General features: G+C 41.6%; 2 protein-coding genes across 4 annotated transcripts; both read left to right on the forward strand.

Moving 5' to 3' along the window:
* The first annotated feature begins 14,540 nt into the window (after positions 1–14,540).
* IFNGR1 (interferon gamma receptor 1) lies at positions 14,541–33,933 on the forward strand. The gene is made up of 7 exons (XM_085217210.1): positions 14,541–14,752; positions 20,757–20,871; positions 21,103–21,275; positions 21,953–22,113; positions 22,855–23,032; positions 24,108–24,223; positions 28,850–33,933. The coding sequence occupies exons 1-7, from the start codon at positions 14,665–14,667 to the stop codon at positions 29,348–29,350; spliced, it is 1,332 nt and encodes a 443-aa protein (XP_085073336.1). The 5' UTR covers positions 14,541–14,664; the 3' UTR covers positions 29,351–33,933.
* A 140-nt stretch (positions 33,934–34,073) lies between these two features.
* Positions 34,074–49,895, forward strand: IL22RA2 (interleukin 22 receptor subunit alpha 2). 3 transcript variants are annotated; one of them, XM_085217213.1, is made up of 5 exons: positions 34,074–40,829; positions 41,732–41,882; positions 42,424–42,602; positions 43,631–43,800; positions 44,998–49,895. In XM_085217213.1, exons 1-5 carry the CDS (start codon positions 40,715–40,717, stop codon positions 45,130–45,132), a joined length of 750 nt encoding a protein of 249 aa, XP_085073339.1. In that variant the 5' UTR covers positions 34,074–40,714; the 3' UTR covers positions 45,133–49,895. The 3 variants fall into 3 exon arrangements, with proteins under 3 accessions (XP_085073339.1, XP_085073338.1, XP_085073340.1); XM_085217212.1 differs by lacking the exon at positions 44,998–49,895 and adding an exon at positions 44,240–44,982; XM_085217214.1 differs by lacking the exons at positions 34,074–40,829; positions 44,998–49,895 and adding exons at positions 40,846–41,146; positions 44,240–44,982.
* Positions 49,896–72,089: the final 22,194 nt, after the last annotated feature.

A 72,089-nucleotide genomic window follows, 5' to 3' on the forward strand; every position in this document is an offset into this window, starting at 1 on the left:
CTGCATTTTATCATAGTGAATTCAGACACATAATAATAAACTGTGGTACAGAAATTAGTTTCCAAAATTAGAGACATCCTGCCCCAGAGATGTTCTGACCAACAATGAATTTTCAATTTATAGTGACAAATAACTCCAGTGGAGTGGGCACTTAGGAGGAATTCTCATCGGAAATGCTTTTGCCACCTCGTGTTGGGGAATGGCTGCGAGAGCAGGGCAGACATGAGGCTGTGTACGAGCATAACTAGTGCGGCAGCACAGGGTGCATTCTCATGAGAAAGTATTAGGAGTTAAGATAGGAGGCACAACATCCTTGGGCAGCTGTAAACAGCAGGCCTTAAACAGCAGGCCCACATCCGCAGCTGTGCTCTGTGGATGTGTGGGGGGCTGATAAGCGGATGAGCTCAGTGGCAGATGTGAATGCTGGCTGAGCATTGGTTGAAGCTAGGCAGCCCACCTAGATGCCCACCTTGTGCTCCAATAGTAGGTGAACACGTGTAGTAGAATCATATATAAACTCTGTGTGTGCAACAATAAAGTGAAGCTTGATCACTCATATTGAGTACTGTCGTGCTTCCCCGCTTGAGAACAATCTGATTAGGACGCTATCCGCGGCAACCTGGAAGTAGAAAAGAGCTTCAAGGCAGCATGGTTAACCTACAGCTCCTTAGGAGGGGAATGAAGGGGCAGTGCTGAGCTCTGCTCTCTGTGACATCAACAGGGCCCGAGGGAACAGCATGGAGTTGTGTCAGGGGAGGTGCAGGGTGAGGGTTAGGGACAGGGTCTGCATCAGAAGATGGTGAGCATGGAATGGGCTGCCCAGGGCAGAAGGCACAGCCCCAAGCTGCTGGAATTAAAGGAACTTCTGGACAAGGCTCTCAGACATAGGGTCTGGATTTTAGGTGGTCCTGTGTGGAGCCAGTAGAGATATTATATGATTTTATGATTCCAGCTTCCTGCAGTTCTGGACAACGAGGCACAGCTTTCACAGCAGAAAAAGAGTGTAAAATGTACACTTGAACAGCACAAAATCATGGTAACAGTCCAAATTAACTGGGATTATTTGCCTACTCTCATCAAGCATCTCCCCCTTAGCTACATCATCCCTCTTTGTCTGAGAATAAAATACTCCCTCCTTTTCACTCCCTTTACCTGAAGAGGCTGTTTCCACTCTCCACATCTCCTCTCTACACTTCTCTGCTGTGGTTTAACTTGGCAAGTTTCTAAGCACCCTACAGCAGTTTGCTCACATCCCCCCATAGGGAAATGCGGAAGAGAATCAGGAAAAAAACAAAGTAGAATACAAAAAAAATGAAGTTGAGATAAAAACTATTTACTAAGACAGAAAAAGGAAGGCAAAACAAACAAACAAACAAACAAACAAGCACAGGATAATAGTTATAATAATGTGCATATATACATAAAACAAGCAATGCACAAGCAATTGCTCACCACTTGCCAATCAATGCCCAGCCAGTCACTGAGCAGCAGCAGTGCACCCTCCCACCTCCTCACCATTTTCAAGTTTTATCCATGTTATGTCATTTGCTATGATAATCCATTTGGTCAGTTTAGGTCAACTGTATTGGTTCTCAGCCACCCTCACTGATAAGACATAGAAGGAACTGAAAAACTGAAATGTCCTTGGCTCAGGACAGCATGCTCAGCAACAGCTGGAAATACTGGTGCATTATCAGAATTGTCTTTCTCCTTAAGACAGAAAATAGCACCACACTAGACACTGTGAAGGAAAAATCAACTCCCAGCTGAAATGAGGACACTTTCACAATCTAAAACTGGCGCCGATTTCTTAATTCCTTTTGTATGAAAAACAGACACACACAAAAACATACACAAGATGATCGTCTCCAGCTGTTTGAACCTCAAATGAAAGAGAAAAAAAAAAAAAAAAAAAAGACAAGTTGTTATACATTATTGTAAGGACATTATTTTGTCTGAAAAATAACTCTCTCTGTTGTTAGCTTTCTTTCCCACCAGAAGCCACTGGCATTTGAAGTTCAGCAGCTTGGGTCAAGAAGAGGCAGCACAACACTGTCAGCACTGCAAGAGGCAAGAAATTGACTTTATGAAGTCTCCGAGGGTTCTTTTATCTTTTGCATGTCCTTCAGGACAGAAGTGCATAATGTCAACTTACTGAGGTGTGTTATATTGAAAGGATTTTAAAATTCCTTCAGGGAAATGATAGTTGAAACATTTTGTAACATACGTAGCACTCTTGCACAACTTCTGAGGTCTGTATTTTCTTAGCAGACATGGTAATTTTTGCAAATTCTTATGTAGCTGAGTAACAAAAGAGATTGGTATGATCACTTGGCATTACACTTCTTAGTTTTTGCTTTAATTCTACATCTTCTGATAAGCTATGAAATATTTTCCCTGAATAATTTGTTCTGATGAATAACTGTTAAGGCTACCAAAAAAAAAAAATAATAATAATAATTATGTACTGCATCTATTTACATATTTCCCAAAGACTCAAGGTCTATCATCTTCTATCAGAAATCTCTTCCACTTCTAGGTAGTCCAATTTGCCTACTGTCAGATAAATTTTACTAGGTGATCTCATTTAATTTCTCTTTACCAGGAAGAACTTCTAGATTTCAAATCATTCTTTTCTGGATACTTTTCAAATTTGAAGCAATCCAGGTACAGTCAGTAGTCGCTCCACTCAAGCATCAGTCCCTATTATTCTATCTATGAGTACAGTACGGTATCCCTTCTACGCTGATCTGACATTCTCCTGCTTATACACTGTAGAGTTATCCTTTACTTGATGCAGTGGGGAATGTGACCACTGAGGATAAGGAGAAGGCTGAAGTCCTCAACACCTTCTTTACATCCTCCTTTAATAGGCAGATCAGTTATCCTCAGGGCATTTTACACTCTGATCTGGAATGCTATGCAGAGTACAGCCCCAGTGATTCAGTTGGAGAGAGTTAGAGAGCTCCTCCTCCATCTGGACTGTTACAACTCCATTGGACCAGACAGGCTTCATCCTAGGGTGCTGAGGGAGCTGGTGGGGGTGATTGCCGAACTACAGGCCTGTCAGCCTGACCTCGGTATCAGGGGAAGTTATGGAGCAAATCATCTTGGGTGAGATCACACAGCATGTGCGTGGCATCTAGGGGATCAGGCCCAGCCAGCATGGGTTCATGAAAGGCAGGTCGTGCTTGACCAACCTCATCTCCTTCTACGACTGGGTGACCAGCCTGGTAGATGAGGGAAAGGCTGTTGATGTAGTCTACCTAGACTTCAGCAAAGCCTTTGACACAGTCTCTCACAGTATTCTCCTGGGGAAACTGGCTGCCCATGGCCTGGACAGGTATGCCCTTCTTTGGCTAAGAAATTGACTAGAAGGCTGTGCCCAACAGGTAGTGGTTAATGGAGCTAAGTCCAGCTGGTGACCCGTTACAAATGGTGTCCCTCAGGAGTCGGTACTGGGGCCCATCTTGTTTAACATCTTTATTGATGACTTAGATGAAGGGATTGAGTGTACCCTCAGTAAGTTTGCAGATGACACCAAGCTGGAAGGTGATGTCAATCTGCCTGAGGGAAGGGAAGCCCTTCAGAGGGATCTAGATAAGCTGGATCTCTGGGCTGAGGTGAATGGGATGAGGTTCAACAAGGCCAAGAGCCAGGTCTTGCACTTTGGCCACAATAACCCCATGCAGCGCTATAGGCTTGGGGATGAAGAGGAAAGGGACCTGAGATGTTGGTTGATGCTCGGCTGAACATGAGCCAACAGTGTGCCCAGGTGGCCAAGAGAGCCAATGGCATCCTGGCCTGCATTAGAAATAGTGTGGCCAGCAGGAGCAGGGAGGTAATCATCCCTCTGTACTCAGCACTGGTGTGGCCGCACCTTGAGTTCTGTGTTCAGTTTTGAGCCCCTCACTACAGAAAAGACATTGAGGCCCTGGAACGTACCCAGAGAAGGGCAACGAAACTGGTGAGGGGTCTGGAGCACAAGTCTTATGAGGAGCAGCTGAGAGAGATGGAATTGTTTAGTCTGGAGAAGAGGAGGCTCAGAAGAGACCTTATTGCACTCTACAATTTCCTGAAGGGAGGTTGTGATGAGGAGGGTTTGGCCTCTTCTCCCAGGCAATGGACAGGACCCAAGAAAATGGTCACAAGTTGTACCGGAGGAGGTTTAGGTTAGATATAAGGAAGAACTTTTTGTCTAAGAGTGCAGTCAGGCACTGGAATAGCCTGCCGAAGGAGGTGGGGGAGTCAACGTCCCTGGCAATGTTCAAGAGACATCTGGATGAGGAGCTACGAGATATGGTTTAGAGACTTGTGGTAGCAATGGTAATGGGAGAGCAGTTGGACTAGATGATCTTGCAGGTCGTTTCCAACCTTGTGATTCTATGATTCTATGATTCTATGAGTAGCTCTGACATAAAAGTTTGTACTGGGAGCTTATAAGAAGTAGCATTCTAAGTAAAACCAGGCACAAAATGTTCACCCAGTCCTTACCCTTATCTAGGGTATGTATTTAAATGCTCAGAATAGGGCACCTACATTCATTTGGGTGAAGGGTGCATACAGAGAGAATCCTCTCCTTGCAAACACATTCTAGTATCGAACAAGGTACCTCACCAGCAAACTCAGAAACATTTTCTACATTGCTCTCTTGCTGAAACCACATGATGCTATTGTGATGCATCAACACTTCTTTCTCACAAATAGCTTGATACACTTGCTTCCAAATGTACTTCTTTAGAAGAAAATCAAGAAAATGTTTGATGTTATTTTAAGCAGCATGCTAGATGTCTTCCTTATAAACACACTGTCCTTCCTAAGTCATGGCTTGACATGGAGGAAGTGCCTTTTTGAGAATTTGTTCCCTAAATTGAAAACTCCTTCTTCTTCTTCTTCTTTTTTTTTTTTTTAATGTAAAATAAAGATATAAACACATCAGTGTAACTTTGCAAGAAGTGGCATAAGGACCTCAGCCAAATAAAAATCCTTACCATGAGTACTATATGCTCCTGTCAGTAAGTTCAATGATAACATTTCTATATTTTCCTAGATAAAAACTGCATCCAATTGATAGCTTCAGTCTGTTCCCGTGCAAAGTTTCATTTTGACTTTGTATGCAAAAGATGTAGCTAAATATAAAGAGAAGCTAACTAGGCGAAAATTCAGACCTGCAAAGCTGATTTTGGCAGCCCAAGTGAGTAAACATTCACTTGCAGGATAGAAGAACTGTGACTTTACCTACTGATTGTTTACTGCTCTCCCATAAAATGATCCTCACGTATGTTAATTACATTCTGACTTACATAAAACAGCAAGTGATATGAAGTAAAAATAATGTAGCCAGCATCTCAGATAAATGTACATTTACTTTCAGAAGATTATCTTATCTGAAGATTGGATCTTATTAGTTTTCTAGTCCTTGTTTTGAGAATCAAAATTGATTCTTGAAAATGTTTGCATGCCATTAAAGCAGTTGCACTATAATAAGTCAACTTACAAGGGTTTAAATCGCCTTGTGTTAGTTTTAACAGCCCTCCAGTGCTTAACCTCCAGCTTCTAACAGTGTTACAAATGAGCATTGGTTAAGTGACTGCATCCATTTCTTACTACATATGCAACTTCAATGCAAATTTCAAGGGCAGCTAGCAGTTCACATAAATGTAGTTCTGTGGGGTTTTTTCCTTTTTGTGAAAAGTGAAAAGACCCATAATGGTGCACTCAGTGCACAGTCACTCCCAGTGGCGGCAGCTATCTCAGCAGGGCTCACTCTCCCTTCCTAAGAGTAAAGGAGCAGAGGGCTGCAATGCTCACAATCTATTGTGGCAACACAAGAGGACAGTGGCTTCATTCATGGGGTCTATCTACACCTCAGCACACTTTTTTCCAGTTCTCACACCTTGCCCTGGCCAGTTAGCAGGATTGATCCTGAACAAATATCTGTGGCATAACAGCAGGCCCAGAGAATGACGTGTAGCTGGGAGAAGATGCTTCAGCTGTCATCTCCATCAGCTGATCCCCTGTCCATGACATACACAGGTTACATTTAAACAACTGTGGCAGGAGATTAAAAAAAGTGCACCAGATCTGGGAATCAAAATATCACGGAATGGTTGACGTGGGAAGGGACCTTGAGAGGTCATATGGTTCAAATAAAATAGAGAGTGCTGTGTTTGCCACTACTGCTGGGCTAGCTGCTTCAGTCTCCTCTCTGAAGGCTTTCCCAAGGTACCTGCACAGGAGTGCAGCCTCTAGGGCATCTCCTACAGGCTTGCATGTAGCCACTAATAAATGATGAAAGATAGTCTTAAACTCTCCTTTTGCTCTGTAAGACAAACCAGGACAAAGCTTTAGGAGCAGGAAAGGAAAAACACAGAGAATGGCTGTGGCAGAAAGCTTCTGTGCAGACTGTAGCTTTGGAGGAGATGGAGGGAAGCTAGAGGATCTGCATAGGGTTCATACCACAGGAGAGAGGAGAAGATGAAGTCTGATGAAATGATGGCTAATGAACGAAGATTACCATCCTTGCAATCCTTTATAATTATGTGCCTTATCCTGGGGCTTGATCCCAAAGTCTCTGACTCTGGTCTCACCAGCCAACTCTTCTTTTTGCAGTTAGAATCACTGAAAGATTTCTCATAAACCTTTGGCATAGCCATTCACAAGGATTTGCTATCCATCCCTCAAGTTTAAAGCTTGTTTAAATTAAATAAAGATTTATTACATTATTATTAAAATTACAAAGCATGCAAGTCTATAGCATGAAAAGAGCAAACACATCTGCAGGTCTGTTCCCTTATATTTTCTTACCCCATTGCAGATGACATTACTCATCTGTGGGGTAAAAAAGAAAAGCAAAAGAAAAAAAAAGAAAAAAAAAAAGAGAAAAAGCTTCACCATATTTTTACTACTTATTTTACAGGTCACATCAGCAAGTTAGTTTTTTCACTGACACACTTGGGCAGCATTTGAAATCCCATAAAAGTTTCCATTTTGTACAGTTACCTCAAGAAGGACGAAGTGCTTTACTCAGTACACTGCCAGCTGTTTTTATCTTTATTCTTCTGAAACTGTGCACCTGAGACTGACACATGCAATATTGTTTTAGTACTCCTTGTTAGTTCTCTAGGAGTCTCTTTACAGCTTCCTTTAGTTCTGTTCATGCTGAAGATTGTGCATAAACCTGGGAATCAGTGGTTTAAAAATGAATAGGAAAACAGTCTCGTTCATAAAGCTATTAATAAGAAAAAGGCTGAAGATGTTTAACACAGTCATTACAACAGCCACAGAGAGAGACAAACGTTGAAATAGAGAGGCCTGCTCTCCCCAGCTGCTCAATTCTGTTTATCCTACAAAATTCATTTCTGTATCAAAAGTTTTGGTTTGTCCAGGCTGCGAGTAGCATTTTGGCCACAGAGCAGATCTGTCAGTTACGAGTTCTCACAGAACAAGAAGAGCAGTTACTAAGTCCATGTTTGTCTGCTCTTCAAATACATGCTAGCTTGCATGTTGTTTTTAATCATCAAATTCTACCTGCCAGTGTCCCTTTTAGATCAACTCTTCTCATTCCAAAAGCTGTCAGGACCACAGATCCTGGGGCATCAATCAGATCCACTCATTTAAATACAAAAGCGATGTAATAATCTAATTAATGATAGATTATTAAATCTAATAATCTACTTCTCACGCTTTAAAACATAACAATAAATGATTTAGCATTTGTTCTCCAGCAACTTTAACGTCCTAAAGAATCAGCAGACAGAATAATACAGTACTCCATTTTGCCAGCCAAGTCACAGCTCTTCCAGAACTGCAGAAACAGGGTAAGCAAATGCTTCTCTATCATTTCTAAATTGAGGAGAAATTACTCACTTCCTTTTTCATCAAAGTCATTCAAAGACTTGGCAATGAACACTGCATTCTGAACTACAGCCCTGCTTTGCTTAAATGCTTAGCATTAGGAGAAAAGGAGGAAAATGAAAGAGAACATTTTTCTTCTTTGTTATTAACAATATGAAAATAAAGACTTCCTTTTGTTCTGTAAAGTAAAAGCAGTGTTCACAATTACTTAGTAATAACAAGGTACAGTTTATCTACATTATTGCTTATCTGATTCCTGTTCTTATTTTTTGAACACGCCATTATTCCTTTATAATCTAACTTACAGAAACGTATAATATTTGTTTCATCCACATTGATTTTAGGTTTCTCTGATTTCTTATCTAGCAGATCCTGAACATTGAAAGAAACAAACCAGAAAAAAATGTCTTTTATGAGATCTCCGAGGTTTTTTCATAAATGTTCTGCCTAAAATGTTCCTGTTTTTGTTTTTCCTCATTGATTCTTTCTTTAATTAATAGTACTTATTTTTTCCTACTTTTCCTTCCTGTTCTCCACACGCTTTTTTGTACTGTTTCTGTAGAGATACCTTCTCACAGCCACTTGCCTTTTACAACCACATTCACCAAGCTCAGACTGACTTCTGTTTGTGTGAGCAATGCCTTTTGCTTGTTTGAATGGTAAGGAGAATACAAGCCCTGAATGCAGGAATGCAGTAATGTCCTCTGGCTGCAGAGAAGTTTTAGGTTACAGTCTCAGTAATTAAAACCTCTCCTCCTCCAGCTCTGCCTGTCATCCCATTGAAGTACATAATAATGAAGTTCCAAATGATCCAGAAACAAAATTTGAAGTTGTATTTCTCATCTAATGTACCTGCAGCATTTTCTTTCCTGTTTCAATTCCATAAAAGCAAATGTCCTGTACAGGAACAAAGAGAGATTCATGATTTTCTGATGTAACAATGGCTTGTCTTGTCTCACACTTACACGGTTCAGGCCCAGATGACAGCATCGTGTTCTGTGCTAAGGATGGTTAGGGAATCAATTGTAAAACAGTGAGAGCTGTGCTTTCATCTATCTTCGCACATATTTCCACCAGATCTCTGGAATGTGTGCTGGCACTGGGGCAATTTTGAAATTCTTGGCTTTATACAACCCTCTGCCCAATAATGGAGAAATACCGAAAGTTATGAGTTGCTTTACATGGGAAAAAAAAACAGCATATGAAAAAAGGTTCTCAGCAAAACTTCGGGAAAATAAAATCACACAAATTACCGATGGGTTTTTTAGCTGCCTCTTTATTGCATATCAACATGTTCTGCTTGTTATGTAACTTAATTTCGTCTGACAAAATGCAAAATGTTCTCAGCATTTTTGTTTGCTGATACAGTGTGTGTATTCATTCCTCCACTAATGGTCAGAACTGTCTCAGATCTCAGAACTCTCTGATCTGTGTACAGCTGTGCTGAGCAACCAGTTTCCGCACAATTACAAATCAGACCAGATCAGATTCCTAATGAAGTCAAGATGTCAAGTGCTTTCTTTTCTACTTCCACCAGGCTTTATTTCTATGTTGACAGTGCTATTTCAAAGTCCTGTTTACAGGTTTGTTTGTTTGTTTTTTCTTATGGAGGTATTGCCTGACTTTTTTCTACAGAAGTTTTAAAAAAATGTTGGAGAGGATATCAGTAATATACTTTACAAAGGAGAATATGCTCTGAAGTAAAATTTTCTTATCAGAAAATATTTTTGTACATTTACCACTAATAAAAATAGATTACTGAAGTACTCTTCATGGCTACAGCAGGCCAACTTGCTGAGTAATTTCATTTTTACATGATCGCTCTCTTGATAAAAATAACATTTGTTTCCCATTATTCCTATGAGGATACCATTCCAGGCTCTAGCCTTCGTGAAACTGAGAAGTTTTTCAGCCTTAATTCAGGCACAAATAATTTCTAATTCCTGATTTTATATAAACTTTGCCTTTTAGTTTAAAAAAATAGAGACTATCTCCATGCTTAAAGCCTGAACATATCTACAGAGGGGAGAAATTCCCCTTCCAGCCTTTTCTTTTTCCTGACAAAACAAGTCAAGCTTTTTCAGCCCCCTCTCAGAAGAGAGGATTCCCACTTTCATTTCCTCATCCAAGGTTCCTTTCAGCATCTGTTCCTGGCTGTATTCGTACTCTTGGGACAGAGGTAACTGTTCTGGTGCAGTGCTACAAAAGGCCTCTCTCTGCTCCCTCCAACAACTGAATCAATATTTTTCTCTCTCCTCTAAATTCAACATGCAATTAATTAGCATGACTTTGATTAAAAAATACTTGTTGCCACTTTCAACATATTGTTAAGTTGTATGAAAGTCAATAATAGCCCAGCTTCCTAACACAACAAATTATTGTATAGAATAAAGAACGAGTGTTTTCTTCTGTCTTCAACCAATGTGCCACTTTCTTTTCTAGTATTCCTGAGGTCCTGCACACTTCAGAATACTTCTTAGAATATAAAATCATTTGCCTTTCTTTCAGTTCTGTAATGAACAATGATGATGTAGGATACTTTGAATAAAAATACATCAGGTCAGAGTTTTATCATTATTATAAGGAATGTGATCCATTGACTACCCTTCTACAGAGGAGCTGAAAATATCCTGAAGTCTCTCTTCTTTTTCCTTGTACAGAGGGTGGGACTGTTTATTCCTCAGAGCTTGGAATGAAATCTATTTCATGTCTGGGATCCCCAGCTCTATCCTGGGTTACAGGACTTACTTGCAATACCATTTTACCTGTACTATCCCTGGAGTATGATACTCACAGGAAAGCAAGAATCACCACTAATTTGTTAGATGTGCTGTAGCTCTTTAAAGCAAAAGAATAATCACAACACAGGAACAACAAATTCTATTCATCAAAGGGTCACGGTAACAAATGATGATTGCAAAAAATCAACAGGATATAATATATATATAATATAAATCGTGAAAGAAAAATCAAGGGAAAAAATAGTCTTTGCTATCTGAGATTTCTCAGTGACGTCTCTTGGCAACACACATCCAAAGTCAAACCCAACTAAATCCTGTCTCAAGAATATTCATCTTCCTTATGGACCCTGAACTGAGCCCAGTCCCATCTCAATGGCCCCGAAGGATAACAGCATACAGCTGAGTACAACTGGAAAATCCCAGCTTCCTTTTCCTGTCAACAATCAACCTATTGTAATGGATGTTTAGTTCTCTTTGAATGTTTGTTTAAAATAAATTAAAGCCCATTTGTATTAGTATACCCATAGACTTTGTAATTGGTTTTTATATTTAACTTTAACTTTTTTTTCCCCTTTTTTTTAATTCTTTTTTTTTTTCTGGAATTCATTTCAATTCATTACAATTTCTTTGTCCTTTCCAGAAAATAGACCTTGCTTCACAATATGCATATTCACATAATATTCTCTGTGAGCAGTAGAAGGAAGCCTGCTTCCCGTCACCACTGATGAAGTAAAAGAAATGTGTTGGTTTTTTACCTGCATCTGAGGATATGATCAGAAGACACACCGTCATACAGTAAGGATTGCATTATACATTCATTTATAAAGCACAAAAGAATACAGAGTATTAGAAGGAAAAGTATATTCCAAATGCAAGAACTGACTTCAGCTTCCTATTTTTTTTATGGGTCTCAGTATGTTCTAATATATTCAAGAAAGTAAGAATCTCCTGGTTTGTCTTCTTTTAGTCCAGCTAGAGTTAGGCCTTCTCCTCTTACTACTGTCTGTAAATGACTCCTTTCAACCCCAGGCTACCTCCTACCTGAGAGTACACAAGCCATCATGCAGAATACTGCCCATTAGGCTGGTTTTATCTCAGGATGTGTTTCATGTTCAGAGATGCATCAGCCAAATGTAGTTAACAGAGGATGAGAAGTCACGTACCAACACAGTGGCTACAGCAGAGCAGCTGCAAAATGAAAACATGCAACCTTTACAAGATTTGTTTGTTGGCTCACAACACAGTCTTCTGAGTCAATCCTTGCTACCTTTTTTCCCTTTGATTTCTTTTACCTTCCTATTTAGGCAGGTATCTTCCTCAGCCTCAAGTATTGCTTTGCCTTTATTTGCTTGGTGGTTGACTTCCCAGCAGAGCTCGTCACTGCCACTCTGTTGGAGAGGTGACCAAGCAATACAGCTGCTGCTTCACCAACCAGATCATTTGGTGGAACTATGATATTCATGGCATGTTCTCTACCTACCTCCTTTAGGATTTAGTGCCGCGGCAATTACAGCATAGGCACCATGGGCATTTAAAATAACTTAAATTCTAGGATATAATTTCCTAGGTGGTGGGGCATTTTCTCTCTTTTCTGGAGTAAGTAATTGTAAAATGTAGTGCTCTGTGATGCAGAAAATCCAGTCTTTGATAATATCATTCCACAATTTAGACTGTTTCAGGTTTATTTTCTTTAGTTCTCTTCTTCCTGGAACTGTGATTTTCAAATAATGACTTGTTGAGGAGAAATCAAAATGGGCAGAAATTTGGAAGAACTGCTAGAAAATTAGCAAAGATACTAGAAGATTAAGGTGTGTATTTTAATTAATTCTGCTTGAGAAGATCGCTGAACTTCCTGACAGATTCACAGGATGTAGAGAAGGTAAGGTTTGTTCATTTGTTTGTTCTGCAGAGGGAGGTCTGATTGTCTGTATGCTTTGAAATTGAACATAGTTAGTGCTTCAATGACTGGGAAAAAGTGCTGGTGAGAGGTAAATCACTTGTGATGTTGATTTCTCCATCTTTAAATAAGAGGCAGCCCTAGCTTTGAAACACACCTTTGCTAAGAATATTCCCACACAAGCTGCAAACATTGGAACATTGGAAGCATCTCTAGCTTAGTTTTCCAAAGGACCTCAAGCAGTATTTCAAAGCAAAAACCCTGAAGGTCTAGCATGTATGTGAGAAAGTGTGTATCTGCAAAGGCTGTCATTGAGAATCAGTGGAATAAGCATTTCTGACTAAGTGAGGTGAACATCCTGTAACTATTTCTGCAAGACAGCAAAACCCCAAGGAGTGCTGCTGCACATAGATGTGAGGGCACAAGAATTTTGTAACAGAATTATGTGACAGCTAAAAAACAAACAAACAAACAACATGGGGAAGCTTGTCCCATGATGTGAAAAGTATATGTTGCTGCAAGACCTTCCTCACACATAGGCATGTGACTGCCATTTGGGCTACTGACAAGAAGGCAATATAAAGGGGAAGTTACAATACATGATAATTGCTTTGATTTTTGTATTTATTTATTTATTTATTTCTGTTCTAGGATATAACCATTCAAGATAGGGAAAAATTTTAGCCAGGTGGTAAAGTTCTGGCAGGAATGGATTCCACTGCCCTGAAGTAGAACAGCCCCTGTCTGGAACTTGCTGTCACTTATTTTTGTGCAAAATAGTGTTTTAATCTGTTGGCAAATACTGTGCAGGCATATCACCATCTAAGCAGTCAGCATCTGCATGACAGTGAGCAGACACTCCTTCCAGCAGGTAGGTTTGTGGCTGTTGGCAACAGGACTCATGGCTGTGTCCATCCTGCAACGGAGCTCAGGGAGCACAGGAGTGAGCACAGCTTGACAATCCATCCTCCTTGGCTGAAGATGAGGGTTCTCCAACCCATGATGGTCCTACATCCCCAGCACCACTTCACCAGTGTTTTTCAGCCCCTACAGTGAGGTGTTCTCTTAGAAGCAGTGCCAGCTTGGGAAGCCTGCCCTTGTCCTATCCACTGCCCCTTCACAAGTCATGCTGCCTCCTCAGTTTTGCAAACATCGATAATAGTGCAGCAGGCAGCAAGAAAAACAATTCCTCTGCCCCTTTCTGTGGGGTTACAGACTGGGACAAGGAATCAAGGCAAGGGAGCAGCTGAAGAAATTCTTTTCCAAAGAGAGCCTTAGAAAGAGGAAGCACAATGAATCCAGCAATTAGCTGTTTACTCCTTTCTGTCTCTTTGAAAGCCTAGGAAGAAGCAGGGGTGTTAGGGATCCCTTGCTCTGCCTTCATTTCGTATCTGGAAGAAGACTTATCTGCTGGCCAGGCTCCATGTGGGGACAAAGTACCCTGTGGGAGACAGACAGGGTGTTTGAGGCACAGAACTGCTGTAACTGGGGATGGGTGGGGGCATGGGAACAGGATGGGAAGGGCTGCTATCACCATCTGCCTTGGCAGCATTTTATGTGATCTTTGGCAGTGAACGTGAACGCGTTATTAGCAAAAAAGGGCTAGAATCTCAGTATAAACGAGGGTCCCTCTACACAGATGGCCTCAGAGGACTGTTTCTCAATGTCTCTGGGCAATAGGTTTTGTCCTCTGAGCTCAGGCTGTTACTTTCAACCCCGTTGGCCCCCGACCAGGAATAAAAAGCTCCCATAGACTGGAAGGAGCAGCAGCACTGTTAGCGGTCACATAAAACAAACAGAAGCGGAAGGGAGGCTAGAAAAGGGCACTTTGTGTTTTTTTTGTTTTTTTTTTTTAAATCTTATTTTTATTTTTTAACAAAATTGCGTTACAAAGGGTCACAACACGACCAAAGCAGAAGGATGTTTTATCAGCGGTCAGGGCTGGTGGATATAAAGCAGTATCAGCACTTAACAAAAACAAACGGAAAAAAAAAAAAACACGACAACCAACCAAAGCCACAAAACACCCAGACTCACTCCCGGACACCTCCCCGCCCCCTCCGCCTCAGCGCCCGCCTCTTCCCGTCCGGGAGCAAGGCGCAAGTGCCGTGCTCGGCTCGGCTCGCTGTGGTCTTCGCTGCAGCCGCGGTCGCGCCGCCGCCGGGCGCTATGAGGGCCCCGCTGGCCCTAATGGTGCTGACGGCCCTGGTGGCGCCCGGCCAGAACGCGGCCTCCCGCCCGGAGCGGCCGCCCGCAGGTAACGGGTTGGGTTGGAGGTGCCGCTGAGGGGCGGGGGGGGGGGGAAGGGACGGGAGGGGAGGGGAGGGGAGGGCGGCAGAGCGGAGCGGACTGCGTTGCCGGTGCCCTACGCCCACCTCGTGTCGCGCGCGGCGGCAGCGAGAAAATGGAGGCTGTGCCCGGCCGTCCTGGCGCTGTCCTGGCACGGAGGGCTTGGGACGCGAGGGGGCCGCGCGTTGGCGGTGGGCGGGCCGCGTGCGGAGCAGTGCCGGGCCGGCAGCAGCCGCTGCACGCTGTCCGCTCAGGGTTACATGCGTTCCTCGTGTTGAGGCAAGCTGGAAATTTAAATGAAAGGTGGGGAGCGCACGGCTGTGAGTTCGAGCAGGGCCTAGGGACCTGTGGCCGCGGGGCGCTTCCAGCCAAACGCGGGGCTGGAGGTGTGCTCAGGCCCACCAGCAGCGTCCGGCCTGGACTCTGAGCAGGTGGGACAGTGACAAATAAATAAAGACCGGAGAAATAGTAGGACCTGTGAGTTTCGCTTCCATCCGGGACAGTTCAGTACCACCGGAGAGAGCTGTCTGTTGTCATGGCTCACGTCTGAAGAAGGCGCACTTTATTTCTAAGTATTGAGAACGGCACGGAGCTCCATTGCACTCCTTGCATGAGTTTAAAAGTAGGAGCATGCCTGCACATGAGGTGAAAGCAGCAGTGCTCTGCTAAGCCCCACCCCCAAAAAGAGATCCATGTACCTAAAGTAACTGCCGGCAGGTCATCGTACAGCTGTTGTTTATGTGCTTGTGGTCTTGGGATTCTATGGCTGTGCAGCTCTGCTGGGGCTTCGTGGCACTTGGGTGTGGGCAGCCATGGCACTGGGCAGGACTGGGGAAGATGGCTGGGGCTCACCCACTGGGTGTTGGGACTGTAAGACTTGCAGGCCGGCTGCTGACGTGCTACAGGGCACCCTCTTGCCGAAATCCAGGCTTACTCAGCACAATACTTGCCTCATTGGGGCTGCTGTGGGATAGCTGAAATATGTATCAAGCTTCCTAGAGAAAACTGAGCACTTTCTTTCTACATGAGCACAGCAAACCCTGAAAGGAACTGCACATACTTCTGAGCTATGTTTTGGCAACACAAGCAGGGGCTTTCCTGATGACTAGCCCTGAGGTTAGCCATAGCTTCAGTAACTGAACCGTCCAGAGACCAAAAATTATTTTTTTTAGCTAACAAAAAAATGAAGGGAATTTTGATATCACTGTGTATTAGATCAGTGAAGAAACAGGCTGTATCTGTACTGACAAACTGTTATTACACAGATGCAAACAGATGTGCTGTATTAGATTGGAAAAACATGAGCAGAAGAATGGGAATTCTGAAACATAGATTGGAAAAACATGAGCAGAAGAATGGGAATTCTGAAACATGTTTATGTTTTCCTTTAAGATAGAGTAACTACTTTCTGCAGACTCAGTAGGACTTTTGGTGTCTTGGTGATATATGATATATATACTTCAGGCAATGAGGAAGTGCCCTTCTGTGAGTTATCTATTGCTCCAGGACGTAACTTTTCCTTGAAAAGGCAGGCAGCTGTTATCTGAGTAGCTGATACGTGCCTGCAGCTGGGTTGTCATGTCAGCTTCTGTCTGCCTGTGACTCATCGGTAGTGTAAGGCTCTTGGACATAGGCTCTGTAGGCTCTGTTTGTATTTCTGTATCCAGAAATTTCTGTATCCAGAATGAGGCTTCTGATCAATGTTACAGTAGCAACAGTAGACATAGACTACATGCAGTGTCAGGTGTGTTTTGCGCTTTGGAAGCAAGTTTTCCAGACAGCGTGTATACCTCCTATTTGTGGCTGACCACTGCGTGTGGTTATCTTTTTGGTTTGTTATTTTGGCTCTTATTACTGGCAGTCATAGCAGTTCTTCTCAGCTGCAGATTTTCTAATAGTGCTCTATTTTAATGATTTCTCAGGTATAAAAATAAAAAGTAGATGGGCATGTGTAATGCTGTAATGGGATGATAATAGCAGGGTGGCAAAGTCTTTGGCTACAGCAAATGAGAACAAGCCCAAATGCAGCATACACAGAAATGAAGGAAGAGCTGTTTACCTGTGGAAGGCCTCAGCTAGGCATGGATCTCCAGCAAGAGATGCTCTTGCCTCCAATGCCAGCCCTTAAATGATGTCTGGGAAGGGATAGATCCTGGCTTCACTCCTTCAAGTCACTCAGGTGCACTGCATACACCTGAGCTCCTCTGGGTTGGCCCTACCTTCCCACCAGGTGCTCAATCACTGGTTCAAGCCGTGACTTCGTATTTCCACTGCAATGCTGAATATATAAAACAGTATTTCAATTTTACTGTCAAAGCAGTTTTTAAGATGTTCATCTTGTGCAGCTTCCTGGATTGTTTTTTTTATGTTTTTTTTCTTTAGGACATTGATCTAGGTCTAACACCAGTTCATACAGCATATTACCTCTATTAGCTTTCAGTCATAAACAACAATTTTAAAAGCACTGCGGGACAACTTAAAATGTTACCCCCAGTCTTTGTACTCTTTTCATCTGTAAATGAATGTCTTTGCCTTCTTGAATTTAAGAACTTCTGATAGAACCTTATGCACTGAAATGCTGTTGCAAGCTCTAATTCAAGCTGACTTTAAGTAACTTCATTAAGAATATACCACCAAGGAAGAGGAGTGGTGTTACAGTTGAGGTGTATGCCCCGAGTTTCTTTAGAGGAGTAAATGAAAGCAGGTGAAGGTGAGCATCCACCTCACAGTGTGTGCTACATGGCTGCTGTCACCCCAGGGGTGGCCCAGACAGGTTGCAGGACCAACATCCTCTGCACCTTGGCAGCCTGCTGCCAACCTGCCCTGCTCCCTGCCACAGTTACTCTAGTGCCAGGGTGCAGAATCTCATCTCCAGGCTGCTTCCAGTCCATTTCCCAGGGTATATGTTGCCTTTGTGCAACCTTCTGCTTTTTCTTGCACGGGGGGGAGATTTGGATTAGATGCTGGGGAAGTTTTTCACAGAAAGAAGCAGTGAGGTGCTGGCACGGACAGCTCACCGAAGTTGTGGATGCCCCATGCCTGGAGGCACTCAGGGCCAGGTTGGATGCAGCCCTGGGCAACCTTATTTAGCACCTAATTTAGTGGTTGGCAGCCCTGCCTACGGCAGGGGGATTGGAACTGGGTGGTCTTTGAGGTCCTTATCAGCCTAAGCCGTGGCGATTCTGTGATCACTGTGGTCTTGCAGAACTGTTGTCGGGGTCGTGCGGATTTACCTGGATTTTTTAGCCTTTTCTTCTCCTTCATTAGTGTTGATGGGCTAAGGAGAAACAGATTTTTTTTTTTGTATTTGTGGAGGCACCAAAGCTGCCACCCTTTCTGAGTGCTGTTAAGGTGGATGTACAGGCTCAGATGGAGCACAGGGCTGACATAAGGGGGCACACTGTTGTCCTAGCCAGCGACCCAGAAGGATGGATCTTTAACTTTGTAAAGGCTGACAGAAAAGCAACAGAGACTTTAGCAACCGTGATTTTGCACAGAAATAGAATTAGGTACGTGCATTATGAAAATGCATTCAAGGAACCTTAGGTCTATGGAATAAAGGGAGAGGGTAAGCCAATGAGATCTATTTTTTTCTTTTAACCTGACTAAAAGAAACTAGATCTCTTTGGATTTTGAGAGTAAAGAAAAATGTCAGAAAGTAAAGATAGGAGTAGCAAGAGGCTGAGAGCATGCACAAGTGTTACCTCAGGGTGACTTTGAAGATGAGCACCTAACAGAGAAGAACAGAAGTGGGAATGCAACCACAAAGCTGATCTCAGCAAACTCTCACCAGCATCAGTTTAAGCAGCGTAACAAACATGCATAACTCAGAGAGCAACGTAGATACTTACTTGTTCATATATAAACACTGCAAACTAACTAATATTCCCATGTTGGTGGCAGAGACCTCTGCAGATGTGATGGGTACTGTGGTGTCTGTGTATAAAATCAAATATCATCTCAAGTGTGCAGTTATCTTCATTAAAATATTAGAACTTTGGAGACTTCTATGTCTTTGGCAAACCTGCGTAGCGGACAGGAAGGAAATGCATATAGGAGGAGATTAAAAGCCACTGAAAGACTTTTGTCCTACTGCATGTATATACTGCTAGGTTTCAGGCTGCTAGAAATAATACATGTATTTTAAAATGTTTTCCAAAGTAAAATGAACCTAGCTTACCAAAGAAGTGTACTTATCTATGTGCTCTACCAAATAGCTCACAGAACTAATCCGGTAGTGGCACACAATATATGGTACGGTGCTCAAAAACATCAGTCAAACATTACTACTAACTACAAGGCAAACCTTGTTCTATTTATTGAAATATTGTATTTTATTAGAGGTCAAGGTGGATAGGGCTCATTGCAGGTAGAAATCACCACGTTTTGAACTGGGAGTGAACTAGAACTATTTGAATGTCTTATATGGTGCAGCATAAGGGAGGACAAAGCAAAATGTTGTGTAATTGAACAGCTAAATCCATGTAGCTTCTGCTGATGATTCAAATATCTCCTGGAATTTCATTTCCTACTCTTCTGCTAAAAGCAGTTCTATTCTTACAGTAGTACACAACAGTAAGATTTCACAAGAGTTACTACCTCAAGTATTTACATTTTGGGACGCAATATGGCATTCGTGTGTCTTGACACCTCTTCTGTCAATTTGTCACCTTTTTTTTCTTGTGGTTGAGAAATTGATGATTGTGTTCCTTTTTTCCAATAACTGAATACCACTTTCGTACACGCTGTAAAAGAACTAAACCGCAGCACCGTTCGCAGAGTGACGTCTATTACGTGTATCACCTCTTCGTGGTTAATAGCATATCTCAACCTCTCTGTATTACTTTCTGTAAAGTGCTGTCTTTGTGGTCTTGTTTTCAAGACATGAAAATTGTTTACTTTCCCTCAATAAATCGCAAAGTGAAATGAGCTTCGTTTTGTGAGAAGTTCCGAACGGGCAGGTCAAATATGAGCTATCTTTCATCATCTCACAAAAGCTAAATCAACAGAATCGGACATTGAGAATCAGAAATTGAGAAGCTAAGATGTGACAGTTAAAATAGCTGAGTAACCTTCATTTTTCCTCATCTGAATGCCGCGTAGCAGCCTTTAATAGTCACAGGGTCATGTAATTTTCCTTCCCCTGCAGCTGCTCCCCAGTGCCCCTGCTGCTGTTGGTGCTCAGAACAGAAGTTCGCTGTATGAGGAAAATATCAGTGCTACTTCTTATTTTTGTCACTTATTACCTTACCTCTGATGTTATTGAATGTACTTCAAATGATCTCTTGAGCATGGAGCTCCATGCTAACTTCAGTGTTCAAATTCCTTACAAATGCTAGTAGCTTTTTATTATCACACACTTAAAAAAAAAGTAAAATAAAAAAAATACTGCTGGGGATGTAGAAATGTCCATGTCAGAAGTTCACTTTGAATCCAAGCTTTACCCAGCAGACCAGTTGTCTTTTGGCAAGGCTGTATTAGGAGACATTAGGACCCTCTGGAACACAGAGCCTGGATTTTGCAGCTTTGGTAACATCCCTGCGCAGCCCCACCTGTCTGATTCAGTTCTGAAGAGCAACGAAATCTACAGGAGTTGAGCTAATCTCCTCTAACTTCAGAACACACGCACTGTCTGTCCTGCTTTATCTGTGTAATTGACTTAGCTGTGTCATTGCACAGATGATGAACCTGATATGTGCTCTCTGGTGGACATGTTTTCAGTGGGCGTGGGTTATCTGATGTTTTGGGTTGCAAACAAGAAGAAAACTGTCTCTGCACGAAAAAGTAAATCAGCATGCAGGGCTCAAATGTGTTTGTACTGGTGGCAAACAGGGTCCATTTAGAGGAATAATCTCCAATTTTCAAGTCTAATTTTTCCAGCCATTTCTAGCATGTTGCCTTTTCCAAATAATAAAGTAATATATTTGACAGTTCTCATGTTTTACTAAGTGCAATTGTTTTGTTTCTTCCAGTGCCTTCACCAACAGGGACTTTAGTCACATCCAGAAATTTCAGAACTGTCTTGCACTGGCAGTACCCAACCGTGTCTGAAACTCCTCATTTTGTTGTGGAAGTCAAACCTTACCAGTAAGTTCATATTCTTTCGCCATTTCCTGCACCTCTTTTTTTCTTGAAGGGCAAAAACAACCAGTCCAGGGGAAACAGTTTTGTTTTTTTGTCCTGAAGTCCTGTAGAATGAAGGTTTCCTAAGTGTAAATTGAGCCAAAATTTGTCTATTGTTATTTTATCACAGGCAGTGTACTGTTCAGTATTATCCTGTGGTGTATAATTAATAGCTTTTTCTTGATCTTTTTACAGCCTTGGCAACTATACGACTGTCTCAACTTGTGTGAACATCTCAGCTACTTCTTGCGATCTATCAGAGGAAATAGAGGAAATTTTTCTGTCTTACTGGTTTCGTATTAAAGCCGTTGTTGGATCACAACAATCTGAGTACGTTGAGACAGATGAGTTTGTTTTGCAAAGACATGGTAAGTTCCATCATAAACTAAATCTTGTAAATTTTCTCCCAGCTTTTTCTTTTTCTTTTTTTTTTTTTCCCCTTTTTTTAAATAAATAGAAGTATTCTTTTGTGCTGTATTATTATGTCTCATAAGGTCAGGAGCCCAGGGCAGAGCGAAGCATGATGATTGTTCAGTAGAAACTTCTGTAGTACTGCCTCTGCAGAGACTTGTTTGCCCTGTCACTGGTGTATTTGAAGATCTTTTTAGAAGCTTTAAAAGCAGAGAGAAGTGATGATGACAGTGCATTCCTTGCATGCTTCTTATGTATTCGCCTGGTGGAACAGATACTGGGATAGGGTAAGAAATTGCCCTCAGATGCTGTGGACTTTTGGGCATCTAGAAGTTGTATTCAATTGGTACGTGATACTTGGACAATAAAGCCCCAGATAACAAGTTGGATTTCATAATGGTAATTTGTTAGTTCCATTTTAGAAGCAGATTCACTAACATAATGAAATGCCTCTTATTTCCCAGTGTTGCAACTATATGATATTAATAGCATTCAAAATAAATGTATTGATCTTCTCGAGTCTATACTGAATTTTAGGAATTTAGCTATACTTAGCTTGTTTTGTTGAATTTCTTTTTTTTTCAATACTCTGTTAAAAATTTTGGCCTAATAGCAAAGGTAAAATGTGTTGCAGGAAAAATTGGACCACCAAAGCTGAATCTCTCAAGGCACGGTGCTGAAATCATAGTTGATATTTACAATCCTGAATTTCCATCTGTGGAGGTTCAGCCTTGGCTTGAAGATGTTTATTCACAGCTCTCATACTTGGTGATGTTTAGAAATAGAGAAACTGAGGTAAGTTTCAAAGTGAAAAATTAAATTCAAAATAAAAATACATTTGTGTGTTTTAAATGCTTAGCAAGGAGTTTGCTCTCCGTGACACACCCAGCCCACAGATACCAAGAAAATAGTTGAATGTAACAGAATAATGCTGAAGCTCTGAAATGTGGGTCGTGATGGAAGAGATGATTTAAAGGTCTGAATGTTAGTTGTCCACTTGCATGTTTTCTAACAATAGTCAGATAATTGCAGTAGCTGTACACAAACTACAAGGATGCCGCATCGCACACAATTATTTCTACATACCTGCCAAAACATGGATAATTTCACTTGTGCTCCTTTCACTTGTTTAAATAGACCTTTCATTTCACGAGGTTAATCTTCAAAGCATCAATACCACATTACTTAGAGTCGTAGAGGGTGAACTTTGGGAAAATGATAGTACGTAGGTTAGAGTTGCTTTTTGTAACTATGAATTATGGATGAAGGTACGGAATATGGATAGAGCACGTTTTGGATGCGTCTGAAAATTGTTGATGAAAGCACCACAATCTCATCAAGCGGAAGGTTTTAGGATGGCTCACAGATTGGTATCTCAAGTTTCCAGCTGTTAGGAAATGGCAAGGCATGTATCTGTAGGAGCTACATCTAATAGTGTTATTGTACCATTTTAGAAGTGTTAGAAGATACTGTAACATTTGTATTGAGTCAAATGATATGATAGGACCTTATTTTGATTTTTTTTTTTTCTTTTAGAACAGAAAAAATTTCACTGTAGCAGACTGTGAGATGAGTGAATGTAGCCTGAGCATCCCAATTCCTTCTGAAGGTTCCATGTACTGTGTTTCAGCAAACGGACATTTTTATGATGATCTGATAGTTGGTGCCCAGTCGGAAGAAAGTTGCATTTGGGTTCCTCCCGAGCAGGCTTGGAGTAAGCAGACTCTTCAATTGTACAAAGAATCTATTGAGTCTGATCAGAGATCTGATACAGCAAGTTGCTGAAGCTGTGGTGCAGCCATGGGATCACTTGGATATCTATGGGAGAGTATGAAAAAAGGAAAAGCGTGATCATTCTTTTCGAAATGCACTCTCCCAGTTCTAAAGGCGTTTAAAGATTATGTATTATTTTCAAGTAACCTTGATTTTCCTGGGTACTTTTCCAACCTCGCTGATATCCTAAAACGTATTTTCTTTGCACCTGATCATTTGTGTAATTAACAAATGACAAATGAGTTGTTCATTGAGTTATATGGCTTTTGGAAACACTGACCCTGTCTTCTAATAAATGGCATCTTGCTGAATCATATCACTGAAGAAAATGCGTGTGGACATTCTGGAGCTTGAAGTGACTCTGAATTTGTAATAAAATTGAGGTATCATCTATTTTTTTCTTAATTAAAGGGAATGAAGGGAGTTAGTGTCTCAATTTTGTATCTCTATTACAGTTTGGCAGTTTTTTTTTTTTTTTTTAATTACTCCATCGTGGTTCTAAACTTCATCAGGGAAAAGAGGAAATTTCTAAAATCAGTCATGTATTCTTTTCTTGTTTGTTTGTTTGTTATGCACAGGAAGAACAGTGTAGTTGAGGGGGAAGACTAAGGAAAATTGGACTAGTGGACCCCTATTAGTTTTAGATAACAATTCTGCATTGTGGAAAATTTCACATTTCAATTTGATTGCACAAAGATTATGTGCAGCAATTCTTATGTCAGTTAATAGGATATCTCATGTAGAATGTGTTGGCTTTTTTTAAAAAAAGTTTGTTCCCATATGGACTTGCTAAGGAGGAAAAAGAAACAGTTATTTAATTCCTTTACTTCTATAAAAGCATGACTGTTGGATATATCGAAAATCTTTTGTTGCAATTTTTATTGATTTTTGTGTATTGTTTTACAAGTTCTCTTGAGTGGGGGAAAAAAAGCAATAAATCGATAAATTCACGTTTTCCTAAATGGTATAATATTTATTTTCCCAACTTCTTAATGGAATTTGTTCTACCTTCCTAGGTACATTAATTACTATAATTGTATCTACAATTGTAGTGATTATGGGGCTAATTTTGACAGTACGTTATGGCTGCAAGAAGCTAAGGAAGAAAAACATAAAGCTGCCTAAATCTTTGGTAAGTTTAGCCTTGTTATCTGTGTCAGATTTGTCATCTCAAACTGGGTATTTTTTTATTTTTTTATTTTTTTATAACAACAACACCTTTATGGTCATCTTGGTTGTTTGTGCCATGATCACACAGAAGTTCAGAATTTATACCAGACTTAAGATTCTGATTGCCTCTACAATCAGTTGTCCTGCATTGGCTTTAGGATTAGACTTTGGTCACTGTTTAACTGATGTAACATTACTTGATCTATTTTGAGAACTTAGTTCCCAAAAACCATCTGTGAGGGCATAGGCAGGTTTGTATTCACTGTAGTAGCAGAGACACAAGAATTATTGAGGTTAGAAGATACTTTTTGAGGTTGTCTTGTTTTTTGCTCAAGTGGGTTGCCCCAGACTTCACCCACTGGGGTTTTGAACATCTCTAAGGAAGAAGACTCCACAACCTGTGTGGGCAACCTAGTCTAGGGTTCTAATAACTTTGCAGCAGGAGGCTGTTTTCTTATGATAGTTAGGATTTCATATGTTTGAGTTTTGTGCCCGTTGCTTTTTGTCCTGTCACTGGATGTGCATGAGATTCCTTCATTACATAATAATACTGTAATACTGCTGAATATTACAATGTTCTTAGTGATGTGCAGAGTAAGAAGGAAAAAAAGAAGTAATAACACTGTGGAAAAAGAGAGGAAAAAGTACTAGGGGAAATAGGTTCTCACAATGAGCAGTTACAGGGAAGAGGATCGGCTCTACCTTAAAAGCTCTCTGTAGCAGAATGCTTGAAGAGCAGTAGAAGCCTCAGTGCTTTCATAGCAAGCAAGAGTGAATGTCTGGCAAGTATCATTCTACTGCCTTATGGTGTCTTGTTAGCTGAACAACCAATAGCAACTGAAACAATTTTCAAGAACTGTCATGTGAGGTAGTAGTAATTCTTAAGTGATAATCATATCAAATCTGTATCTTGGCAGTAAGTCTCATAAAGACTTCTCTAGTGAAAAGACATTCCACATTCTTCAACTTCAGGACTCTTAAAGTGACACATAATGCAGGGTAGCTATTACCTTCCTGGAGCCTGCTTTGTTTGGAATAGAATGTTAGCAGGTGACATTGCTCTGACTAAATTAAGATGTCCTAGCAAATTACACTAGGTCCCTTTGTCCTAAGCAGTCATCTAGTCCACTGAGTTGTGCAGACAGTCTGATTTGCAGCACTCATAAGAATTATTTCAATACGTGAGATATGAATAGTATTGGGAATGCAAAATGAGTAATTAATAACTTATGGTTTATCTTTGTACAATTAAAATTATATTTTAAATACCTTAGATTATTAATTTAATGAATAACTAATGCAAGAAATAATAGAAATAATAATAGATCTTGTCTGAGAGTGAAAAATCTCATGAGTCTTTCCAAGTGTCGGAGGGCTGTAGGCAAGATGTCCCACTGTAAATCTGCTGCCTTCCAGTGATCTGCTTCTGTTAGATGCTATACAATCAGGTCATTTGAGTGACTTTCAGGAGGCTGAAATTCTACATCAGAAGGCTGTCCTAGCTGCTGAGATCTCACAGGCAAATAAGGGGAGAAAATCCGTTGTCATTTAGATCACAAGAGCTTTTATAACATTGTCATGATGCTGTTCAGGACCTCCCAAGAGTGCCATGTCAGTCACGTTCAGGTCTTTCGGTATAGACATAAAATGGTCACTACCATTAGAGAAAGTGTTACTTTAAATGTTTGAAACACCCTTGTTCATAACAGGGCCCCACAAGAAATATAAATCTAGTGCAATGGGACAGATTCCTAACAATAATTCATGATGCTGGTGTACTGCTGGATGACAGGAATCTGATGTTTCAGCCATCTAGCTGCAGAGAGAACCATTCGTTTTCATCCAGTTACCTCACAAAGAGTATTTCAAGATGCTGTTTCCTTCCAGTCATCTTCATTCATTCCAACTTGTCCTTCATGTGGAAGCAGACTCTTACTGTAAGATTTATGTTAGCAGTTTATCCACTTTAAGAGGAACCAGTCCTTAACTTACTGATAAGCTGTGGCCATCTTTGTTTACTTCGACTTTGCTGTGTTTTATTCAGTGTCTCTTATCTTTAAATGGTGGAAAGTGTTTTAGTAGGAAGAGAACACACTAACTCCCCAAGGCAAAGCCTCATCAAAAAGCATCAACACGCATTTTTACCTCATGCTTAAGTCAACTTTTCTGCAAGCTGCTGATGCTTTTTCTGAGTGTGAAGGGATGACATGGTTGTGTTCTCTCACTGTATTTGCATAACACTTAGAAAAACACTTAGAAATGGTGTCAGTTTGTGACTGGATTTTTGGTTGTTAGGATTACATGACATATTTTTCAATTTGAAGAAACCGTAATTGCTTGTCCCTGTAAATCTTATTGATATTTGCCATAAACAATTACTGTCTTAAAAGAAAGAAGTTAGCTCATTAACATTTGTGAAGGATTTTTTTTCCCTGTGGACACTTAGAGGACAGCAACGTAGTTTCGTAATTGCACATTCAGCCAGCATTGTGAAATTACGCAAGGGCTGTGTAGATTTCAGTGTTCTAATACGATTTGGAATAGATCTCTTAAATGCTCTTCCAGGAAACCTGCTCCTGAAAGTTGCTGGGAATGTGTAGGTGGACAAGCCCTTAGTAAAGCTGCTGATAGCAGTGCCTGTTACTGGTAGTATGCACAAAGGAAAAATATTAACTCATTTATGGTAAACACTGGTTTTGAGATACTAACCCAGATCTTAATTGCACTTGTTCCTGGAGATGCTTTGAGTATCATTACAGTTATTGTAGTAAGTTCTTCTATTTGAAGCTAGTAATGAATTCATGAACTACTAAATTGTGTTGTAAATCTATGACTAAGTAACTCTCAAGGAACCTTTGCTACCAGGAAGTCCACAAGGGTTTTTCCTTTGCATGGCTTCCTTCTTTTATGGAACAGAAATGTCTTGTATCACAGACAGAGAACTGGTTTCCTTTTCACAGACACAAGTCTTAGATGTAATTGTACAGAAGCACTGATTTTATTCTTGGGGTCTTTCTCTAGGCATTCCCAGCCAGTACTGTGAGATGCAGTACCTTTGTAGAGTACAAGGCACCCTTTTAATGTATTTTAGGACTGAAGCTTCAGAAGTGGGTGAAAATCACAGAATCATAGAATGGCCTGGGTTGAAAAGGACCACAGTGATCATCTAGTTTCAACCCCTCTGCCATGGGCAGGGTCACCAACCACCAGACCAGGCTGTCTAGAGCCACATCCAGCCTGGCCTTGAATGCCTCCAGGGATGGGGCATCTACAACCTCCTGGGGCAACCTTGGGCAAGCATGATCCAGCATACACAGTACCATAAATGGGTATCATGGCAACTGAGGGGAAAGTTTTGAGGTTGAAGGGAGAGATGCAGGAAAGGTATCAGCTCTAGTGAAGTCAGCACACCATGCCAAGTAGGAATGTAGAGATACAGTCTCACGTATTCCAAACAAGGAATATGCTTGTAAAGCAGTCAGATTTGATCATTTGGTTGTGAAGGTGCTCACAGTTCTTATGCAAACACAGATTGGGGGATTCTTTTTGCCTATTAGGAGCTTTACTGAAACAGCACTGTTTTTCACCCTTTTCTAATCCCAACCTACATCTCTTTCTTCCCAATTTTTCTTCAACTTATATTTTTCAGTCAAATTACGCTCTAGGTCGTCTCAAAAAACAGTGACCATTTGTATCTCAAAAAGAATTTAACTCGCAAGAAGTAGCTTATAGCCTGAAATATACATACACGACTAACTAGGAAATTTGGAAAAGGATTTTTGAATTGAGTAACCCTTTCTCTCCGTGCTTTCTTGTAGCTTTAGAGGGCAACATTATACAGTTAAAAGTTTATCCTTGTTCTTCATATATATTGTTAAAAATAACTTAAATCAGGAGAATCTAAACAGCCTGAAGGGATGTCTTAATGATTTAAAGCAAGCTCAAGCCTGGCTGTTGAAGAACTTAATGTTTCTTACTGCAATAGAAGCTTTAAAGTCTGTTGCAGCATTGAGCCAGTGCTTAGTGATACAGGAGAAATAACCAAGCAGTCTTCAGCATAAATGCAGCCATTGGGAATGTGTGCAGGTTCTTAAATCACTGTAAAAATCTCTTTCCAAAGATCTTTCCCCTTCCAGATGAGACACTTGCCACAAATATTAGTCATTACAAATTAGCTACAGGGTGTAAAGGTCCACAGCAAATTCAAGAGGAGGAGTGTTATATCATTTTCTTCTTCCCCTGTCTCTTCTTCTCCACTCTAAACTTCAAACGACTTAAATTACAATGAGTGAAAATTACACGCATGAAATGGATTTGGTCTTTGCATACGTACTTGCATGTAGAAAGCATTTTGGAAAGGTTGTATAAAAGCATTAATGAAACAGCTGGAGTCACAGATACAGGCTGCTGACCTTGCCACATTGTCATTTTGCTAATTTCTGCTGGAATTGGTTGTAATTCAGTCTGTGTTCCAAACTTGTATCTTTTTTTTTTCTTTTTTTAACGCTCTAAGCTTCAACAGAAGTTAAAACCACTGAATTAATAGATAAGTGAAAGTAAAAGTAATGTATTTTTTTCCTCACTTAAGGTCAGTGTGATAAGAAACCTGAATGCAGACAACAGCTTTGAATCAAGATCAGAAGCAAAAGACATTTGTGCAGTAAGCGTCATGCCAGTCCCATCTGTGAGTGTCCCATCATCAATGAATGATGATGAAGCCTTGCTGAATATGGAGTCAGAAGAAGAAGTTGTCACTCCAGAGAATTTCAGTGAAAGAACATCTTCTGGTCCTCCTCTGGAGGCATCAGACAAAGTGGAAGAGACCTCTGTGCGGGAAGATACAGAAGCACCTTCTGATGTTGAACAGAATCATAAAGAAAAAGAAAGTAATTTCATTTCTGATAGCAGCCAAACAGATGTATGTAGTAACTCCTCAGGTCCAGTGATTTCTGACACAGAAATTCGACAAGCAGTCATTCCAAGCAGCTGTCCCAAGTTTTCTGGCTATGACAAGCCTCATGTGCCGTTAGATATGTTGATAGATGTTGGTGAAGAACAGCCTGTGATTGCATACAGGTCAACAGAATAACTGGGATAGCTGAAGTGTTTAACCAGAGCTTGTAAACAGCAGCATTACTGAAGAGAATGAAGAGTCTGGGCTATGTTTTGGATGTCTACAGGTTGTGCTTGTGCTGATGGAAACAGCATAGCCAGTATGCAACTTAATGCAATGGAATCTTGAAATGGAACTGAGAATAGTGCCTGAAAACTGTATTAAAAACATTGGGGAAAAATTCATGATAGCCTGTCTCTTACAGAAAAGTTTGTGTGTAGGACATGGTTTACTATTTCTTCTCTGAACAAAATAACTGTGTTGTTTGAACAGTACTTCATGAAGAGCAAAGGTTTTATTGGGGAGTGTAAAAAGAGCTGCTCTGTCAACTGTTCCCTTCTGTTTCAAGTACCTTTTCAAAGTTAATGAACTAAATGCTTAACGAGTCCTTGGTTATGACAGAGATGTGCTAGAAAAATTCAACTTTTTTTGGAGGTATTTTCTTCCTTATATTTGCATTCTCTAAAGTGCTTGAAGAGTACTAAGAAATCCTAGTATTTCCTTTAAGTAAGAATGCACTTGTAACTTTTTCCTGTGTCACTTAAGAATTTGATTCCGTGGCCAAGAGCCAGTTGTTTATGCTCTTTTCTGCAACTGCAGGTGTGTACCAGAGCCATTACTTAGCACATTTCAGTGAGTAAATATTAAACCTTTTTTTTGTTTTAACTTGAAAGCACAAGTCTTGTGATATGAAAAGCTGTTCTTTAAAATCTCTGTATGGCTGCATCCAGCTGCCTACATGTGTTGTGGAAACGTCACATTTTGGGTAGCTCCCATATAAGTGTACTAGATGGCCCTTACGAGTGAGGGGTAGGAAAGAAAGAAGCATGTAACAGGCACAGGCAGTTACACAGATTCTTTGGGAAGAGGGGAAGTTTTTTCCAACTGCATAAGATGCATAAAAATGCATGTCTTCTTCCAGAGCATATTCTTCCTAAATCTTAGAAAAATGTGGAGTTTTCTAATAGAAACCAGCATTACTTCCACCAATCACATTTTTTGCAGCAAGTAAAAAAAAAATGACAAAAAGGCAGTAATTTTCATGATATAACTCAGGAATCATAAATCATAGAATCACAGAATAGCCAGGGTTGGAAGGGACCTCAAGGATCATGAAGTTCCAACCGCCTTGCTCCAGGCAGAGCCACCAACCTCCCCATTCAATGCTAGATCAGGCTGCCCAGGGCCCCATCCAACCTGGCCTTGAACACCTCCAGGGATGAGGCATCCACAGCCTCTATGGGCAGCCTGTTCCAGCACCTCACCACTCTCACAGTAAAGAACTTCCCCTAGGAACTACAGCAAACTGTAAACACTCAAAAAAAAAAAAAAAAAAAAAAAAAAAAAAAAAAAATCTCAAGACAACTGAGAAGTAGTGTGATAATTTGAAGTTCTTACATCGCTGTCATCTGCTCTGGATGTTGTCATGCAAGATTATAATTTTGAAAAGTAAAAGATGTGAATTTTTTTTTTTCTATTTAAAAACTTTGTAAGTCTGATGCCTACAAATCAGTTATTTGCCCTTGAGTCCACATTTGATGGTGTTTTTTCTTTTTTAATCTGATTGTAGGAAACGTTTATGATAATACTTAATAAAGGTTAGTTTGAAGAAAAGGTATATTTTTACAGGTAGTAAAACACAGGCTTGAGGTAGTGCGTGTAGAAAACTGTCTTTGTTTTAAAAGATCGTTTTTGTCGGTATATCAGAAACGTTTGCTTGTTACAGCAGGCTGTTTTAGAGGAAGATGTACTTTTGTCTTTATATTTTTCAGTGGCATGAGTATTCCTAATGTAAAGCTTATATGGCAGCTACTGGACTGCTTCCTTTCTTGCAGATGACTGACATTGACCACAATTGTATATGCTGAATTCCCAAAGGTTTAAAGACAATAGCAATTTTTCCCATTCTCTGTTCACAGGAAGATAACAGTTCCATTATTAGTTTAGGAAAAAACAAATCAAACAGGTGAATTCTGTAACTGTGGTATAATGGAGAACGCAGCTAGAAAGATTAATGTGTTACTTGGCTGTGATTTGTTCCTTTGTTACAGTCAAGTGTAGTGAGACCCTATGGTGAGTTGTTTTTTGTCGTGTTTGGTTCGAGTTCCTAGAAGGCATTGTGAGTGAAGTACTGCTCAGAGTCCACTACTGTATGGATGTCGTTACTGCAGATGTGAAGAGAACAACTCTTGGTGTTACACAAAAGCTTTGAAAATTAGAAATAACTTGCAGTTGAACCTTCAGTTGAGCTGACTTCTAAGTTAATGGCATGGTTCTCCACTGACATGTACTGTTAGCAGTCTGTTCTGCCAAGGAGATATTTTCTGCAGAGCTTCAAGGTGCTTTCATTCTTTCAGTGTTATTTCTTTCAGGCTTTGTTTGTTTATAAATAGGAACAGCCAGGAATACCTCAGGACTTGACAGATTTTAGCTAAATGCCTAAATCTAACTTAGGTCTGCCTCAAGGTTCAGAAGGGAAAAGTAGGTCTTAGAAGCAATTGCATTAGCTTATTTTAGGGAATGAAGGTTGTGACCAGATATTAATTTGTTGAATAACTCTTTCCTTTGCTAATGCTCAGCATATTTCAGCTTAGCATACTTTGTACCTTATTTTCCTTCTCTCAGCTTTGTCCTGAACTGCTACTGTACCCCAAGGAGATAAAAACTTAGCTGTTGTAGATGTTCCCTTTAGTGTGTCTGCCTCAAAACTATTGTCATAAGTATGTAAGTTCTTGGAAATGTGAGGTTTACATTCTTAACTCCTTGTTGGTATCCTGCCACTGTTAGAAAAGTTATTGCCTGAGAGTAGGCATCATGGATCTCTGTGAACAGAATAACTCCCCAAGTGTTTGCTATTCTGGAAAAGTATTTCTTATTTAACAGAAGTTAAATTTTTGCTGGAAGAGAAGTGGCATTTTTTTGCCTGTTTGAGAGCAGGCAGACCAAGTGTTTTGTTTTTTTTTCCCCCACCACTCTTTGATACTACTGCATTATACGTTGTCTTTTCTGGATCGTTCAAGATGTTCTGTGGGCCAGTAAGCTTCGTGTTCCCCAGGCCTTTCTACAGCAGTTGTCAGCAGGAATGTTAAGAGCAAAACTAAGACCAAATCAAGTGCATGATGGTATTTCTGCTAGGATATGACCTGGCTCCCAACAACTGCAGTGTGAAATTTTTTTGGAGCAAGGAATGTGGAAAAGCCTCACTAGCCACAGCATTGCTATGGCAGCTCTACAGTACCAAAAAATTGAGCCATGGTTTGAAGATAGAATAGGTAGTATTTAGCTATACGTTTTCATTTATCCATTGAATGTATTTAAATGAATAAGCTCATATTCTTTTGGTGAAAACAAAAGCTTTGCTTAAGCTCCCAAATATTTGTTTATAGCACTTTGTCAATGGATATTAAGAAGCCTAAGACTTGCAGGGTCAAAAGCACTTAACATGCTTGCTGCTTACTGACACAAAATATCACCTATTCAGTATGACACACAGGGAAGTTTTTACCACTTTTAGCTGTTTTAGGTGATTTTTTTACTCGTTATGGCTGCTCAGCATCCTTCTCTTCCTGTCTCCTACAGATGATTTGGGAGTTGGAGTGTAAGACCTCAGAACATTCTGTTCTTTGTAAAACCACATGCATCACAGCCTTTGGGGCTATTGCCTAGCAACTTCTTTAAGAGCTGCTTTCACTGTCCTTTTTGCACAGACGTTGAAGGGTTTTATACTCAGTAGTTAGTCACAGAGTGGTTTGAGTTGGAAGGGACCCTTAGAGGTCATCTGCTCCAACTCCCCCGCAATTAAGTATTGCAGCAGTCCGCTGTGCTGTGCTGGCGCAGAAGCGTAAAATGTTCCGGATTTATAATTTTTCTGCATAAATAATGTAGCTTAGAAATAGTTATTTACAAATCTGTTGGCATCTGTGAGAACAAAATGCAGCACCCAGGTTGCTTAGATAAGTTTGTATGTAGCCCATCACTAGTTTGGATTCTGGGAAATAAGGTGTCATCGCAAAAACCTGTTTTCTCAACTAAGGCTTGAAATAACTGACTACTCTGAAATGGTGCCATGTAAACAGTTCAGTACTAGTGGATAGAATTATTGCACTGAATTCATATTAGTAGTTTCAGCATGTCTTTTCTTAAATGCACCTTTTCATCTTCCAAGTTACTGAACCCAAAATACAGATTTCCTATAGTTAACCTGCATAGATTTTTTTTTTTAAGTCTGGTTTTTAAAAATTCAGTCCTTAAAATAGAAAGTCTGTTTTTATTCTTACACTCTGTGTTCTCTAAATGGGTGCAAGCATCAGACTGTGTAGGACCTCCACAGGTTTGTCTCCCCAGGTGGGTGTTGTTCCTTCTTCGCATCTATCTAAAGACTCTACAAAGCCACCAGGCAATCTGTTCAAGCAGTTGTCGTCCTTAGAAAGCATTTCCTTAATGTCTAACCCAAGTCTTCCTATCTTCAGAAACCATCTGCAGTGAGCCTGTCTCAATTTTATTACCAGTGTAAATATTAAAAATGTTTGTATATGGAATTAAAAAACCTCAAAAGACAAGTGTGTGTGTGCTCTCCTTTTTCCTTCTGTCAGCTTCTGTACTGAAGACTCAGTCCGCTTTTGAAGCGTGCTCAGTTAATTCACAGTATGTAGCATGTGCTTGAGCATTACTGAAAGTGAAGGGGCAGCACTGGGGGGCTGTGTAATTGTTTGTAGGCAGTTACTGTATTCTTGCCAGATGTATTAGCATGTAGAATTCGTTTTTAAACTAGGGCTGCTGCTTGTTTGTTCTCAAGAGTTTGAGAGAAATACCAACTACTACAGTCAACGGTGATCCTCTGATCGACACGGAGGACACGACTGCACCCTCTTATTGGAAAAGTCTCTCTCCTGTGAGGTCATCCAGTGCCATTCCCCTGCCTTGGAGGGGTGGGGGCCTGGCGCACAGCAGGAGCTCTTTGTGATCCACTGGTTCTGGCTACATCATCAGCTTTGCAGTTTCGTGTTTTGCCCAGTAGCGCTGTTCACACCGCTGATGCAGCACGCAGCAACTTCAGTTCTGATGCTGGAGCCTGGGGTCTGTCCTCACGCTATTTAAAAATGTTTCCTAAGGGTTAAATGGTCGCACTGCTCGAATGGGTTCATTGCTACAGAGTGAGGAAAGCCAGGTTTCCCTGAAACTCCTACTAGCACCTTTGTTTGAAGCTTAAAGAAACAGAAGACTCTTAAATACGTATTGCTTACTTTTTAATTGTGAACATGTGTATCTTGGAAATCAGATGTTACTGTCATGCTAATTTACCCAATGGGATTTAAAATAGTTAATTTTGATTTAATTTATGGGCAAATCTAGAATGTGCCATTTTCAGGTATTTTCTATTCCCTCCATCCAAATTCCTCCTTTTAAGTAATTTCTTAACATTATGAATAGTGCTTTCTTCATGCTGTTTCCAGCTAGGAGAGTCAAGCCTTAGGATGTCAGGTTCTCAGAAATGACTGTACAAATTGTGCATGTTTTTTTACGTGCCCATTTGTGATCGGGCCAAAAACTAATTTCTCATCTGTTTTGTGCTGAAGAAACTTGATTTCCTAGTGTCTGGGCGTATCTTAAAAGAGAAAATGCATTGCAAACAGAGCAAGTAATGAGTGAACAAGCCAAAAGCATCCTCCAGCCAGCTTGCTGTGTTCTGCAGAACTAATCCTGAAGCTATCAGATATTGCAGTGCGTGCAGCGAAGCAGTCAGTGGCAGTGCCAGGTCTGACCCAGCTCTTTCCTCTGCTGACGTCTCTGGAGTAGCACACACTCAGAAAGGTTATGCCCTTTCAAAATTACCCTTCCATGGAATGTATGTATAGTCCCTTTAGATTTAAAATAGAGTGCGGTTCTTTTCATTCTATCATCCTTCTGGATGTGGCAGTAGGTGAGTGCAGGGGAGAGACCAGAGGTGCAGATGAGGCCCTTCTCCCACTCGGGCTCTTCCCAGCTGCCCGTCCTTATTCCCCATGCCTCCCCACTTCCCACTAGTGAGGTTACAGTTCCTCTCTGTTCACCATCTCAGGATGACTGGAGAAGCCTGGCCTTCTTTCAGGCAGTGGATAGGAGCTAGTTGGGCTTTTTTTCCCCTTTCTTAAAAGTCTTTTTGAATACAATTGGAATAAAGCACGCATGATTGGAGTGGCTGATTATTGAGAATGCCTCTATCCTACTTCCAGGAGGAGCAGCAAAATTGGCAGTTTTATTTGAGATATGCCAATGTCAAGTCCTGCCCACAAGGACTGGTGAAACATGACCAGATTAATGAGTATCTCTGGTTAGATGAAGGCAAATTGGTATGCAAGGGTCCGCACAGCCAAATTTCATTTCTTGTAAGATAAAAAAAAATTGGGAACAAAGATGTCTTTGGCAGATAGGTTACCCTGTGATGCTTCTTTCTGGTTAAATGGTCACGGTGCAGTGAGCTCAGACACCTCTGAGGAGCATGGAAGCCAGTTCTGCTGAGCGTGAAAGATTCTGTCCCAAAAGCTCATTCCACAGATTCATGAGTGCATGGAGACTTGTATCCACACGAGGCACTGTTGCTGTGTTTTTGTTTTTAAAGAAAAAGTCTTGTGAAACTCACGTGCTCACCGGCCTGGCTGTTTTGGGAGTAGCTGTGCTGAAGGTCATTAAAAGAGTTCAGTTCTAGCATGCGCTCTCCAGATGATGGGGAGCCCCTACTGAGAAGCCGAAGGATGAGCACAGAGCCGACCTGCAGGCTAGGAGGTGTGATGCTTGTGGACCTTAACTTGCAGAACAGATGAGTATCAGATGGGTAACAGATGATCAACGTTTAAAAAATATTTTCAATATATGAATGGGAAAAAGTCTGTGAACACACACCGTGACCTAGCTTCCTTCCTGTATAGAAACCGCACAGAACTAAGCACATCTGAACTTCAGAATAAAGTCACTTTGTGATTGTCAGCAGTTAGTAGCACAGTGTAATGAAGGAGCCACTGGCCTGAAAGGCACAAAGGGTTCCAAAATCAGCCTGCAAAAAAGTTGTAGCATGGGTTCTTGCCCAGTCCTGTGCTTTGGTCAAAACAATCCTGTGCAATGCCACAGGCTTGGGGCAAAATGGCTGGAAAGCTGCATAGTGGAAAAGGATCAGGGGATGCTGGTCAATAGCTTGTTGAACATGAGCCAGCTGTGTGCCCAGGTGGCTAAGAAGGCAAAGGAATCCTGGCTTGTGTCAGAAACTGTGCAGCCATCAGGAGCAGGGGACACCTTATCACTCTCTACAACTGCCTGAAGGGAGGTTGTGGTGAGGTGGGGGGTTGGCCTCTTCTCCCAGGTGGCAGTGATAGGATTACAGGGAATGGCCTCAGGTTGTGCCAGGAGAGGTTCAGGTCTGATATTAAGAAAACTTTCTTATCTGAAAGAGCAGTGAGGCATTGGCACAGGCTGCCCAGGGAGATGATAGTCACTGTCCCTGAGGTGTTTGAGAACAGTGTAGGTGTGGCAATGAGGGATGTGGTCGATGGGCATGGTGGGGGTGGGCGTGTGGTTGGACTTGGTGATCTTCAAGGTCTTTTCCAGCCTTTATCATTCTGTAATTCCTGCCCACGCAGCTGACAGCTCAGGCATTGCCTCAGCTGCTGCTGGCAGTGGAGCAGAGAGCAGGCACTGGCATTGCCTGCCTTCAACTCACCTCTCTTTGCTCTGGTAGATGGACAAAGGCGGTATGCCCAATGTTTGTATTGTGCCTCTCCCGCCTAATCTGTGTTTCAGCTGGCCAAGCAATCACCTGGCATGCTTCCTATGCTTCTAACAACGCTTCAACTAAAGCAAACAAAAAGCCCTATGCAATAGTAACTCCACCTGTCTCTGCTGGTAGGCTTTAGCTTGCAGGTGCTTTGGGAAGGGACCCACAAGCTGACAGAACCCAGGTCTTTTATCCGTGTGCTAAAACAAGCTGTAGTGCTTTAGCGGTAGGAAAAAAAACGTAAAGCTTAGCAAACAAGAGAAACAATCAGCCTCGTTAAAGAAACTTGTCAATGGAAGAACAGCCTTTGCACCATTTTTGTATTTACATTCTCTACAGAGAGTGAACTTTGGTGCTGGTTACTAATGTTCTGATGCTAGGCAGTGTCTCACACATTGTTAAATAAATACTTTAAGTGCAAATAAGGACTTGCTACAGGGGGAGCCTTCAGCATGTTCACATTTCTTACTATGAAGGTGTAGATATGACACGGCATTTTTTACTGTAATCTCCCAAACATTGAGGCAAGCCCACTGACAGCGAGAGGTGAACAGTTCATACCTGTGGGCAGGAAGCAATGAATACCCACAGTATATAGAGAAAGTCAGTCTCACTTCCTTAGAAACTTTTCTGTAATAACTCTTGTGATGTAATGCCTCTTCCCTGAACGGCTGAGAAATAAAAGTCCCCGTTGCTTGGCTGTGGGTGGTTGGTATGGGTTTTTTCTGTTTGGATTTTTTGTTGTTGTTGTTTGTTTTTTATGATTCATGTTCAAAGTCACCGTTAAGGCAGTGAAGGGCTGCTGCACGTGATGTGCCAGAAGAGGCAGGGAGGTGGATCAGGAGGGGATCTCAGCACTGTTGCCAGCTGGATGAACGGGGCACTTACAGAAAAAACAGGCGGGTTCTTCTCAGAGACTTGCAACCTGAACACAAAAAGCCACTGCCATGGGTTGCGGCAGGGAAATCCCGATTAGATAAATGAGGGAAGAGCTCTCACTGGGAGTGGTTATGTGTGAGGTGACCCTGTTATCAGCTTGGAGTGTCGGGTTGGACGAGCTGAGCTCCAGAGCCACCAGCCAAGAGAGGTTGTTGCATGGGTCTGAGCCCATGAAACCTATGTGCAGACCTGTACCCAGTTGTAGAGGTGGCTGTGGAAGAAGCCCTTCTGGGGTCACATTTTCTCCTCTTATGGTCAGGAATATCTTGCTCTAGCAGAAAATAAAGCAATAAGGTGGAGCTATCAGATGGGATGAGTCAGGCAGCTTCCAGCAATAAGGTACTCAGCTTTCACCTCTGTGTAGCAATAGCCAGTCTTTAAGAGGAAGAACTCTGTTTACCCAGTATTTAGAGAGGTTTTTATTCCAGGAATGGAAAAAATTCTTGTGCCCTCAGCTCTGTCTGTTCACAGAACCACAGAACTGCTGTGTCACAAAGATCTGGGTCAAAGCAAATGCTGTAATATAAGTAAGCAATAATGTAGATGCTGCTGGGGAAAGGAATGTTCATTTTCATCTCATTGTAAGTATCATTCAAAGTGTTCTTAAGCAATACTGTTTCTTATATGTTTTTATTTATTTAAATGTGCTATAGATGTGTTGTACTCAAGATGAGTATGTCTATATGGGTGTGTGCAGCTGCCACTCACTAGAATGTAATTGTCTTTATCGCAAAGAGCGCTGGGGAGACATGATTGAAGTTCATGAGAAGGAAAATGTTACAGATGATAAAAACATGGGGATTATCAGTGGGTGTTTCAATAATGGTGAAATTATGTGAAGAGATTGCATTACATTGCCAGGCCCAATTACAGAACAAGCACTATTGATGCTGTGCAGGAAGCCCTGAACTTTTCCATGACCCAGGTCCAGGTGTTTCTTTCATCATTTAGCCATAGCAAGGAGCAGTCTTTCTGTATTTTGAAGGAAGAACCAAAGGGGCAACCAGCCTGGCCCCAGTCGTGCAGCCCTGGGAGGTCTTGCCGTCATGGGAGGTGCTGTCGCCAGCAGTGATTCTGGCAGAGCTCCATACTTGGGTCCTGGTAAGGTGTGTTGGTACAATTCAAGTAAGTAAATACACAACCTGTGACAGGCGTGACTAAAATTTGATGGCATTTCAGCCTGGTGATCAGTTCATAAAAGTTCCCTATTCCCACACTTGAGCTCACATAACATGATAAAATACTCATTGTGTGTGTTGTGGGGAATTTCTTAAAAGTCACTGAATTTTGAAAATGTGTTTGGTAAATGGATAGATAAAAAATTCCCAGAAAGCAATACCAAGATTGCCTCTCCACCTTCTACCTTGATTTTCTTTTTCTTTTTCTTTTTTTTTTTTTCTTTTCTGCATTCCTTCTCAGCTAACACCACACTGTGGTAACTAGCTATTCAGAGTTACACATCCACAATTTTAATGTGCCTGCTGCAAATTCAGTGCGCGCATGATGATGTGCATGTGCTCAGTTGAACTCACCAAGAACTAGATTCTTGATTAGGTTGTGATTAGTTTGCTTACTGCAATCAAATGCCTTTTGATAAAAAAAACACCTTAATTTGCACAATAACTTACACTTTTTTTCATCCTGGCAGCGTTTTCTTCTGCCTTTTTCCCAAAGCGAAGATGAGGAGTTAGGCAAGCTTTTGTTTCTGCAGACAGAGATGATCTGTTCCTGCAACCAGGTGGTTTCCACCTTGGTTATTCATTGGTGGGCATTACTACTGTGTGCTGCTCCACACTGTGCATGTTTGGGTTGTCTCTTTTTGCCCACTGATGTGAGTGTGCAGGAGGTGAAGGCACCTGGCTCATTCTGAGATATCCAGTGTACCAGCACTTGACATGATCGTGGTCTCCATACCACCTATCGGGCAACAACTGCCCCCCTGCAGGCTGGTACACACAGCAATAAAGGACCTACCAGCACAGAGTGAGATCACTTTATCACAAGCCCAGCATCCCATTCTGGGGCTGTGGGATGTGCATGCCGGTGGTACAGCATTCAGAATTGCCGTGGTGCACACAGTGTGGCAGTACGCCCAAAGCGTGTCCAATACACAGTGGCACTTTGACCAGTGGGCTGGGCTCAGCCAGCCCCAGCCTCCAACCATCTCTCCACAGCAAAAAGTGCAGCAGTTTTATGTCCCCGTGTCCCTCTGATGGCATGTTCCTAAATGACATCCTGTACTAAATGTTCCGACAGCCGTCACTCTTGTGTTCGACCCCAAGACAGGCCATCAAGATGACATCCCATTGCTGTTTTGTGTTATTGCAGCAAGATTTTGTGTTCTGCAGCACTGAGTGACTGGCAAGCTGAAAAACAATATCCTAACAGAGCGAAGACACAAGCTTGTGTGACATATTTTTGGGATAAAGCAATATTGCCAGACATTTGGGAATTAGTCCCTGAAAAAAAAGGACATTTTTCTCATTGGTTTGCTTCATAATTAGTTCCAAACTTCAGAGTGAGTGCAGTTTCCAAGAAGGAACAATTGCTTATGTTTAATTTAGAACAACTCATGTTTCTCAGCTAAATTAAATCAAAGCCACAACAGGGACTTTATAAATGGGGAAGTCATTTTAATAATTACTTCCTCATAAGACATGCCCAAGAGGAAAAGAGATGCTCTCAGTCATGGAGCTGCTCTCCTAAGCATGAGGGGGATCAGGCTTTCCTCCCTCTGCTTTCTGATGCACCTGCTGCAGGACAAGATAAGCAGTAAGTAAAGGCTTTCAATTCTCTTCCTACCTGGGGAGGAGGGCTGGGTCTGCTCACAAAGGTGGGCAAGTCAGGAAATCTCTGTATACAGAGGCTGGTTTCAAAAGTCCTGTCATTTCCAAATTAGTCTCATTTTGTCTTTCAAAATGCAGCTGAAATGAGTGTGATGTTCATCGCGTTTACTTACAGTTCTGTTACCGGCTTCAGTTCAGTTTGCAGAAGTCTCCAGTTCTGAGATATACCACAGATAAAACTGCAGGCATATGAAGTCAGCTGGGTCATGAAATCCAGAAACCTGTTAGGATTTGGATGCTTCAGTGAGTGTTAACTGATTCTGTTACCTGTATCTGTTTCAGTTTGGAAACAGCTTATCTTGAAAGCTGTCAGGCAGCTTTTTCCGTCAGTTCAGATGGGAAAAACAGTGAATGTCATACTATTTTATTAGGCAAGAACCAACAAACACAGCTGTGGTGACTATTAAAACATAGTTACCATATACTATATACCATAGTTAAAACATAGTCCCTGCAGGCTAAACCTGAGAAGGACAGAGCACCTACCTTTAACTACTGGTGCAGCTGTGTACTGCATGCTTTAGGAGCTGATCGGAAGGGTTTGTCTGCTGGGATGTCCACCGGGCATCTTTAATGGCAGTAAATTCAATTATGAAAGAAAAAAAAAAAAACAAAAAAAAACCACCACGATTTGTTCCTTTCACAATCCTGGCTGTGGTCTGTAATTTCTACATCTGCTCACTGCAACACGGAAAGTTTGGAATATGAGACCCAGATTTAACTTCCCTACCAGCTGCTAGCCTAAAACCACCCGAGCAGTGTGTGCCTGGATGCAGAGGTGCCTGCCTGGGAGAAATGTGTGCTGTCACTGTTCCTTACTATTTGCAGCCATTTTAGTCCTGGAAAATCGAGACCTTCGAGATGCAATCAAGCCACAGGGGGTACGGTTTTACTCACTGAACTTCAACAATACGCTGCGCTGGCTGCCTGGAAGGGCTGGAGAGGGAGAAACCACACTCTACTTTGTGCAGTATAAAGTGTAAGTGCCGGGGGAACTCCAGCATGCCTCATTCAGCAGCCCATCCCTGCTTGGCAAGCCAAAGGGATCTCGCAGGTGCCAAAGGATACCTGGGGCACAGCCACGTCCTTCACTGCTGCCAGCTCCCTGCACTTATCACAAGCCCGTAAAGTGCAGCTGAGCAGCCTGAAGGACATGGAGGTCAGGCACGTCTAGCAACGTGACACACACCCTCATGGCACCTCAGTGTGGCACATACATGCAGTTTGTGGGATGCCTCTGGGGCCACCAGCCTGCCCCAAGCAGGTATGGCAGGTCAGGCGCCGTGCAGGAGCACAGTCAGGGGTTCGGTGGCCCGCTGTGCCACAGGGTGCAGTGCTGTTGCCTGTTCCTCAGGGGGGGCCTGCTCCACAAAGGAGGCCTGCTTCTGTCCCCAGCACATCTGGTCCAGCACCTCACAGCATGAAAGCCTTTGGTTCCTTTGGGGAACAGACTGTTACAAGTTCTGCACAGATCTGTTTGATGATAGCTAGGGCTCGCATTGCTCCTCCTTTCCCCAAAGGTATGGGCAGAGCAAGTGGCAAAACAAAGAAGAGTGCTGGGGGATTCAGAGCCATTTCTGTGACCTGACAGAGGAGACTTCTGACGCCTATGAGGCCTACTACGGCAGGGTGCAAGCTGCTTCGACCGATGTCCGCTCCGACTGGAGCCTCAGCTGCAGATTCACTCCCTGGCGAGAAAGTAAGTGCAAACACATGGGCTCTCTGAGATGGGGCTGGGTTTTCTGCAGCGTGGAGCACAGCATTTTTGCTCCAAATCTGCTGTCAAAAGTGATCCCCTTCTAGCTAGAAAACTGTACTGAAAGAAGTTGTGTGTCCACAGCAGCTCTCAGGTGAAGTGTTTGCGATAAAATAACTTTCCTCACACTTGAACCGACTCCAGGTGAGCAGCATCTTAGCTACAATTTGGGGATCAGAAATGCCTGGCTCCCTTCCACTCAACCTCTCCCTCAAGGCATGGAACTCCACAAAATACTTGCAGCAGTTTTAGACGCTGCTGGAAGCATTGAGCACAGTGTGAAGAAGGAAATGTTCTCTGCTAGAGGGAAAGGGGAGAAGAGAGAAGGCAGCTGCATAGCCAACAGCCTTCTCACATGCCTGTGTTTTTCCCACATGTATTTTCCTGGCAGTAGTATATTTAGAAAGGGCATGCACAGAGCTTTTAGTTAGTACAGCCATTGTAATTCCATAGTGCACAATGAAACTGCAGGATTGTTAGCACACTAAGCAGTGTCAATGTACCTACCACTAAGCTCCCATAAATTATCAATTTTTTCCCTCTCTGGTCAATGTAAAACTGAAGCGTAGACACCAACACAAGTCACTCCACAGCCCTGACGTGCAAACTAACTTGTCCTGTGTAGGCAAGACCATATTCTTTGAGCTAGAGCTGCATCTTGCAGCAGCAGCAGCTCACCTTGCCCTGCACCACATCCTCCTAAGAAGATGTGGGGCAGCCACTGCTTTCAGGGGTACACAGGCACCATGTGAAACCCTAGCTGTGTTTAACCAAGCAGGCTGCATGAGTTCTGAGAAGAATGATTGAAGCTGTGTCCTTGACCTGAAATGGTTCAAATATTTCTGCAGCTCAAGATAGCAGAAAAATGTGAAGAAAAAGAATCAGGGCAAAGAATCCAAAACATCCTGTTCTGTGGATCTTTATTAATAGACATGCTACAATCATGCTCACAGCTTTGTTTATACCCTTAGCTATGATAGGACCTCCAACAATAAAGGTGGTTCACAGCAACAAATTTGTAGTACTAAAGCTCCGGGCTCCACGTTCGGCTTATAAAAGGAAGAGAGGCAGCATGATACCAATGACAAATTATTATGATCTTCTGTACCAAGTCTTCATAATTAACAACTTGCTAGACGAGGTAAGTACATATTCAGATATAAACTCTTTACCACTGAAAAGCCAAGAGAATATGTGCACACTCTTCCCTTTTACAGCCCTCTAGGATTGGAAGAGTGTAAATGGCTGTGTAAGTATCTGAACACAAAGTAAAGTTTTCAGGAATTGAATTTGGTTAAACTGGGTTGTAATTCATCCCCACTTTCTTCATTCCCACTGGTGTAGTATTTCAGAATCTAAAGCCTAGTTGAAACAGTTGGGACATGAGGGCAATTTGGGGTGTTGTTTTTTTTTTAAAGAAAGAAAAAACAACAACACCAAAACTAACACATAAATAACTAATGCTAGTTAATGTTGTTGACTTAATGCCAACCCATGTGTTGCTCTGAACTTTCCATCCTTCCCAGCTTAGTAATAGACACACATGCATGACCAGCTGTTTCTCCTCCCTCTGTCTGAAGCAACACAGAGTGCTGGTGTATGAAGGAAAAGACAAGGTGATCAAAATAGAAGATCTGAGGCCGGGAATCAGCTACTGCATCGTGGCTAGAACATCAGTGCTGGTGCTGGGCCGCAGCAGTGCCTACAGCAGCAGACAGTGCACTGTGCTGCTGTGACCAGGTGGCCACCGCCGCAGGCCAGAGCCAGAGAGGATGCAGCAAGCTGACATCCACCCCCTCCCCAAAAGGAGAAGGTGACATATGGCAGGAATGCTGCTGTCTCACAGGGCATCATTTGCCAGAGTTCTTGCATCTTCTTGGCTCGTTTCACTCCAGATGAGAATGATAAGCCCAGTAAGGTTAGAAGAACGGTATGGATAATTATTTGCATGGTGTCAGAGTGCTCAGAAATGCCTCCTTCTTCCCTTTCTTCAAACAGCTATGCATAATATTGTTTCATCAGTTTTTACTGCCATCAAGCAATTATTAACCAGGAAAATGAGTGGTCTCCAGCTTTGTTAACAGGCAATTCTGCTGCAACATCTCTAGGGATTTACCTAGTGTGTTTAATCTAAATGTACCCATCCTCATTTAATGGCCATTATTTAGGTGTTATGTGTTTAAAAATGAGTCGTTTATCAAATTTCATGAGTTTCTATGAGAATGCAGGAGTTATTTCAACTAGCTGGTCTAAGTAGTCTGTTTACTCACCTCAATCACTGTATTATATTAATGTATCACTTGCTCAGCAGAGATTTATTATTCATCCTGCCTTGCAGGTGCCAAGGCGCAAAGCACATAAGGACACCTGTGACATTGGCCACAGCAAGCTTAAGTTTGTGTCCTTTCTAAGAGAGGAAACCAGGAAATCTTCAGACTTTGAGCCTGTGCTTCTGGGTGCCTCCTGGCTATAGCATAACTGTAACAGATTTTCCTTCTTCTCCTTCATCAAGTGATGCATAACATTAGTCTTTCTTGAGAGACAGTCAATAGTTCAGGCTAAGGAGCTTGTTTCTAGGTGATTTCCCCACACTGATGCAGAGCTTTCCCCATACTGTACAAGGCAGAACAACTTACAGAGGTACAAGAGGGGTGCGGGCAGAAGGAATCTTCAGTTGAAGTCCATAGCATGCAGCTTAAACATGCACTGCAGCAGCAGTTCTTTCTTTTCCCAGTTACTGCAATAATGGTGGAGGCTGCCTCCTGTTACAGGCCCAGCTGTAAACTGACATCTGGGGTCTAAAATATGGCTGGACTACATATGTGGATGCTTTTTAAATTAAACTTTGCTGCATTAAATAATTAATGCATCACAATCATTTAATGTTACACAAATCCCAAGGATTCCTTGTATGCCCTATAGCACAATTTAAGACAATATGTATCTGCATTTACAGAGCAAAGAGTCTTATATTGTAATAAAAAAAATGTGAAAAGCACTTGTGAAAATATCTTTAAGATTGTTGCTACGGTTTTCTATTTTAAAACTTGAAGTTAAAATACGATTTATGAATTAGAAGTTTCAACACTTTGTTTCTTCTATAACAAAGATTGTAGAAGAAAGTGAAATAGACGTCCTTTAAAATATGTGTGCTCAGTGCTATGCCTTCATAGTGTCCTCAGTATAACATTTCTGGTAGTGAAACCATCATACAATTAGACAGGAAATCATGTAAACTGAAACAGAAAAGATCCTTGCTTTCAGTTAATGACAGACATTTAAGGGGAAGAGACCTTTATTTTAAACCAATACATGATGAACAAGCGCTGTCCATCACCTGTCATTTCCAACGATTCAACTCTTCCTTGTCTTCGTCTCACAAGAGAGAAGTTTTCCTGGGCAAGGACTGAGTAGATACACACTAAGCCACCGATGGAGAGGGAAAGTGGCTTTTGTCAGTTCTACTAGGTCTGTAACTAATAATAATCTTTATACTTAACATCATTCTACTATTGGGAATTATATGAGGCAGTGAGAGAGGGCCAGGCATAAGAAACCAAAGTTTTACCCTTGGGTAAATGGAGTTCCCTGCTACATAGATGCTCTCCACTTTTCCCTTAATTTACAGATACTGGGGTGAATTAGTTAATTCTAAATGAGAGACCTTGAGTTCATTTACACCCCGTTCGAACTATTTTCCATTTTTTTGTCGTCAGCACCTCACCTACAAGCAGCACTGCTGAAAGCAGCAGCAGGATGCCAGCAGCACGAATCTGGGAGGAGGCCTTGCTTAAGTAAGTGAATGCTGGTCACTTGTGCCCTTACGAAAATGAAAAAAGACATCACATATTAAATATTTCCACCATCTGATTCTAACACGTGATGTATTTGACGACCTCTCTTGCAAGTATCTAACCATGTCCACACACACAGTCCATAAAATCAGGTTTCCTGCTCAGTACTTCCCTATTTACTCCTCTCCCACTTCATCCAGTCATTTTACTGTGCCCCTATTGCACAGTTTCTTAATTCAGGTACATTTATTTGGGAAATGAGACTACTTAAACTTCAATACAATACCTAGCCCCATGACAAATTCCAGATCTCAGCACCTGCTGATAAGCTGCAAGAACTGCATGCAACCTGCATGATGCTGCCCTGCTCTACCCCTTGCACTGGGCAGAACCTCCATAAAACTGCTCAGGCAAAGAGTTAGGAAACAGCACGTTGTGTATTGCAGCACTGGTGACTTCATCCACTTGTGACTTATCACAACCTAAAGATATTTGCAGTAATTCAAGTTCTTTCTCAAATTCACTTCTTGCCTTAGTGCAGCTCATTTTACCCTTGTTAAACTAAGATAAACTTTTATTATGGTCACATCTACTAATCCTGGTCAGGGAACAGTCTCTAGATACTGTATCCATGTCAGATTCAGAGCATAAAAATGTTTAGGACTCTAAATCTTCAGCAGAATTTATGAAGAAGAAGGTGCCTGAAGAGTTTAGACCTGGCTAGGAATGTAGTAGGTGCTGTGCTATAGAATCATAGAATCCTCAGAGTTGGAAGGGACCTTTAAAAGTCATCTAGTCCAACTCCCAACTCCTACAGACTCACAGAAGTTGGAAACCAAATTATTTTTCTTTTTAACTTGATAAAATTATACAGAACTGTACACTGGGAAAAAGAATTAGAAATCTGAAGAAGTCTTGTGCTGTCATATTTGCTAAGAAGATTTCACTTCCTTAGCAACAACAGAGCCTTACAGAAAGTGGTGCAAGAGTTGCAGGAATTTCTTCCATTCTGAAAGCAACTTGATTTATTATTAACAACCCCATGATGTTCTGCAAAAGTCAATTTTCTCTTTCTATTTGGAATGTGAATTTATTTTTGGCATGGCTCTGCAATGTAATTTTACAAGGGAAGGTTCTGGTAAAATGGTTAGTGCCATATTTTTCTCCACAGGCAGCAATAGTGCCCTGTTCCCACAAGAAGTTCCATTGGGTTTGCAGAACAGAGGGTTCATGCAGGGACAAGTACTTCACTGTAGCAGGTACAAGCTGCATGATCTGCACCAACAGCACGTAGATAGTGCTGGTAATGCTGTTGCTTTTAAAAACAAAATTTTTGATGCCTTAGCCCATATGCTGCACTGCTGTTAATATCTCCGTGAAGGCAGAAAGGAGGAATAACTTTCTCCTAGGCTCTGAATTACAGCCGGGCTTTCCAGAAGGCAAGGGAGTTTGGAAATAATTGGAAAAGTGAATTCTGGCCTTCTTCCCCCTTCCTTCTCATGGGTACAAGGTCGTCTCTGGTGTGGGTCCACCTCTCAGAGCTGATATGTTGGGTGTTCAGCACATGTGCACACAAGGCAGGATGCCTTCAAGTTGTTTGCTTGATCCCCACAATGGGGCTGTCCATGTAGTGCACATGCTGGAACTCTCCTGGCCTCTTCTCTGCTGTGAACTGTGGAGGGCCTTCTGCAATGAAGCCTGAATAGGGCGGAGGAGAGTAGTGTCCACGCAATTCCCCTACAAGCTTGCAGGGCCTAGCTGTACACACAACCTCCCCCCAGTTTTTTTTCCACCAGACACTTCCCAGCAAAGAGATAAAGCCTGGGTTGAAACCAGATGATCATCACGGCCCTCTTCAACCCAGTCATTCTATGGTTGCTAGAGCCACAGCATTTCCATTAAGTGGAAAGATGAAGCAGAAGAACAAAATCAGGACTTGCACAATTTGTTCTCTAAGATCTCGCCTGCTGCATCACTGGGGATGTCCACAGTCACGCACACAGTCTGTCGCAATGGCCTCATCTGGCCACGTCCTCCTGTCACAGCTGGGGATCCTGCCATGGAGAAATAAATATTACATCTTTCAGAGTATGCCATTATTGATCTTTCTGTGAAGTGGATCCCATCCCACAAGGCCAACCCTTTCTACCTCACCATGCTGAACATTACCTTATCTGTGGAATAGAGTAGCAGCTAATCTCCCACTGTGAATGATACCAACTTCCTTTTCCACTGGCACACACAGCTGCAATATTTGACTACTAGGCATTCAATAGCAGACTTCTGGAAAAGCTGATGGAGCAACAGCAATGGAGCAGATGCTTCAGCCTTATAAATTAGGAGAATATTATGCATAGCCAGCTGTACCATATACATGCCCAGTTTTATACGATGCCATGATCCTTGGCGTTCATCATATGGTCTAGCACTGGGCCAACCCTGTTCACACTTCCCATATATTTGCTCTAATCAGATTTAAATTTGGGGGTTATTTGCTTGCATGACTTGATCTTATGTAAGAACCTTCCTCATGGCCTAAGGGCAGGGTATGATTGTGAAATTATGTTGGTTTTTGCATCAGATCGATCAGGTGTTATCAAGTATTCCACTCGCAGTGAACTTCTCCTAACTAGACGACTTTCTGTGGATTTCCTATGGATTTTGATGTTTGCTACAATGATTGAAGGTATTAATCTGTAGTAAAAAAAGAAGCAAAACAACTCCCGAGAGTTAGTTTGCCACAAAGGACATAAAACATATAGTAAGAGTACATGTGCAGAGAAACAGGGAAAGAAATAGCACTGGTGTTCATCACCGTAAAAATGTACAATATCCTTAGCTGCTTGTTTTCAGGTTCTTTCATAAAATGCTTTCAAGAAGAAAAAAGCTTGATAATTGAATTTCCCAAATGATGAAATATCTTGCTGTTGTACTGCTGTTCTTACAAGTTGATTTTGCTGATGGCCTGTCTCAAACAGTCCTTGCTGCCAGGATTTTGTCTTGAGATGGGGAAAAAAAAAAACAAAAAGGAAGGTTGAGCCTTGATGCGTAGAAGAAAATTTCAAAAAGATTCCTTGAGAAGGAATTTACCTGACGTAAATACTGAAGATTCAAAACCACTCTTATTTCTTAAATTATTATGTTCTTTTCTAAGGTATAGATTGTAAGGACACCTTACACTGATTCACATAAACACATACCCTCAGCGCTGACAAAATGCAGCCCAACAGGATGACATGGTGGGGACTCCAGTGGCATCCTTATGCTTAAACAGAAGAAGGGATAAGTGAACATCCACTGTGCTAACTGTTGTACTTACAAGAGTGATTGTAAAACTATCATTACATTAATGTCTTTATGTCCTTCAAGCAATGTCATTCTGTCATGATAGGGGCACTGTTTATTAATTCTGGGTTTTTTTGTTTATTTATTTTTGTAATAAATCATATTGATTTCAAGAAACAGCCATAAGCACTTGTTTTTCATTTTGAAACAATGCATGAGCAAGTATTTTTAACATTGTTATGGAACACTGGCTTTGTTTAAAACCTGGTAAATTACATGCATTTGATTGTCATAAGACTGGGATGAACTCTTATTTCAGGCCTAAATTCTTATTCTTGATTTTTATATTGGAAAGCATGAAGGTTCTAAAATTTATCAACAAAAAGAAAAACAATAGGGCTGACTCAAAATCACTCTTCAAGTTGATCTGCAAACTCACTAATTGTGTTCCCATATGCAAAGAGAGACATAAAATTGGGGCCAAAACAGATGTAAAACTTTGATTTAGGCAGAATGGAAAAGATTCTGGGGAACAGCAGAATGACTAATACAAGGCAAGAAGTGAGAGTGTGCACAGAATGCGGCTGGGGATAACATGCTTGCAGCATTAAAGGAGAAATGTGTGCTATTTCAACCAGCTTACAAAACACAAGCAAAGTGACTTGGACAGCTACATGTCTAACTGCTGGCACAGACACTAAACAATTTGTGCCTTTGAAAAGGACTGTTATATTAGTCTAGAGAAAGACCATTTTTTATGAGCGTCCACGGCCAAAGAGAAACCTTACACCTACAGGGTCATGATGCTCATGCATTCTGCTCAGAGAGATATTTCAACAGCAGTCTTTAAGCCTAAAGAGCCATTATCAAGAAGATGTTTTAAAAGAGAGATTCATCCATGGTAGCGGGAGCTGCAATTACTGGAAAGGCTTATTTGTTGCAGCTGTTCAAGAGATAAATCCAGACACACAGAAGGGCTGAATCACCTCAGCACAGATACCATTAAAGATATGTATATGATTTTGTGGTCATTTCACACCAACGAGCAGCTAAGTCCCTCCACACCGCTCTCTCACTCTCCATCCTCAAAAGACAATAATGATGAAAAAGGGTTAGTGAGAACTGAGAGAAGTGAGGCTGAGAGAAGGACAGAGAGATCCTTCACCAATTACCATCACCAGACTCAACATAAGAGAGACTGGCGTAGTTTATTGGCTGCTAAAAGCAGACTAGAGCAGTGAGAACTAAAAGCAAACTAAAAACACTTCTCTCCACCCACTCCTCTTTGTTCCCCCCAAGTGGTGAAGGAGAACAGAGAACAGGGGCTGCAGTCAGTCTGTAACACTTTGCTGCAATTCATGGTTACTCTCCATCCCTGCTCCAACATGGGGTCTCTTCCACACCTTTAGTTTGAGCAAATACAGTGCTTAGGATGTACTGGCGTATAGCTGGCAAAAATAGCTTATGGAAAGATTTTTTTCCTCCTTTTAAATAACAGAACCATACGAAAATCAACTGCAAGCACCAAATTATATTACCAACAGTCATCAAAAGGAACATTATATTGTTAATTTTGCCATGACTGACCACTGTCACAAAAACTATCCAGCTACTCCCAGACAAAGTAGGAAATGCAATAGTTTAAAACTAAGCAGTCACCATGATCCAAGGAAAGAGCTGTACATCCAAGAACCCGAGCTCTGTAGTCAGAAGCATGACCTCTCAAGGTCCAGTGACAGCCAGTCATGGTAAAGGATGAAGCGTGCAAATGATGTGAACTGGGGAGGGCAAACTGAACAGCAGAGAACCTTCAGTCGATTTTCCACAAACCCCAGCACTGCATGGAAGTAGGATCAACGAAAACACTTCCAGAGAAATATATCTAATGAAAACATGGCATTTTACTGAAAGGAAAACATTTATTAAAATATGTTTCAAAACATTATGTTCTTCAAGTGAAAAGCCAAAGCGAGTTCCTATTCTTTGTGGCCAAAAATATTTCCTTTGTTTTCCAGAGTGAGTTTTCCAGTGTGAAGCTGGTACTTCCCAAAGTCACCTCTGATCAGTATTTAATGCATTTAGTCATAGCTCTTACTAAAAACGGAGGTAACCTTTAGGAATGCTTCCGGTGAGATACCATTTCTTTCAAAGGAGAAAAATTCAATAGCTCTTCCTGGAGTGCAGAATACAGTCATGAATGCAGGAAGGAAGAAAGAGGACACTGAACTGCACTGCTTACTGTCCCAAGAGGGACGCTCACATTAGAAGCTGAGATTGTTCTGATCATCCTCTGCTTTTTATTAGTGACATTCCTGTGATTTCAGTGACACAGACTGACATGTCAGCATTATACATGGATGTGAAACCAAAGAGTCTCCCCTGCCTTAAGTCATGGCTCCTCTCTGTTGCAGGAATTCTGCTCATTTCTTGCAAGTTTCACAAATACACCCTGAAATACACCATTTCCCAAATTCCTGCTACACTATCTAGAAAAGAATCACAGAATCGTAGAGGTTGGAAGGGACCTCCAGAGATCATCGAGTCCAACCCCCTGCCAAAGCAGGTTCCCTACACCAAGTCACATAAGTACGTGTCCAGGCAGGTCTTGAATATCTCCAGAGAAGGAGACTTCACAACCTCCCTGGGCAGCCTGTTCCAGTGCTCCGTCACCCTCACCGTGAAGAAGTTCTTGCACGCATTTGTGCAGAACTTCCTATGCTGCAGTTTCTGGCCGTTTTCCCTTGTCCTGTCTCCACACATTGCTGAAAACAGTCTGGCCTCGCCACTCTGCCCCCCACACCTCAGATATTTATAGACCTGGAGCAAGTCCGCTCTTAGTCTTCTTTTCTCAAGGCTAAACAGACCCAGTTCACTTAGCCTTTCTTCATAGGGGAGATGCTCCAGGCCCTTCACCATCTTTGTGGCCCTCCGCTGGACTCTTTCCAAGAGATCCCTGTCTTTTTTGTACTGGGGAGCCCAGAACTGAACACAGTACTCCAGATGAGGCCTTACCAGGGCAGAATAGAGAGGGAGGATCACCTCCCTCGACCTGCTGGACACGCTCTTCTTAATGCACCCCAGAATGCCATTGGCCTTTTTGGCCACAAGGGCACACTGCTGGCTCATGGCCAACCTGTTGTCCACCAGGACGCCCAGGTCCCTCTCTGCAGAGCTCCTCTCCAGCAGCTCATCCCCCAGCCTGTATTGGTGCATGCAATTATTCCTCCCTAGGTGTAAGACCCTACACTTGCTTTTGTTGAACCTCATCCGGTTTCTTACTGCCCAGCTCTCCAGCCTGTCCAGGTCTCGCTGAATGGCAGCACAGCCTTCAGGCGTGTCAGCCAATCCTCCCAACTTCGTATCATCAGCAAACTTGCTGAAGGTGGCCACTATCTCCTCATCAAGGTCATTGAAGAAGATGTTGAACAAGATTGGACCCAGCATAGACCCCTGGGGGACACCACTGGTTACAGGTCTCCAAACGGACTCTGCACCGCCAACGATGACCCTCTGCGCTCTGCCAGTCAGCCAGTTCTCAACCCAACTCACTGTCCACTCGTCTATCCCACAGTTCCTCAGCTTTGTTATAAGGATGTCGTGGGAGGCAGTATCAAATGCCTTGTTGAAATCAAGGTAGACTACATCCACTGCTCTCCCCCCATCCACCCAGCCAGTGACAACATTGTAGAAGGCTACCAGGTTGGTCACGCATGACCTCTCCCTGGTGAACCCATGCTGACTACTCCTGATAACCTCCTTTTTTTCCAATTGTCTGGAGATGGCATCCAGCACAAGCTGTTCCATCCCACCTTTCCAGAGACAGAGGTGAGGCTGACTGGCCTGTAATTATTTGGATCTTCCTTCTTGCCCTTTTTGAAGACTGGAGTGACTTTGAAGAAAACAATGAAATCAAAGCCTAAAAATCTTCTGCTATATAATCACAGGTGTTTGGACAGCTTACTGAGGCTTACATGTGGGGAACTAAGGATTAACTCCCCTTTCCATGTTTCATTTTAGCTGGTAAACAATGTAGAACATGATGCATTTCTACAAACAATCACAATTAAAACCATATGTTTAATGTTTACAATCCAAGTGCCACTGATACTTTTTAATGAATTTCATGACTCTAGTAAGCTGAAGATTGATCAGGCAGTGGGACAAAATATATACACGTTTATATATCAGTATAAGAAAGGGAGAAAAAAATCAGTGCTAAAAATGAGGTAGAAAAAAACGTAGAATACCCTTGTGATGTGGAAAACAGAATTTCCCAGAGCTATTTACACTTTCTTAGGGACCAAATTAAACAAAAGAGTAAGAGATTCACTTTTTCCTTTTCTCCATCTTGTGTTGGCTATCATTTCTCAGGGGCTGTTAACTTAACCCCATGAGGAATTTACCCATGTAGTAAACAGAGCTTCCAGGTAAGGTCTGAGTAGGCACAAGCCAGTATTACTGCATGTAATGGTTGTAGAAGACCATAAGTTTGGGCTGGTGTCACAAGTAGAGCACACCTCCTTTGCTTCAGGCTGAAGCAAAGTCTGACTGGGTTTTCAAAGTGTGATGTCCAGCTTCATGCCATGAAGCAGACCATCTGCATTCAGTTGCTTAGAGAAGCATCTTAGCCATGATCTGCATAAAAACAGCAGATGCGAATGTTTCACTGCCATAGAGAAATCCAAACTGCTTGGAAAAGAGAATTTCTGTTTCTAAAACACAAGAAAAAAAAAAAAGAAAAAAAAAAAAACAACCACAAAACAAAGCAAAAACAAACCTCAAGTCACAGACATGTATAATTTCTTTGTACTCTATGAGCTTGCATAGTTTGACATGAACTGTGCATGGAAAAGCACATTTCAGAACTCGGGCTTTAATAAATGTTTACACTTCTTCCTTTATTTGTTTAAAGGAAAACATAAAAAGAGAATGAATCAAATTCATGTAGGTTTTGTGGTTGTTCTTGAAACAAGTCTGTTCTTATATTCTTGGGAGAGGCACACAGCTATTCCTCCATAGATGGACAAACAAAGCAGAAAAGAACAGTGTAATCCTAAATCCCAAGGGAACATTTTCCAAGTAAACCAGGGGACTATAAAGAGTACAGTCTGTCCGAACCACACATGGGATTATACTGACATGCTGTGGCAAGACAGTAGCAATACAGTGCCTGAGTTACTTCCATAACCACAGGCTGCACTGCTACTTTGATAACAGCTATTGTTCATGCTTTCAACCAAAATAAAAACAGTGGTGAAATGTCAGATTTGGAAACTACATCAGCTAAGCAAATTCTGTACACTGTCTAGGTATGATTTCCTTCTGGTCATGAGCATCGCTGTAAGGCTTCATTTTTGTTTTAGCCTCTCTCTGATTGAGAGACAGAGAAATCTGAGGTCAGGAGCAGACAAGAAGCCCAAGAAAATATACAAGAAAAAACATGTGACTGGGTTCTTCCATGTTTTCAGTGATGGTACCTGAAACAACTGAGGTATTTCCACATGTCAGCAGAGTGGAAAATATCATACAGCTCAAAGACAGAGCTGAGTTTGAATCCTGACCTGAAAACCCAACACCTCATACAGCTATGTTTGGAGGCCTCTAAACTGCCAACTTTGACACAGCAAGAAACCTCTTTGTTTTCCAAAAAAATTTTCCCTGAATGACTCAACTGAATAATTCTTCCCATATCTCTGCTGTTTAAGGGGAAAATAGTTCAGGCACAAGTTCAGTGCCGTGAGACGAGGCATTTCCAGAGGACAAGCCAGCAGTGTTCCCAGAACAGAGCAATGACTAAGCTGCCTGAACTTCATGCCTCTCACTCACGGTGACAGACAGCACCTCCACAGCCAGCAGGACTTAGAATTCTAGTTTTAACAGTTTCAGTCTTTTCAAGCAAAATAGTTAGAATGCACATTATAAATGTGAATATTGTGTGCTTCTCTTTCCCAGTGTAAACTGGTCATCAGGTCCAAGAAACAGTGCCAGAGAGCTTCACCGTTTGTCCTAACCAGTGAGCGAGCAGCAGTGGTAGGGGAGTGAAGGATGATACACACAGTGTGTATGTAACACAGACAGCTCTATTGCACCACCAACTTCTAACCTGTCAACAGGAAAACCTCTGCAGCGTTCTTTGCTGTTTGAAACCTTTCTGGGCAGTGAGAAACGTGTCAAACATGGAGCCTCTCTGTGTGACCACGAAGATCACGCGTCATTCAAACATTACGTTAGCTAAAAAGGGTCACATTTCCTAGGTATGAGGAAATGTGTTCCATGAGGTACGCAGTATTCAGAGACCGCTCACTTCAATGGAAATTAGGCAGCTGAACGACATCCCTAAGCTTTAGAGTGCCTTAGCACCTTCAGTGTATTTATCTTTGTATTTATCTCCCTATGAAACAAGGAAGGGCTCTAATTCGGTCTATAAAAATACAAACATATACGGACAACCCCAAATACCTTTGAACAAAGTGATTTGCTATGATTGCATGACGAGATTTTGGAGCATAGGACACTGAGCCTTTTTTTCCCTCTGGTCTGAGGACCTCAGATCCAAGATTGCTGTAGCAGTGCTCATTGTTGTTACCTAAAAACACACAGTCTCCATTTAAATCTCTCTAAGTGGGACATGAAGGAGAAATCTGAATACATCTTCCTTTGAAATAAAGATAACGACGCCGTTTATATTACAATCAATGGCCTCAGTAGTTAAAGGTAGTTCAAATCTTAAATATCATTTTAAGGTAAAACAACCATTCTGGCACACTGGATCACAAAGGACACAGACCATTACAGAAGGGCTGACTCAGCAGCAGAAGTCACAGTCCCTTCTCTGAGTTCACCCTGAACATTAAAAACACACACTTTTCTGCTACAAGAAAGAAAGCACTAAACAAGCAGCAAAGTGTTTGCACTGAGAAAAAAAGTGTATTCTCCACTTCAGCAGAAGATGCCCTCCAACGTACTCCTCAGGCCAGTGAAAACACACATTCTCAATCTACAACTGGGAATGTTTAAATGCTGTTACGTACTGACATTTTAGCCTCTGTTGTCATTAAAACCAGATTCCTATCAATGGCACTGTTGTGTAGGAAGTGAGCTGCACGAAGCAGCAACAGATCTGTTCTGCCTACTGAGGAAAAGTTTTCCAGAAGTGAACACAAATACACTCTGCTGAAATGACATTTTTTTCCTCTTCCTCCCTTCCTCCATAGTAAGCATGTCCAGACTGATGCGCTGCTCTTTCTTTAAGCAGAAACACAATGTATCAGATTACATGTTCCATGTCTGCATATCTGAACTCCTCCACTCACCCATTTGCCTTCGTAGGGCAGCAAGCTGATCTTCTGCAAGTTGTCTGCAAAAAAAGTAACTAAAATACTCATACCACAACACGGTTCTTTTTCTATTCCATCCTGCAACTATTTTTAGTTAATATAGTTCAAGCACTAATATAAAAAGAATCAAGAAATGTAACTTAATGCAAAAGAGCTTTTTCCAGTAGATAAACAAATGTCACCGCAATATTTGTATCTACAGCGAAAGGAACAGTTCTTCAGTAGCTGACAGTCACTGCCTAGTGTATAATTCTCCTTTTTGTCCCAACATGTCAGTCATTATAAGAAGTATGGATACAAATACCAATTGGCTCGAAGTTTACTCACAAGAAAACTAAAAAGCATTATCTGTAAAATAGTCAAAGAACAATTGAAGTGGGAGGGTTAATACCTTTAGTACTTTAATATGATTAAAATTTCCTGGGCCAGAGAAAGAAAGGTTGAGAAAACCAATTCTGCAGCCCAGTGTTTCCTCCTTCTGGCACATCCCCAGAACTCTGCTCCCTGCACCAGTAATAATTTTGGTATTTTATGTTACTGCAGAGACTGGAGAAAAGCACCCCAGGCACTTACAGCTCTCCGGATAGCACAGCCAACTTCCCCTCCTGTCACCTAAGAGCCAGCTGTTGCACTTGCTCCCAGAGCAGCAGACACTGCAGCACCAGGAGCCCAATTCCAGTGACATCTATCTTTACCTCCCAATTTAATAAGAGAGGCAAAAATCCAGTGTGAGAGTATGGAAACGTGAAGGAGAAGGTAGCAGCAGGGGCAATTCTCCCCAGCAAGTTGGCTGCTTCTAAGACTGCACTGCACCAGGCATGATGCCTAGAAATTAAATATTACACAGTCAAATGTTGCAATGCTGAATGTTGCAATGCACAGATCCCACTTGTCACCCTATCCCTCCAAGCCCTGGCAAAAACGCAAGAAATGAGTTTAGATAAAGTCATGCAAAAGTCCTGTGCTGACTAGCTCCCCATGCAAGGAGTGGGCAGGAGGAGGCAATGTGCACCCAGCGGGGACAGCCCGCACCTCCCTCCACTGGCACCCTGAGATTTGCAAAGGCCACAGCACAGGAGCATCTGGTGGTTTGTGAGAGGGATACAGCTAAGTATTAGCTTGAAAACACTTGTGTGTTTGAGAACGAGAACCCTATGAGCACTTCCAATCTGGCTGTTAGCTGCAGTATCAACTACAGGCTTGCAGCAGAGTGGCTGGAAAGATGCACAGAGGAAAAAGGATCTGGAGGTGGTGGTTGACAGCTGGCTGAATGTGAACCAGCAGCATACCCAGATGGCCAAGAAGGCCAATGGCATCCCAGCTTGTATCAGAAACAGGGCAGACAGGAGGAATAGGAGACTGTCCCCCTGTACTCAGCTCTGGTGATTCCACACCTCGAGTGCTGTATTCAGTTTTAGGCCCCTCACTACAAGAGGGACATCAAGATTCAGGAGTATATCCAAAGAAGCTGTGAAGGGTCTGGAGCACAACCTTGTGGGAGGTGGCTGAGGGAACATGGATTTTCAGTCTGGAGGAGACCTGATCACTCTTCACAACGCCCACATTGTAGCAAGCAACTCTGTACCTAATGGATGGCCACGTTGGTTTTTTTTTTTTCCTTTTGTGAACACACACAATCCTGGCTGCCAAATTGCTAAGACACTTGATCACCTCTGAAGTATGCAGTCTCAGCAGCCCAGTCAGTCTCCAGCTTTGGTCCCTCTATAAATTTGCCTGATGACTTACTGACAAGGCTGGAGACAAGTTTATGTCTGTTCCTGGTTCCTTTAAACAGCCCGTCACTTCTCTCTGTTGTGCTACTGCTGCTGTCAGAAGCGCACGGTAAGAAAGGAAGAAGCAAACCCATCAAAACAATGAGATTTGTATTGCAAATGTGAGATGGAAGTCAGCTCACATTTACACACTACCTTTACTGTTACTTGAAAAATCATTTCAACATCAACCAAGCAAGAAACCACCAGGTATTTTCTCATGTCTTAGAGTGATACAAGGACCCAACAGCATGATTCAATGGGACTGTAATTTATTTTGGTAGGCAGATGGCAAGAAAACACGCAAAGCATTCAAATAATCAGTGTGGGTGTTGCTAAGACATGAATTAAAGTTTACAGGCCATAAAATCTAGGATTTTATAGAGATGAACTGCATTATAGACACATGCTTTCGGTGTGGGCTCATCAAAATTATGAAAGCGAAGATCATGGGAAACTGATGGGTGCTTCTAGGGTTGATCTAATTATGTGTCACCAATCCAGCTTTGCCTACATCTAGCTACTTCCTGCTGTGGGAAACCCTGTCAAGCTGAGTCTTCTGGAATGTTTTCAAGGACCAAAACCCATTCTATAAGGTACGTTAAAACCAAATGGAGTTGAAGTTGTGCCCTTGCACAGATTCTTTCAGACCATACCTCACATAGGAGAGTAGGAGTTTCATTTAGTTCAGATATTTTATTCCAATTTTACTAGAACTCCACTGAAAATATGTTTGGGGCAGGATGCAGTCACCTAAATCAGTGCTGTAAGTACATTCTAGGTGCTGAAGGATCCTGCCTGGACTCCAGCTTAACTATAAAAGAGACTTTAGGCCTCCCTGTGAGATGCTGCATCTACCTGTTCTTGCAGATGCCTCGACACCAAAGGTCACATTTAGTACTTATATATGCCTGTACTTAGGCAACTACATCCTTTGTCAGCTGGCTAGTCAGCTGACTTGCTATTGAAGATGTGCAGGATACAACTTCCACTGGGTTTATCTCAAGTTGCCATTAGCCTGCAATGATCTGTGAAGATCCACTGCCTGTGGTGGCAGGTCAGACGCCTGGTGCTTATGTGGACGCTTGCTGTTGTTCTCATACCAGTTCCTATAGAACAAGAGGCAGCAGCAACCAGCACTGGCAGCAAGATGATGTGAGGAGCAGAAGTCTCACAGACAAAGGGAACAGAATCACAGAATCTGTTCTTTAGTCTGGCTGCTGACAACAGAGAGGCAATACCAATTAGTAGGATTGCACTGGAGACTTCTGCTGCGTGATGAGCTCTCTGTCCCTTCAAGGGATAAAGTGAACATTTTAACATCAGCCCAATAATTACAGGAGGTTATGGGCACCTATCAGCACCTCTGTATTGACCACCATTAGCAGGCTATAGACGTGGGGCTATATAGGGTCTGTAGATAGCCACCTTTGGGAGCCCTACCGTTAATGCCTCACCTGTTCCCTAGCTGAGCAGCATTGTTACCAAAACACATGCTACGTATCAGTGAATGGCTTCTAGAGCCTGGCACAGAGCACATGTGTTGTCACCACTGCCTGACTGTGGTCTGTACAAGACGAATGGAGTAGGTCTTACATATGACATGCACAGATGTCTGAAATCATTTCTCCTCTGAAGAGTTTACAATATGGATGGAAGCATAAATAGAGCCATGGTGCAATACAAAATCAAAGTGTCTCTATTCTTCCCAGATCCTAAATGAAGATGTTACAGAAAAAAAAAAAGATTACTTAAGAGTTCAGCAGCGACAGCTTATGCCTAGTGCAAAAGATTTAAAGACTAACACATTATTTTGCAGTAATAAGAAATACCAACCATTGTGGTATTAAAGAACTTTGTTTTCAAAATGATAGAGGTATCTCAGATTCCTTGAATATAGGTCCAGATACTGCTGTGAGATGGCATAGCCTTGGTCACAGTATGTGCATAGCTCTTGCCACACAACATGCAGTAAAGGCTTGCCTCATGCATTTGGCTATGTTCCTGAGATCTGTGTACTTAATTTTGCTGTCACACTTTGGCTGCATTGCCACTCGAATTCACAATCACCTCTCATGACTTTGGTCCAGGAAATCCTTCCTCTTCTCTGCACGAACCATCACAGTTACACGTGGAGATATCTGCTTACTTGAATCATCCATGGTAAGCCAGTGCTAAAGCCAGGATACCAGACTTGAAAGGTTAATGATCTATCCATTATGTTAAATCCTCTGCAGCAGCACTAATTCCTCCTATTCAGTCACACTTTTCCCAAGAGCTTGTGACAATACCATAGACATGGAAGGGTAGCTGATGTATTGCTTTCATGCAAAAGGTCAGATGAAGGAAGGCCAGACACTAGAGGCTGTTGCCCTATAAACTTAGTGTCTGACTGGTCTGTTTGCCTTAAAAGTATTCTTTGACACTGAGAAATTACTACAAAAATAACACAGAGACTTTCAGTACTCCAGTTATCTGTTTGTACTCCAATCAAATGAGAAAATAGGTTTTGTTATAGTCTAGCATCACATATTCACTCCGCAGTGAAAGACAAGGCTTTCAAATTTGCCATGCTAGCTATGCGTATATCGTATCTTCATGTTGGGGGAAAATGATTAAAGTTATCACAGAAGATAACACACAGTAAGGCTGTAGGTTAAGAGTTCTGTTATTGATCTATTATAATAATCAGCGTCAACAGAAACAAGGGGTAAACATTTTTCCTTTGAAATAAACAGGTATATGACACTTTTCAGCTCAGAACTGCAATTTATGTCTATGAACAAAGTATATATCAGTATACATGCACGAGTACAGAAATATGCTTATATGTAACATATTTGTTTATGAATATACAAATATACACATAATATAAGCACGTATTAATTACATATAAGCATGTATATTCTCTGTAAGCAGAGGGGACACAAAAGACCTGAAGCCATCGCTTCTGAGCTTCTCTCTGTAGGAGAGTTAATTTCTGACAGCAAGATAAATGAAGGGGCAGCTGTGTTCATTCTCCAGCGCTCATGTTTATTTAGTATCCTGATTAATGATGAGTGCTATACTTAGTCTAATTTATCTCTTACAAGCCTTTATATGCTGTTCAGAAGCCAATGTAAAGTTTATGTGCAGATGCACCCACGCAATAAAACGATTCCATATTGAAAATGACCACAGTTTAATTTCCAAGTGAGTCCCCAAGGAACTTAATGCTAGGGAGGCAGTATCTCCGCCTGCCTTGACTTTAAGCTCACATTGCAGATTCATTGGCAGCCCACAGGAGAGTTATAACATGCCACTAAAAAAAAGATGCAGTGGAAATTGTGAGAAAACTGTGACATCCAGTCACTTCTAAGATAAATTCTATAGTTTATTTTGACTCTATTGAAAGAGATGGAAAGAAGTGGGGATACTGGGATAAAAGCCCAGCCTCAGAAGACATCCGATCAAGCCAAGAGACTCCAACCTGTATCCAAGGACTCTCCCCTCACTTTGCAAAGTCATCCCATCCCAGAAAAATGTACACGGGATGAGTCTTCAACAGAAAAAGCAAATTAAGGAGAACTGTCATGCCCTTGTAAAAGCTTTTTAATGGCATTTCCTTTTTCAACTGAAGAAATATTTTAAAGGATGAAAGTAATTGACAGAACGGTATAAGTGGGGATCATCAGAAGGGCTTTCAACTCCACTTCAAGGGCCAGTTTATTGGAAACTTTTGCAATGACAAAGAACTCTGTGAGCAAACTCTGCATGGTCTGAGCACCAAGAGCTTGAAGAAGCTTGGAAATGTCCCTTGGTGGGAAATAGGAAGAAGCCATTTCATAATAAAGCCAAATGCAGAAGAATAGCCAAACGCTAACTCAACAATATTCACCAGTTCTTAGAAAGTCCAACAGAAATTGGGAATGACTCCCAAACTGATACACAAGCAGAAGAATTATAGTCAAAAAAACAAAGGACATCCTAAGTAAAAAAATCAGAAATGAAAGTTCTTTACAGTAAAGAAAGAAAAAACAGCAAAGAAAAAAAGCCAATAGACTATATATCTGTTCTTTACATTTAAGTAATTCTTGCTTTCTGATGGGATGAATGTCACCATCTGTTTGGCAGGATACAACTGAAACCTGCTAAAGGCTTACACTTCTCTATTGATTGACCCACTTGGACATTGAGTTTGACTCTAATCCTACTTAGAGTTGCATTTTCAACTTTGTTTATTTCCTCTTTGTTTAGTATTTCACCTTAAATTTACAATTTCCCTAAATAACACTACTCTAGGATGATAGAATCATTAATCATAAAAATCACAGAATGGCTTGTGTTGGAAGGGACTTCAAGGATCATCAAGTTCCAACCCCTCTGCTGTAAGCAGGGTTGCCAGCCACTAGATCAAGTACTAGATCAGATTGCCCAAGGCCCTATCTAACCAGGCATTAAATACCTCCAGGGACAGGGCATCCACAACCTCTCTGGGCTACTTGTTCCAGGACCTCACCACTTTCTCAGCAGATAATGAATATGGATATTCTTCTATTCAGATTTTAATAACAGTTGGTAAAATATGTAAACAAATCGAATTCATCTTTAAACTCTGAGATTTTGTGATGAATATAGCATTCATTCTTCTCAAGCAAATCTTCTCTTATGTGTCTTGTAGGACATGGACGCTGATAAATGTAATGCAGAAGCTGCAGTTTCCATGAGATTAGATTGTTGACACTTTAAAAATCAGATTCAATGGAATTTACGGTGACTCAAACATTCATCCTATCAAGCATTTGTGTGGACATATTAATTTTTTTTTTTATTTTAAACATTGTAGGGAATTAGAATAGCAGTAATGCATATTCCTTCCAGAAGTTAAGTGTCTCATTTATAGCTGACGCTTTCAAAATTTTACCATTATGGCTTCTTCATAGACTATTCTTTTATTATTTTTTTCCAGTTTCCTACTGCAACAAAACACTTGTAAAAACTTGATTGAGAGATAGTCTACATGTGGGATACAGAGGTCATCCGCACCTGCAGCAAATCCTTCAGCCCACTTCCCAGAGCCCTCTCTGGCTACTGTGAGCCTCAGTTTGGGCACTCAGCAAGATCCTTCTCAGAGTGGATGGAAGCATCCAGGAGAAAAAAATACAACAACAACAAAAAACTGAACTGCTTCCTGTGGTGCTGCAGCTCTGAATGCTGCAGTCTCAAAGATCTCCTGCTTCTTCTGAGTTTCAGACATGCTGAAGTTTTTACCGAAAACCCACAAACCCTACTGACACTGACTCAAAGATGCTGTGCCAAGGCCATCATGGCACCTTGTAACAGAAATGCTGAGTCATGGCATGAAACAGTGACCGAGCACCTGGTAGGAAAGCAGGACCAACCCAGGGGAGCTCAGATATATGCAATGCACCTGAGTAATCAGAAGGGGTGGAATATCCCCCCCGCTTTTGTTTCCATGTCCACAGATGCTGCATTTGGGCTTATCTTCACTTGCTGCAGCCTAGGACTTTGCTACCCCACTATCATTGCTGTGCTTTCCATTGCATTATGGTGTTACATCTTCTCTACTAAAGAGCCTCAAGCTCTGTTTTAATGCCATCAGCTGCATTTTAGATGGAAGCAACTCAGAACAGCTGGTGGGAACTATTATCTCATATCAGCTACATGTATTCCTGCTCCTCCTGGACCATGTTTTCCCACCTTTATGACAAAACCCTGCCTTCAGGCACCTCTCCAGTGTTCTTCCATAATGAAACAATGCTACAGTAACACTGAACCTATGACATACATACCACCTCTTTCAGGAGTTCAATACAGGAGAATCAATTATTTATCAGGATCTAAGCTTTCTCCATTTATTTGATGTCTGTTTCAACACTCTCTTATGATTAAGCATTTGCAATGTTTTGCTTTGCTACACTATTATAGCACATCAGTATCACTTTGAAAGGGATGGTTTCCACAGTCCCCAAGGGGATGCAACAGATCAAAATAATGTGTGATTACATTACTGCAATCCCCAGAGCAATACACTTTAAATACAATTCATGCTGCTGGTCAGTGAGACAGATTCATTCAGGTGACTTAATGAATCATGATTTACTAACTCCTTTCCAAGAGACAGCAGAGTAATATGCATTTCATGCTCCATTTGCTCAGGCTGCTTTGCACCAAAAGACTACATGAGTGCAACCTTCTGATATTGTCAGGGTTCTTTTCTGAGGACAGGATAAATTAGATCTCTTCAAGAGGAACTTCAGTTGCTTTCTGCTTGCAGGAGGCATTAACTGCTTCCCACCAGCAGAGTCTTACCTGAAGATGCACATTTAATATTGCATTGTTGGGCCCGAATATTTCTCAGAGTTATTTGTGCCTCAGTGATGTACAGTGCTACTATAATTAATATTTCTCCATCTAGGTTAGAATTTTCTCTCTCAGTGAACTCACCTTGGATTTGGTTTTACAAAACACGAGAAGTTCTCTGGGCTGTGGTCAGTACTCAGGTCTACTGTTTGGACTATGCAAATCAGGATTTGTAAATACACCCTTCAAAATAGCTCTGCAGCTGTGACTTTGGAGGATGGAAGAATGATTTTCACTTCCTTTACTGCAATAGCTTAACTTTATGGGTTTTGGTAGTATCGGCAGATGGAATGAAATTAAGACTGAATGCCGTATCCTCCTACACATAACACCTGATGTAATCTGATGGTGAGTCATAATCTTCTCAGTTGAATTAGAGCCAAGGAAAGACTTTGGTATAGGTGCTAACAAGTGTGGTCACTGGAAGCCTTGCTATGCTTTCCTGGTCTATTTGTTCTTATCTTCTTTTTATAGGGATTATTGACAACCTTCAGTAGTCTGAAGTACCCTTCCAGGAAAAGATCATTTACCTTGTGATTTCCTTGTTCACAGAATGGCCAGGGTTGGAAAGGATGCCAAGGATCAACAATCTCCAACCCCCTTGCCACAGGCAGGGCCACCAACTTCCCTATTTTATACTAGACTAGATTGCTCAGGGCCCCATCCAATCTGGCCTTGAACACCTCTAGGGACAGGGCATCCACAACCTCTCTGGGCAGCCTGTTCCAGCACCTCACCGCTCTCATAGTAAAGAACTTGATGAAATGCAGAGCAGCATGTGTGTACTGACTTCAACCAGTCAGGAGAGTCTCTTGAGAAGGACTCACTTTAATTCAGCCACAATATGGAGGAGAGGAGGGTCAGTCACACAGGGCCATGGCATCACATACCAGCAGGAATACCACTGTAGCTGCTGTGCAAGGGAACAAAATACACATCCTATTTACTTGAGGCTGTGCTTTATGGAGTGTTCTGTAAAGGGGCATTTCTAATTATAGCCATGTATAGCAATAACTTCAATTGATGATTTGTTTTACTTTAAGAATACTTTTGTTATGCCAATTAATATACAAAGAGTAAAGGAAGTATTTCAGTTCACAATAGGAACCATTTCTGAGATTCTTCTTAAGTTCTCTTTTAAATGATTTCTGTTGATCTCTTACTCAACTTCTTAGTTAAATGTAAGTATCAGATCCTCTTCCTCAGCCCAAAAAATAAATGCACCATATTTTGTATACCTTCAAAATAATGAGATTAATCCTTTGTAGTAAATAAAAATATCTTATGAAACAAAATGATGAAGAAACTCCTTTGCAGGTGATATTTTATGGAGGAAGATGAGCAACCATTTTTAAATTGAAACTAATAGCATATGAGAAATAACCTATAAGGTCTGGAAGAACTTTAGTCATCAATCAAAACTCTTCACTAACATTCACAACAGATTTATTTTGCCCTCTTCAGCTTTCTATTTGTGGGATCTGTCAGATTCACACATTAGAAAATTAAAAGATGCTGTTTAACTTAAAGTTTACTGTCAAAATGTGACTGAATCTTATAATCAGAAAGGAAGAATCACAAATGAATGACTGAGGTTGTACTGAGCACAACAGCAAGACTGTCACTTGACATTGCACCAACAAAACCAAATAGCCTTCACCTGAGAACTGTCAGAATAAAGATTCAACACAATTAGTGTATATGCAAAGCAGGCTGTAAACACAAAAGCCATAAAACTGTACATCATCACAAGAAATTTGGTTCTAAATCAAGTGGTTAAATCAAAAAAATAGAAGTGGTCCAGCAGACATTAAACTAGTATGATGCCCTGGTTCTGAATCTGTTCAGGGATAGGAAAAAAAAAAAAAGGAACCTGTAAATTTGTTATCAGAAAGTGCCTACAGTGAGGGGAATACAAAAGATGTTATCGCTGCTGACAGATGATGACAGCCACTGTTTCTCAGGACTGCAAGGAGGCTGATGTTCAGGATATGCTGGGCTCACAGGTGTGTTCCTATAGTGAGCATGAGACACAAACACCACCTTTCTCAGTTCTGCATGGGGATTTCAAAACATAAACCTGATAGCATCTTTTAACATTTTCAAGCATGTTTTCTTCAAGTTCCACTGAAGAATGCTAAGCAATTACTATTGAATAAATGCAAAGAATTCCTGAAATTTTTATTTTTATTTATTTTTTTTTTTTGAGTAAGAGTGTAAGCTCTTCAATGTATAACTTTAAAAGTAGGCAGGGCAGCATCACCACCATGTTTAATTACAGCCACCTAAATATCTCCATAGAAAGACAATTATGCCATATCTGACCTTTCAGGTTCCTTTCTTATTCTCATGTTGTTCTTTAATATATTTGGTAATGCCTGATGTTAGCTGCATTGAAATAAGCCTTTTATTTATGCTCTTAAGTTAAACTATTCACGGACTAAAACACAGTCTCTCATTCTCTGAGAGAATCTCTGCTTATTGGTGGGAAGAAAAGTATCTGAAAAGTCACTGCCTTCACTCTTTAGCACACAGAAATTCAGTGGGGAAGTCAGAGCTCTGAAATAAGATCCAGTTCTATTTTGCCCAAACAGTTTTTCTATTACTTTCAGAATATATGCACCTTCTGTAGTAATATCTGTGCAGTCCATCTACTTCACTGTTCATTCATTAACACATCCAATAATAGTCACCACCCAAACATAGTCAATATATCAGCAGCATTTGGCACAAACACATGCCAGATATTGCATGCCCCACTCAGGCAAACTTCCAATAGAAATCAACAAACAACTTACATGGAGAAAGGAGTATAGGATTAAAGATAGCCTTAAAGCCAAGAGTTGCATGTATATATGCATATGTATGTCATTCTATACAACAAATGTATTTCTTAGAAATATAAACAGTACTTAAAATGAAATAGAAAATGTTGGTTGAAATCAAGTCATAGTTGAAACACCAAATCTCACTTAATCAAGAAAAGATTAAAAGAAGAACCACTGCCTTCCTTGTCAGAATGTCAGCATTCAAGTTAGTTAAAACCCTCAACCCTGTCATGTTCACTGTCTCCTCCCTCTTGCTGAGTTTCTGCAGCTGAGGAGGGCAGTAGAAGCAGCAAAGGAGCATTCCAGGCCTGCCAGCAAGTTCCTTGGGGAAGCAGGCTGCTCTATAATAACCATCACATGACATTGGGAAAGATCACAATCTCTTTCTCACATCTGTTTGATAAAGGCAGGAACTAATCCTTAGTTACCACACAGCCTGGTAACTAAGGAGTAAAAATCAATATGTCTACAACTGGAGATGTTTTGCATAGGTACATAATCCTAAATAGACTTCTGGCCTTTTCCACTGCATAAATAATTTCACCTCTTGAACTACTGTTCTACAATAAGGAACAAATTAATCAACTCAGTCTTTCACCCACTACAGATAGAAGTTTAAGCACTCCCTCATACAATGAATCTAGAGTAAATCTGCAAAAGTTAAGGGTTAATGACAGCTTGCAGTGATGCAAGTGAGGGAAACTGTCCTACTAAATTAGTTAAGTTCTTAGTAGAAGATCTTGTTATATATACCCTCTGTTTAGAAAAAAATGAGTTGAAGAGAAAGAAAATTAAAATAGAAACAAATCTTACTAGAGGTGTGGAACCTGAGTATTATCAAAATCTTGAACAATCAGAGCAGTATTTTATTTGCAGGAAAGTAAAATAAAAATGAAAAAATAAATCTGTAAAAAAGAGGAGTAGAAAGGTAAAAAAAAAAAAAATATTCAAAAGTGGAGATGACTAGATCTTCCATTTTCTTCTGCTCCTTGAAGGATACAGAGGAAAAAACAAAAGAACAGAATCATATAATTACAGAATCCTTTGTTTTGGAAGGGACGTTTAAAGATCACATAGTCCAGCTCCCCTGCAATGAATAGGAACATCCACAGCTATATCAGGTAGCCCAGGGCCTGATTCAGCCTTGCCTTGAAAGTCTCAAAGCAACCAATGTACTTGTTATAGATATTGGGCATCTTCTCAGTAACTTCAGCGCAACTCACAGAATAAGAAATTATTTCACATTGCCCTGGGGTCCTGCAACATTACCAACCAGCTGTTCAAGTCCCAGAGCATTGCTAAGCTGAGTACAGCCAGACAGCCTCACAAAGAGCTGTGCTGTATCTTGTGCTTGTTCTGTGGACTTGGGTATCATCAGTTACCCGTATCTGTGCTCTGTCTACATCGGGCCAGGTAAAATCAGGTTAGTGAACTCAGGTAACATCGGGTCAATGAAATAGCTTCAAACTGTTACCTCTCATTGAGCTTAGACTCACAACTCACAGTTACTTCTCCACTCTCTAAAACGATTCCTGTCCTGGGATCCACTGTAGCCTCTAATTAAATCTCCAGGTTAGGTTGCTACTAGCTGGACTACAAAAACAAAGAAACTAGCAATGCATACAAGTTTATGTCCTACTCTTGCTATCCTTACACAAAAAGCATCTCTTCCTGTTACCAGCACAGCTCAGCAGCTGAGGGAAGAGGAGCTACTCAGTGTTGTGCTCTGCAAAACTGTGTGGAATTAACACTCATTTAATCTCCCTCTCTGCAGGACCATTCTTGCAAACAACACCCCAAGGGAGGCTACAGTATCCTTCTGAATTCTTTACTATTCTGAATACATGTCTTCATGAAATACCAATTTGGAAATGAGTGTAAAATATCTGTGTAGCAACTGGACAGATCAATACAATGGAAACGGTGTTACATCATAGAGATGTGATGAGAGGAGGACTGGTAAAATAAAAAGGTGCTATAAAGGAAGGGATGAAGATTGCTCACCCATATCAGAAGAGCCCAAGTTCACAGGAGAAAGCTTCACCAAGGAGGGATCTCCAGAAAGAAATCCTTCCCCAGTGGCAGTCAGCCCTGAAATGAGGTCTAAGAAAGGCACAGCCAAGCTCCACCCCTTCTGGTCACACAGCTTAATTGCCTTCACCTGTGCTCCCAGAGCTGACTGAATCTTTTCCTCACATGATCAATCAGTGGTTCAGGCCATGATCAACAGTTCCCATATAGCCTGGGAGAATACTTCCCCGACTAACGTGCACACGTTTCCCTCTCCAAGATGTTGATGGCATCCAGGTTGGGATACATCCAAGCTAAATTACATGCAAGTCCCATTTAATGGAAAAAGATTCAAGCATGAAGCTGCCCTGCTTAAGGCTTCCTTGATTATGCTGTGCTAAACGCTCTGAAGCCAAGGGCACAAATGCTCACAGCAGCTTCTGCTGTTAGCAGGACCGCATCGTCCTTCTGTCCCATCATGCAACCCAAAGTCCCTGCCTTCATATTTCAAAACCCTCTACTGGACTGGTTTAGCTATCAGAAAATTCCCTCATAGGCCCAGAGTCTGACCTAACAGCTGTGTTTCACAAGACCATACAGCAGGGATGGCCTACGTATACTGGAGCTTGGGCTGACGCCTACTGGCTGCCAGCTGCTAGCCTCTGCCCCACAGCAGGGCAGGCTGAGGGCAACAGCCTGATTTTCACAGCTGCAAGCACTTCCTGTCTGTCTGGCCTGCTTTTCTATCAGCACCTCTTCCCACTGACAACTCAATAACGCACTAATAGCATGGAAAAAAACCACAATATTGCTCTCAACTTCCTTGTTACTTTGTGCAACTGCACCTCATATCCTTTGTTTACCACCGCCTTTCTCTGCACCAAGCTTTGCTTTCTTTGGACTCTGCCTCCCTTTTAAGCATTTCTGTGCCCCTTTTATCCTTCCACCTCCTTCCTTGTGCCTCTGGTGTTGCTCAACTGGTAGCTGTTACATCAATTCATTATCTAACTCTTCCGTTTTCATGCAACTGAAAGCAATGCACCACAGCCATGTGTGCTAGAGGCAGCCCGAGGTGATGGCAGGGCTATGGGCAGTGCCAAGCTCTGTCTGGAAGCAAAGATGAACAACATGTATTTGTGTAAAGTAAAAGAGAAGTGGAGACAGTGAATCTAAAGGGCTAGTTTCAGTCTGTATCATATTGACAGAGTTTAGCCCTTGTGACAAAATGTCCACACTAGAAGCTCAGCTGAAGCCATCCTCAGGCTTAAGCCAAGTCATCTGGGATTTTTCCAGGAATAAGGGAAGAGGAATAAGACCTCTTCTTCCCACTTCTGTTTTAAATGCCAACAACTTCTATCTGTAACAATTCAAGGAATTTCAATGGAATATGGCAAAATTTCCAGTTAGAAAACAATGTGTGATCTTTTATCAAAGTATGTCTTTCTTTCAAAAAAAAAAAAAAAAAAAATCTGGCCAAAAATTCATTGACAGGAGAGACATTGAGCTTCAACTATCTGAACTTGCTATAGGTCTTATGACTACTGCATGTGTGCTTCAGTCTGAGAGCAAATCTGACTAGCTGTGTGACCAAGGCTTTAGTCTGTGGAACCAGCACTGAGACTTGTCTTTCTAACATCACACTCACATAGCGGGCCTATGTATCTGCACAAGGGCACCAATGCCCCATTTCCAAAGCAGATGGCAAACCCACAGGAGATGCTGAGACGAGATGTAGAACTGCAGAGACAGCTGACTGGACCTGGGAACCACTGCACACCACATGAGAACACCGTGAGTCCATCAGAAGCTCTACTACAGTTAACAATCACCACAAGTTTACCACATGCACTTCTTCGTTTCTAATATTCTTCTACCAACTGTTCACTGCTGTGATCACTGCCCAGACACTGCACTCCAGACATTGCTGCATGCTGGAGCCCTGAAATGTTCAAAGCTCATGAATCTGTTTACTGTCTGACTTGCACAAACTAAAGTCCATTCTCACACAGGTGAGACATCCACTTCTAGACACTGTCTCTCG

Source organism: Meleagris gallopavo, chromosome 2 (genome assembly GCF_905368555.1).
Source record: "Meleagris gallopavo chromosome 2, MGAL_WU_HG_1.1, whole genome shotgun sequence".
NCBI classification, from domain to species: domain Eukaryota; kingdom Metazoa; phylum Chordata; class Aves; order Galliformes; family Phasianidae; genus Meleagris; species Meleagris gallopavo.

Coding starts and splice junctions, on each gene's coding strand:
- IFNGR1 (XM_085217210.1), top strand. CDS start 14,665: ATGAGGGCCCCGCTGGCCCTAATGGTGCTGACGGCCCTGGTGGCGCCC. Junction 21,276..21,952: donor GTTTGTTTTGCAAAGACATG/GTAAGTTCCATC, acceptor AATGTGTTGCAG/GAAAAATTGGACCACCAAAG. Junction 22,114..22,854: donor TTAGAAATAGAGAAACTGAG/GTAAGTTTCAAA, acceptor TTTTTCTTTTAG/AACAGAAAAAATTTCACTGT.
- IL22RA2 (XM_085217212.1), top strand. CDS start 40,715: ATGCCCAAGAGGAAAAGAGATGCTCTCAGTCATGGAGCTGCTCTCCTA. Junction 42,603..43,630: donor ATTCACTCCCTGGCGAGAAA/GTAAGTGCAAAC, acceptor TTATACCCTTAG/CTATGATAGGACCTCCAACA. Junction 43,801..44,239: donor TTAACAACTTGCTAGACGAG/GTAAGTACATAT, acceptor CTCTGTCTGAAG/CAACACAGAGTGCTGGTGTA.